This window comes from Castanea sativa, chromosome 8 (assembly GCF_040712315.1).
Source record: "Castanea sativa cultivar Marrone di Chiusa Pesio chromosome 8, ASM4071231v1".
Lineage (NCBI taxonomy): Eukaryota > Viridiplantae > Streptophyta > Magnoliopsida > Fagales > Fagaceae > Castanea > Castanea sativa.
This window is the reverse complement of record NC_134020.1, coordinates 23,553,539-23,625,627: the sequence shown is the minus strand read 5'-3', so window position 1 is coordinate 23,625,627 and position 72,089 is coordinate 23,553,539. Positions and strand designations below refer to the sequence as shown.

The 72,089-nt window shown below is 36.1% G+C and overlaps 3 protein-coding genes and 1 long non-coding RNA gene across 6 annotated transcripts; 3 read left to right on the top strand and 1 right to left on the bottom strand.

Moving 5' to 3' along the window:
* Positions 1-24,096: 24,096 nt before the first annotated feature.
* On the top strand, positions 24,097-31,546 carry LOC142607685 (kinesin-like protein KIN-5D). Of its 2 annotated transcripts, none has more exons than XM_075779273.1 (23): positions 24,097-24,319; positions 24,943-25,149; positions 25,251-25,380; positions 25,746-25,901; positions 25,988-26,464; positions 26,715-26,812; positions 26,920-27,076; positions 27,214-27,283; positions 27,391-27,467; positions 27,573-27,626; positions 27,714-27,794; positions 27,905-28,016; positions 28,481-28,567; positions 28,657-28,832; positions 28,916-29,077; positions 29,163-29,270; positions 29,364-29,522; positions 29,618-29,701; positions 29,835-30,040; positions 30,155-30,256; positions 30,339-30,448; positions 30,549-30,700; positions 31,020-31,546. In XM_075779273.1, the coding sequence occupies exons 2-23, from the start codon at positions 24,977-24,979 to the stop codon at positions 31,239-31,241; spliced, it is 3,153 nt and encodes a 1,050-aa protein (XP_075635388.1). In that variant the 5' UTR covers positions 24,097-24,319; positions 24,943-24,976; the 3' UTR covers positions 31,242-31,546. The 2 variants fall into 2 exon arrangements, with proteins under 2 accessions (XP_075635388.1, XP_075635389.1); XM_075779274.1 differs by having other exon boundaries at positions 24,153-24,319; positions 24,906-25,149.
* Positions 31,547-33,629: 2,083 nt separating this feature from the next.
* Positions 33,630-41,773, bottom strand: LOC142607003 (uncharacterized). Its single transcript, XM_075778408.1, has 3 exons — positions 41,632-41,773; positions 37,066-41,492; positions 33,630-33,976 (listed from the first exon to the last, which is right to left on the bottom strand). The coding sequence occupies exon 2, from the start codon at positions 41,344-41,346 to the stop codon at positions 37,078-37,080; it is 4,269 nt and encodes a 1,422-aa protein (XP_075634523.1). The 5' UTR covers positions 41,347-41,492; positions 41,632-41,773; the 3' UTR covers positions 33,630-33,976; positions 37,066-37,077.
* Positions 41,774-51,844: 10,071 nt separating this feature from the next.
* LOC142608286 (uncharacterized) lies at positions 51,845-55,220 on the top strand. The gene is made up of 3 exons (XR_012839456.1): positions 51,845-52,528; positions 53,235-53,839; positions 55,196-55,220. It is a non-coding gene; the product is annotated as an uncharacterized LOC142608286 (long non-coding RNA).
* A 9,308-nt stretch (positions 55,221-64,528) lies between these two features.
* Positions 64,529-69,801, top strand: LOC142607916 (putative respiratory burst oxidase homolog protein H). Of its 2 annotated transcripts, XM_075779584.1 has the most exons (15): positions 64,529-64,634; positions 65,194-65,624; positions 65,706-65,871; positions 65,975-66,023; positions 66,122-66,235; positions 66,350-67,162; positions 67,756-67,851; positions 67,934-68,049; positions 68,128-68,230; positions 68,452-68,543; positions 68,622-68,781; positions 68,868-69,005; positions 69,100-69,228; positions 69,312-69,390; positions 69,503-69,801. In XM_075779584.1, the coding sequence occupies exons 2-15, from the start codon at positions 65,231-65,233 to the stop codon at positions 69,610-69,612; spliced, it is 2,559 nt and encodes an 852-aa protein (XP_075635699.1). In that variant the 5' UTR covers positions 64,529-64,634; positions 65,194-65,230; the 3' UTR covers positions 69,613-69,801. The 2 variants fall into 2 exon arrangements, with proteins under 2 accessions (XP_075635699.1, XP_075635700.1); XM_075779585.1 differs by lacking the exon at positions 64,529-64,634 and having other exon boundaries at positions 65,163-65,624.
* Positions 69,802-72,089: the final 2,288 nt, after the last annotated feature.

Below are 72,089 nucleotides of genomic sequence, written 5' to 3'. Positions count from 1 at the left end.
TTTTGAACACTTCAATTGCCCATCCTTTGTATTGACAAAGAAATCTTTAATCCCCCTTCAACCTCTTTCCTTAATAAGAGTATTATTGAGCTCCTAGGCTGTTGGTGTTGACCCCCATGGTACTATTGAAGCATTTCATTTTCCATATAGTTGTTAGCCTATCTTGATTGTAAGTTGCTATCATTATGGAGTGGGACAACTAGGCTTCAAAATTATCAAACTGAGGTCCAAACTCCAAAGGAAGAGAGTTGCCTCTCAAACTGAGATCCAAACAATTTGAACGTGTAGCTTATATGACTAATGGGCCTCCAATGGACCAAAAGTAAAAGCTCCAAATTAGCAGATACACTAAATAATATCCAATACAATACACTCTCCTTGCCATTTTCATGTTCTGTTGTCATATTGTTTCTTTGACTTGAGGACCCATGATGTTAGACCGTATAGGTGGGTAACATGGGATACTATGATTGTCTGCTGTGCTGTCCAAATTCCCCAAAAGCTTGGGGTAAGATGATTTCTTAAACTATGGGGATCGTATATCTCTTTTTCCTTCCAAGCAATAACAAAACATACTTCTCGCTACATTAGCTTCCCCTAAAGCAAAACTAGAGCTACCCCACATCATCTTTTGCTTGTTTTATTAACTTCTCAATGTTTCAGACTAAGAAACTTATTCCTTTAACCCACATGACCTCTGCGTCACTTGTGCTTACAAACACAAAGCTAACCTACCCCACACTTCCTCCTTTGCTTATCCATAGACACGTGCACCCAAATTTTTTTATGGTACTAAGAGCACCACAATTCATTTTTTCAATTCTATCCCATTTTACCATTCAAAAAGTTACTTTATCAATTATACCATACAATTTTACAATTCTCCAACATCAAAACATTCTATTATTTTACCATTCTATTAAAATATTATTTTTTTTTAATCTTTCTTTATTATTTCTTTCCAACATTCATTTTTTTCAAATTTCAGCACTATTCCAACAGTAACTTTTTTCAATATGCAACCCACCTAGTATTCAAAAGGACACAATTTTTTCCCAACGGATACATTTACCTGCCAATTTTTTTTCAACAACCTGCCATACATTTTTTTTCAACAATTTTTTTTAGCAACCGGCTTGGTGTGTGATGAAAGAGCTCAGCAATGGAGAGATAGAGAGCAAGTGCAGCAGAGAGACAGAGATCAGACACTACGGAGAGAGAAAGGACTGATATTTTACAATAGAATATTAATATAAAGTATACCATTGAGCTACAGTGCAATTCTATGTTTAGAATGACACTGTAGCTCCATGGTATTTTTTTTTGCAATTCTTACAAAACCCAACATTCAATGGACTTGTCTTTTGGGCCTCAATGCTATGCTATTCTCTAATTTGGCATAGACAATGGGTTTAGCCCATTCACTGCTGGTGCTCTAAGTGGTTAAAAAATTATTCATATTATCACATTTAAATCCCATATCTTGACTCAAATATAACATATATAGTGTTGCTTATACTTCAATTCCATTCGTTGGGCTCTTCTATATATTAATTACTTTGTCTCTCTTTATCTTCTTGTTTGTATGATGAATGATAAATAATCAGCAGCCTCCTTATCTTTGAAAATTGAAACATGATTCTGTTTGACCAATTTTACTTGGAACAACTTGACTTACAGAATAAGGCCACCAACTAACTTGCTGCCAGAATGAGGTTGGCAATTGGGACATGTTAAGTAAGAATAAGACACGTTTGCTCTGCTACCACTTTAGCTAAAGGGACATGTTAGCAATTGGAGTTTAAAGCAGCATATGGTTTCATAGTTGGACAGAATCAAAATCTCTCAGTGTAAATGTTAGTGAAAAAGGCCTCACGTAGATGGATAAAAGTAGTCATGAAGTAAAGCATACGCAGCATGTATGTAGATTGTAGAGTATGTACCAAGTAACAGTTTCACTTCACTCAACGAAAGAAACTAAGAAAGCCAGTGTATTTATATAATTATCTGGCCATTGCTGAGCCTTTTATTTTTATTTGTTTAAAAGAGAGTGGTGATCCAGTTGCCTCTAGACCATCCATGTGCCCCTAACTGTGTGGAAGAGGATTTTTTCACGTTCAAGAATTTAATGACATCTTTTTTTTTTTTTCTCTTTTTTTATATGTTTGGATACCGCTTATTTTGCTGAAATAAAAAATTATTGCTAAAAGTACTGTAAATAAAGGTAAAAATTAGTTGAAATATTACTGTAAGGCCTATAAATAGTGTTAAAAAATATAATAGGGTCCATAAATAGTAGCAAAAATAAGCTAAATAGTGAAATAATTTTAATTTTTTATCCTCATCCAAATGCACGCTTAGGGTCCGTTTAGATACAGCTGAAAACTGAAAACTGAAAACACTGTAGCAAAATAATTTTTAAATGTGTAAATAGTACCGTAGGACCCACTTTTAATTAAAAAATTGCTGAAAAATACGTGAACAGTGCGCGCACTGTGCACGCACAGTGACTTTTGTCTCCTAAAGGACAGATGCGGTCAGTGAAAAAAAGAAAAAGAAAAAAGAAGGGGAAACGCTGAACGCTGGACGCGTTCAGCGTTACCCAAACATACGCTCAGCAATTTTTTAATTAAAAGTGGGTCACACGGTATTATTTTTACATATTTAAAAATTATTTTACTACAGTATTTTCAGTTTTCAATTTTCAGCTGTATCCAAACGGACCCTTAGTGTTAAATGAACAATCATCATTATGGCTGAGTAGGTGAATATATTGTCAGTATCACCGCTATGGAAGTACCATACATGATCGAAGCTAACTTAATTAAAAAGATAAAGTCAGAGTATTGTATTAAATAAGATGCGAAGAGTCAAAGTATTTTTTTTTTTTTGGGGGGGGTAAATAAGGAGATTGCATTAAACGAAAAATATTTCTAGCATACTTTAGCTCAGCTTGGTCAAAAACTAACAAATCAAGGTTATCATACAAAATGATTTTGTTAGAAAGACGAAGTATCATGCATTAAATTAAGAGGTATACCATACATCTTGTGGGGTTCATTTGGTATATTTTCTTGCGAGGGAAAAATAAATTTTTTTAACTTCATCATACAAGGTGTCACGGGCAGACTTCTTGCCAAATTTCCTACCAATAAGCCAAAAAAAAAAAAACGCCAACAGTTATGAATCTTAGAATACACGGCACACAGAAATTACCAAGGATCATTTTCTCATAAACTCATGCAAAAAACGTTCACCTTCCATGATGTAGAAACCACACTCTAATACCGATTGTCATTAAAAAGTTTCTCACCCAAATTTACGCATTATGATGCCACTAAATAAATTAAATCCTACTTAATCTCAGTCAATAACCCTACACAAAGCAAAAGGAAAACAACTAACTGCTTGTGTGAAAGAGTACACACCGCACAGAGAAATTACGAGAGACTACTCCCAACTTTTAAAATTTACCACAAAACACACAGAAATCACAAGAGAATACTCCCAACTTTTAAAACTTTACCACAAAACACACAGAAATCACAAGAGAATACTCCCAACTTTTAAAACCTTACCACAAAGAACGATGGACACAAATCACTCACTTGGGATATGCCTTAGTCAAAAATCAGCTACCAATGCTTACAAAACTTACACAAATTAATAGACACTATATTATTTTCCCTTATGATACATTCTACTTTACCTTCTCTTTAATGATGTCCCCAACAACTTTAAGAAACATATAGGAAATAACTATAATAGCAGCTACTTGGGTAACTGAACCTGGACTTGCTAACTAATTGGGAACTGTCTACGGGACACAACAACTGGTTTTCCCTGGAAGCTTTTCATGCTATACCTTCACATTGACAAGGCTGTTCATAACAAGTAACTACTTGGTAACTGTTCTACCATGTTGCTACTTGCTACCACCTATTTTATACTTGTGCACTATATGTGAACATGTTTAATATTTAACACAACACAGGCCGTGCAAACACATAGAACTGTACAAGTAAACTGGCTATAGAACTCAGCATTGTTCCATGCATACTAAGTGGAAGGTGCCACCACGTTCAATCACCCATCTTGAAAATCAAGGGTCTAACATAAAAAGACATGTGAGATATAAGAGTCTCGTAAGATAAAATTCCCCAAATTAAGTCACTTCAAAATGTATATAGAAAAATGTCTGATAATAGGGCAAGATTGTATTAAATTTCATTAGATTTTTTTTTTTTTTTTGGTAAACAAAAAATGGTTAGAGGGGCGACCAGTGTAGTTTCTTTACTTGGACATGATCATAGTTGCACCTTACATGCTCCTGATTTGTGTAAGAAACTCACTTATTTTTTAGGTTGATTATTTGGAATGAAGATGAGATATAAGGAATACCAACACACAAATAGTTATTAAGGCTCGAACTTAAGTCTTGAGACATATTCACCCGGTATCTTACCAACTAGGCCACCCAAATGTTGGTATTGAATTAAATTTCATTAGTTTTTTCTTTTTCTTTTTTTGGTAAACAAAAAATATTTTTTCTTACTTTGAAGGAGACTACATTAATTTCTCTTACCTGTTTGGAACTCTTTCTATATTTTTAAACTTCTGGAAATGAATGGTCACATGAGGATTTACTTTTTTTTTTAATCAATAATCTAACTTTACTTCTTTTTATTTTATCCCAAAAAAATAAAAAAATCGTTACTTCTTTTTGGCTTCTATAAGGACTTACAGTTACAGCTTACAGGCTACATGGTTGATGGTTGTACGTTTTATAATTTCGTTTCATATTGGTGAGAACGACAATAAAGAGCCAACAACACTAAAAACAAAAGCCCCAATCGAATCATGGCACAGAATTGGCCTAAGCTTGATGGATACTGAAGAACCGAATACCAAATATGTATATTAATCATGGACGTGCTTTACAGTCATATAATCGAGCCTTCTAGTCCTTTACTTCTTTTTAGGTAAAGGGGGATGGATATCTTGGGTATTTGAGGTTTCATTCAGTCTTATAAAATCCTTTCATTTTCTTTGTTCACAAGATTTTTTTTTCACCCTTTCATTGAAACTGTTTAATACTTCAATAAAGAATTTAAGGGTACCTTAGATACACTATAATAACTCTTGTAATGGAATAGTTATTTATATGTAACAGTTTTTATTTTTGAGTAATGTTACAGGCACAAACTATTTTACAATAATTTTACAAAAATGTTAATGTAGTCAACCTCTTATTAGTTTTCACTTTTCATTTAGGCCTACCAATAATATCACTTTTTCATTTACTAATAATCACTCACTACATCAACAGTTTGTAAATTTTTTTGGTAAAATAGTTTGTATCTCTAGCATTATTCTTTTTTTTTTTTTTTTGTTTGAGAAACAATTCATGTGTAATAGCTATTTAGGAATTTGGTTGAATCTTTATTACGTTGATTAGTTATTACATAGAAATGACTAATCCTAGCTATTCTAGCTACTCTTTAGTGCATGCAATATGTTCTAAAATTAATTTATTTACAAAAATAAAAGGTTTCCATATACATTATCTTTTACTATCTTTTCACATGGAACAACCAAACTTATGAATAGTAATAATTATTTTATTACAATATTTTTTATTTTCAATAATAAAGATTACTATTAATAATGTAATCTCCTTTTAATGTATCAAACATGCCCTAAGTAACTAGCTAGTAGAATTTATAAGAAGAGATACTTGCTAGAAGCAATTATGCCAGATGCCAAATTGATGAAAAAGAAAGAAATGTCCTTAAGGGTAAATTTAAAGTTTTCCATGTAAAGAATGACATGAATTCCTACATAACCTTAAAAGGATCTTGTTTCACTTGGAAGCTTTGAAAAAGAGTTTAATTATAAGATAATAAAGAGGGTCAAATATACGGGAGGTGAGGGCAGCAAGAGTTATTTAGGCAAATAAGGCAATGAGAGGTTTTTGAAATCAAAAAAGGCATCAATAGCATGTGCCTGCTCACATCACTCTTTATCACGTGGGGCAACCTTACCACACCACACACAAACCCCACTTTGTTTTGATTGTTTTCCTTATAATTATCATCAAATTTCTTTTCCCTTTGTGTCCCCATCCCTTCACATTCTTTACGAGAATTCCACTCTATTTTTACACTGTTTGGTTGTGATGGAAAGTGAGGGAAAACGGAGAAAGGAAACGGGGAAAGAAAAATGTGATTTTCTGTCTTTTGATTGGAGTGAAATGGGCGAGAAAAAAAAAAAGGATAGAATTTTCCACACACCTTTTTTTTTTTTTTCCAAATTAGATAGAAAAGAAAAGAGCAAATGGTATTGAAAAGAAGAACAAAACTACATCCACTTTTTCATTCTTTCACTTTTAATAATAGGATATAATAGTAATTAAATTTTTTCCTTTCTACTCTTGCATCTTCCCTATCAAACACAAATACTTTCCATCTTTTCAATTTTTCTATGATAAGGTTGGTTTTTACTTACCATTATTTTTTTTCTTTCTTTTAGATGAATACCAGTGTTATTGCGAATGAGAAAAGTTAATGAATGTCTTAAACGCATTGATTTAGAAGATATTTAAATAAATAAATAAATAAAAACAATTTTTGAATTTTTTTTTTTATTTTTCATAAAAATGATATTTAAAATTTTTCAAAATAGTTCATCAATAAATGCTTTAAAGGCACCTATAAAGTAAACCTCTGTGAATTGAAGTAATAATTCCATTACCAAGATTAGTTAAAAGTAATTAAGGGGTTGTTCTGTCAATGACACTGGTGCCTAATTCAACAAAAGTGTGTTAGGTAGACACATTCCCACGAATGCCAATTAATGTTCTTTCCTGTTTCCTTGATAGGGCTTTTATGAACTAATCACATTAAGTGCGAACAATGTGATAGTAAGAGACATTTACTAGTGTAACAGTTCCATCCCGTTAGATTAATTTCACTAATCAGTTGATTGGTGTTGGTTTGTAGGCACTTGTTGAATACATTTCCTAATAGAGTTAGTATTAATGTTATTTTTGGAAGTTTTGAGAGAGATGAGAGTAGAGGGAAAGGAGAGTGGAGAAGAGAGTAAAGGGAAATAGTTATCCTCCACCTTATTTGGATATTTTTAAAATTAAGTAAGAGGAAAGGAAATAATTAGTCTTTTCATTTGTAATTTTGATAATATAGTAAGGACAAATTTGGTAATTCATTTGATCAAACGTTTTTATGCTTCACTTTCCCTCCAAATATCTCCAATTTGATGGAATTAAAAATGAGGGGTTAGAAATAGTTCAAACTCCTCCAAAGCCTTCCAAATCTCTCCCTTTCATTCCTTAAAAAATATTCAAACAATGTAATTGTGGGGAGTAAAAAGACCCTGATGGAGATATGGGCCTTTGGGCCGTGCTAAAGAAGGCCGACCAGCTCTTGAGTTTAGAACTTGTTAGTACTATAGGTCGGCCCATACGCCGAGGATCTGAGGATCCAGCCGAGGGTGAATTTCTCTTCGGACGGACACCGGAGAATCTGGGACTTCATGATAAACGTTAGGCAATGACATGGTTAAAACCAGTGGATAAAAGGGGTAAACCCTTGAATGTCCTGGAAGCACCGATGTAAGAGAGACACCAAGGATAAAGGCTGTCACCTCCACATTAAACACCCTGCACCTACCACCCTGGCCGCATTAATGGGGAAATGACACCTGAACAGTGGAAGGGAAACTTCTGGTTACTATTCAAAGGCACTGAGAAAAGAAATATCTAGGCTAAGGGGGAGTTTGGGGCAACACGTGTACAAAGCATCAAAAAGGAGAGTATTTAAGGAGCAACTTAGAACAGAAATGAGGATCCCTTCTTTGTAACCTAAAGGAAAGAGAAAAAGAGAGCGGGAAATAATATAAGAACAGTTCTCGGCTTACGTCCGAGCAGGTTGACTTACAGTATTCCTTGTTGTCTTCAAGTGTTTATAATCCTTGGCTTGTCATTTAATCCTCAAACACTTCTAACCTGGGTTTCAAGCCCACACTCTACAAATTACATTGTTTAAGGCTCATTGGGCCTGAGCCCGTAACTGTTCTTGGGGCCAGGTGCAATTGTGCACTTACAATTGGCGCCGTCTGTGGGAAATCTAGCCTAGAAGGGACAGGGATACTATGGCAGGCTTAGGTGCTCACCATGCTGAGTCACAGGGATCACAGCCGGAAGATCATTTAGAACGTCTTGAACATCGAAGAGATCGTGAGGGGAGTGTCCATACAGAATATCCAGGTGCTAGCCATATTCATGAAGGGGGTAGCACCACCCACGATGAGGGTTCTAAATCCATGCAGAAGGAAATCAACCGTTTAAAGAGAAAGCTACGCCGCGCTAAGCGTAGGTTTTCACCGTCCTCATCTAACTCTTCCTCAGAGGAGGATAGGAGAGCTGGCCACAGCTCAAGGTCGCGCTCTCCCACTAGTGCAGCATCCTCCAGTGAGGAGGGCGACCAGCCAACTCGCAGACGTAAGAAGCCTCGTTCTAGGGGCTTAGGCAACGATGCTATGAGTAGGGCGTTGCACCAGCTCTCCAAATCTCCATTTGCACGGAGGATTGAGAAAGGAAGGCTTCCCAGAAGGTTTACCCAGCCCACTTTCACCATCTATAATGGCCGGACTGATCCGGTGGAGCATGTGAGTCACTTTAACCAGAGGATGGCGGTGCACTTTCACAACGAGACCCTGATGTGCAAAGTTTTCCCCTCCGGCTCGGGACTGTTGCTATGAGGTGGTTCAACGGCCTTAAGTCGGGGTCTATAAGTTCGTTTGGGGAGCTTACTAGGGCATTCGCTTCACGGTTCATCACGTGTAGCAGAGTACCTCGGCCATTGGACTCGCTGTTATCCATGACCATGAGGGAAGGGGAGACGTTGAAAGCATACTCCGATCGTTACTGGGAGATGTTTAATGAAATAGATGGTGACTTTGATGAGGTGGCACTTAATACCTTTAAGGTGGGCCTCCCTACTGATCACGACCTGAGAAAGTCTTTGACTAAAAAGCCTGTTCGCAGTGTACGTCGCCTCATGGACCGTATTGACGAGTATAAGAGAGTGGAGGAAGACCAACAGCAAGGAAAGGGAAAGGAGAAGGTTATCCCGCAGGAGAGAAGGGATTTCAGGTCGGACAGATATCACAATAACAGGCCGAGGAGAGATTACGTTGGACAGTCCGCCTCGGCGGTACCTCGGGCCGTGAACAACGTATTCGGGAACCGATTACATCGAGTTTGTTGGAGAAAGTTCGCAAGGAACCCTTCTTTAAATGGCACGATAAGATGGCAGGAGACCTGCGAAGAGGAATCACAACCTCTTTTGCCGGTACCACCGGGATGTGGGCCACACTACCGAGAAGCTGTCGGACCTGTGGAACCATCTAGAGCGGCTCGTCGGTGAGGGAAAGTTAAAGCGGCACCGTGTGTCGGCCCGGCGGAGTCAGTCAAGTAGGCTCAAACAACCAGAGGAACAATACATCTCGGCCAGCCTTGGGAACAATTAATGTTATCTTCGCTGCCCCTGGCAGGACCGGCTCAGGTCCCACTAGGGTGATGGCGGTTTCCCATCCACAGACCGAGGATGTGGGTCACAGGCCGAAGAGGTTGAAAGGCACTTTGCCCGTCCTAGATTTCTCGGAGGAGGATAAGGTAGGGACTATCCAGCCCCATGACGATGCTCTTGTGGTCACCCTCAGAATAGGGAACTATGATGTGAGAAGGGTGATGATAGATCAGGGCAGCGGTGCAGATATCATGTACCCTGATCTATTTAAGGGGTTAAGGTTAAAGTTGGAAGACCTTACTCCTTATGACTCGCCACTTATAAGCTTTGAAGGGAGAGCCGTTGTACCGAAGGGACAGATCCGTTTGCCCGTTCAATCCGGCTCAGAAACGGTTGAGGTGGACTTCATCGTGGTTGATGCGTACTCTCCATACACGGCCATCCTTGCCAGGCCTTAGCTGCATGCGCTTAGAGCCGTCTCCTCTACCTTATATGTTAAAGTTAAATTCCCCTCGGGGGAATGTGTTGAGGAAATTCTCGGCAGCCAATCGGTAGCCAGGCAGTGCATATCGGCTACAGTACTGCATCAGACAGAAGCCGAGTCTTCGGCTTTGATCACCAAAGACTTATAGCAGTTAACGTCTCCTGATTCATCCGGAATGGTGATAGGAGATGAGACACAGTGCGAGGGATTAGAGAAGTTTCCAGTGGCCGATGACCCGGAGAGATTCTTCCAAGTCGGTGTACTTTTGCCACACCAAGAGAAGATGGAGTTGTTAGAGTTCTTGAAGGATAATGTTGATGTTTTTGCGTGGGATCCTTATGAAGCTCCAGGCCTGGATCCGGGCTTCATCTGTCATCACTTAAATGTCAACCCGGCTATTATACCGAGAAGGCAGCCACCTCGGCGCTCTTCCAGAGAACATTCCGAGGCTGTGAAGGAAGAGGTGCTTAAACTCAAGAGGGCTGGGGCCATCAAAGAAGTTTTCTACCCCGAGTGGTTGGCCCATACAGTCGTCGTTAAAAAGAAAAATGGAACGTGGAGGGTATGTGTGGACTTTACTGATCTGAACAAGGCCTGCCCTAAAGATTCGTTCCCAATGCCACGTATTGATCAACTGGTGGATGCCACTGTCGGACATCCTCGGATGAGTTTCTTAGACGCCTTCCAGGGTTATCACCAGATTCCCTTGGCACTAGAGGATCAGGAGAAGACTGCCTTCATTACACCGACGGGGAATTACCATTATAAGGTCATGCCGTTCGGTTTGAAGAATGCTGGGGCTACCTATCAAAGGATGATGACCAGAATGTTCGAACAGCAAATGGGGAAAACCATTGAAGTATATGTTGATGATATGGTGGTGAAAAGCAAAACAATACCCTCACACGTGAAAGATTTAGCTGACACTTTTCAGATACTGAGAAGGTACAAGTTGCGCCTCAACGCCTCAAAATGCTCTTTCGGCGTGGGGTCTGGAAAGTTCTTGGGATACATGATTACTCATAGAGGCATAGAGGTAAATCCAGTGCAGGTTAAGGCTATTCAGGACTTGCAGCCTCCTCGGAACCCAAAAGAAATTCAAAGGTTGACAGGAATGATTGCCGCTTTGAACAGGTTCATATCTCGGTCAGCTGACCGGTGTCGTCCATTCTTCCAACTGTTGAATAAGTGGAAAGGGTTTCAATGGACCGAGGACTGCGAGTTAGCTTTTCAGCAGCTCAAGCAATATCTTTCCCGGCCACCCATTCTGTCTTGTCCCGAGGCGCATGAGATTTTGTTTGCTTATCTGGCAGTGGCCGTCCACGCGGTCAGCCTGGTCCTGATAAGAGATGATAGCGGGGTGCAAAGACCGGTATATTATGTTAGTAAATCTTTGGGTGACGCCGAGGTGCGTTCTCAACCCTTAGAGAAAGCGATCCTGGCCGTGGTTCATGCCACGCGAAAGCTTCCCCATTATTTTCAGTCCCACACAGTGGTTGTTCTGACCCAATTGCCCCTTAAGGCAGTGCTGCGTAGCGCCGACTACTCAGGAAGGATAGCAAAATGGGGGACCATCCTGGGGGCTTTTGATGTTAAGTACAAGCCTCGCACCTCGGTGAAGGGCCAGGTTCTCGCTGACTTGGTGGCGGAGTTTGCTGAGCCATTACTGGAAGAAACTCTAAAAGAAGCACGCATGGGTGAAAAATCAGTTGGTGTGATTACAGCTGCCATGCCTCCGATTTGGAAAGCGTATGTGGATGGGGCAGCTAATCAGAGAGGATCTGGTGTTGGACTTGTTCTCACGTCCCCAGAGGGAATTGTCTTCGAAAAATCTTTGAGATTGGCGTTCTCGGCTACTAACAATGAGGCCGAATACGAAGTGGTCTTGGTAGGCATGAAAATGGTGCATAAAATGGGTGGAAAGGAAATCCATATCTTCTCGGATTCTCAACTGGTGGTCGGCCAGGTCACGGGAACTATGGAGGCTAGAGATCCAAGGATGCAGGAATATTTGGCCCAGATTAAGCGCCACCAAACTGAATTTGACTCCTTCGCCTTAACCCATATCTCTCGGAGCGGAAACACCCATGCAGACTCCTTAGCCACGTTGGCAACGTCCTCAGCTCAAGGCTTACCTAGGGTTATCCTCGTTGAGGATTTACTAGAACCCTCTCTTGTCATTACTAACGCGCCTCACATCCATCTAATAAGACCTGGACGTAGTTGGATCGACCCGGTCGTATCTTTTCTTAGGGATGATGTCCTTCCTGAGGACAAATCCGAAGCAGATAAGATACGCCGAAAGGCGCCACGTTTCTGGTTGTCCGAGGACCAAAAACTGTACAAACGATCCTTTTCAGGACCGTACTTGTTGTGTGTACACCCTGATTTAACGGAAGGGCTTCCAGAAGAATTACATGAAGGGATTTGTGGCAGCCACACTGGGGGAAGATCCTTAGCCCACAGAGCTCTGACTCAGGGTTATTGGTGGCCCAATATGCAAAGAGGGGCCCAAGACTATGCCAGGAAATGTGATCAGTGTCAGAGGTTTGCTCCTAATATTCATCAACCTGGAGGAGTTCTTAACCCCCTTTCCAGTCCTTGGCCCTTCGCGCAGTGGGGACTAGACATAGTTGGGCCATTTCCGAGGGCAACAGGCAATAAAAGATGGCTTCTCGTGGGAACAGACTATTTTACTAAATGGGTTGAGGCCGAGCCCTTAGCAAATATAAGAGATATTGACTCCAAGAAATTTGTCTGGAAAAATATCGTTACCAGATTCGGTATACCACACACACTCATCTCAGACAATGGTGTTCAGTTCGACAGTAAGGCTTTTAGGAAGTATTGTAATGACATGGGTATCATAAATAGGTATTCCACCCCAGCTTATCCTCGAGGAAATGGGCAAGCCGAGGCCGTTAACAAGGTCATTGTCAGTGGGCTGAAGAAAAGGTTGGATGATGCGAAAGGCAGATGGGTAGAAGAGCTCCCTCATGTTCTGTGGACGTATCGGACCACGCCGCGCAGGTCCACTGGAGAAACTCCATTCTCTATGACTTATGGAGCCGAGGCAGTGATACCTCTGGAATCTGGTTTTCCCACCCTAAAGACCAGCTCCTTTAGCCCGGAGAATAACAATGGACTCCTGGAAAAAGGCCTAGATTTGCTTGAGGAACGGCACGAGGCAGCAATGGTCCAAATGGCTTATTATCAACAGAAGCTAAAACGGGGATATGACGCCCACGTGAGGCTAAGGCCACTTGCACCTGGTGATCTCGTACTAAGAAAAGTTGTGGGCACCTCTAAGAACCCAGCTTGGGGTAAGTTAGGACCCAACTGGGAAGACCCCTACCGCATTGTATCAGTAGCAGGCATAGGGTCATATCGGCTAGCTGACCTAGATGAAAGAATTGTACCACGCCCATGGAATGTAAATAATCTTAGAAGATATTATTATTAATAAAATGTGCTTTTATCAGTGAACATTTCAAAGTTATGACTACCTCTGACGCATGAAGTTACTATTCTTAAGAATCAAACAGAAACTTGGTTAAGTGCAGTCCTCGGACCACAAACCTCGTGGAAATTGATGTCTTGTCATTTGTTAAACAGAACCTTAGTTATGCCGGGTCTTCGGGCCTCCTACTTTGGGGAAATTAACATTTGAAGTTACTGATCTTAAGAATCAAACAGAAACTTGGTTAAGTGCAGTCCTCGGACCACGAACCTCGTGGAAATTGATGTCTTGTCATTTGTTAAACAGAACCTTAGTTATGCCGGGTCTTCGGGCCTCCTACTTTGGGGAAATTAACATTTGAAGTTACTGATCTTAAGAATCAAACAGAAACTTGGTTAAGTGCAGTCCTCGGACCACGAACCTCGTGGAAATTGATATCTTGTCATTTGTTAAACGAACCTTAGTTATGCGGGTCTTCGGACCTCCTACTTTGGGGAAATTAACATTTGAAGTTACGATCTTAAGAATCAAACGAAACTTGGTTAAGTGCGGTCCTCGGACCACGAACCTCGTGGAAATTGATGTCTTGTCGTTTGTTAAACGAACCTTAGTTATGCGGGTCTTCGGACCTCCTACTTTGGGGAAATTAACATTTGAAGTTACGATCTTAAGAATCAAACGAGAAACTTGGTTAAGTGCGGTCCTCGGACCACGAACCTCGTGGAAATTGATGTCTTGTCATTTGTTAAACAAAACCTTAGTTATGCCGGGTCTTCGGGCCTCCTACTTTGGGGAAATTAACATTTGAAGTTACTGATCTTAAGAATCAAACAGAAACTTGGTTAAGTGCAGTCCTCGGACCACGAACCTCGTGGAAATTGATGTCTTGTCATTTGTTAAACAGAACCTTAGTTATGCCGGGTCTTCGGGCCTCCTACTTTGGGGAAATTAACATTTGAAGTTACTGATCTTAAGAATCAAACAGAAACTTGGTTAAGTGCAGTCCTCGGACCACGAACCTCGTGGAAATTGATGTCTTGTCATTTGTTAAACAGAACCTTAGTTATACCGGGTCTTCGGGCCTCCTACTTTGGGGAAATTAACATTTGAAGTTACTGATCTTAAGAATCAAACAGAAACTTGGTTAAGTGCAGTCCTCGGACCACGAACCTCGTGGAAATTGATGTCTTGTCATTTGTTAAACAAAACCTTAGTTATGCCGGGTCTTCGGGCCTCCTACTTTGGGGAAATTAACATTTGAAGTTACTGATCTTAAGAATCAAACAGAAACTTGGTTAAGTGCAGTCCTCGGACCACGAACCTTGTGGAAATTGATGTCTTGTCATTTGTTAAACAGAACCTTAGTTATGCCGGGTCTTCGGGCCTCCTACGGTGTGGAAATTAGCATTTGAAGTTGCGATCTTAAGAATCAAACAGAAACTTGGTTAAGTGCAGTCCTCGGACCACGAACCTCGTGGAAATTGATGTCTTGTCATTTGTTAAACAGAACCTTAGTTATGCCGGGTCTTCGGGCCTCCTACTTTGGGGAAATTAACATTTGAAGTTACTGATCTTAAGAATCAAACAGAAACTTGGTTAAGTGCAGTCCTCGGACCACAAACCTCGTGGAAATTGATGTCTTGTCATTTGTTAAACAGAACCTTAGTTATGCCGGGTCTTCGGACCTCCTACTTTGGAGAAATTAACATTTGAAATTACTGATCTTAAGAATTAAACAGAACCTTGTTTACGCCGGGTCCTTGGACCTCCTACTTTGGACAAATTGACATTTAAACTTATTGATCTTAAGAACTAATGGGAAATTGTTTAAGTCTTGTCCTCGGATCACAAACTTGATTAAAGTTAATTGGTTATTGCGCCTGGAAATTAGTGCCTTACTGGTCATTAATTCGGATCTTAAGTTTTATATCTTTAAGTGTTAAGTAAATTTGTGTAAGTAATGGTCCTCGGACCTTACATCTTACTAAGAACGGTGCTATACATTACAAGGGTTTGATCGTTGTATGAGGTCTCTTCTTCTTTTTAATCAAGGCATTGTTTAAGTACCTCAAGCATGTCGCCTTCTGTTAAGTCTTTAATAACATGCGCATGATTATGTGAAAGTTATGATTGTGCAATCCTGGAGTTAGATTTGTTTACTCTGAGAAACCTTTGCTATGTATTAATGGGAAATTTTTGCGATAAGTATAAAAAGAATAAAGTAATAACAGATGCAACACGAGTGAAAATCAAATAAAGTTGTTCTTCATTAATCATTTGGACATGCATTACATATAAAAGCTGAACATGGAGAAAGAGAAGCCCTAAGCTAGGTCCTAAGCTTTTGGAGGAGGATCTTGCTGAGAAGTGCTGGTTCCCTCTGTCTCTTTCAACTCCAGCTCAAAGGAAGTCAGGACTTGCTTTCCTTTGTCTACTGTTTTCGTTGGAAGGACGCTGAGTTCCACTGTCTGGCTCAAATCCTTCTCTGCATCCCCTCCTCCTTCCTTCTCTTTGTTGGAACCTGAAGGTTCTGTAGGATCTGGAATCAGCTGTGGGACTATCGAAGGCAGAGCAGGGAGAGCTGACTCAGGGGTAGGAGTAGCAGCAGGAGCCTCTTCAATCTCCTGTATCTCCAGAGGAAGCCAAATGTTCTCGGACTTCCTCAGATCCGAGGACAAAGGAACTCCAGCCACGTTTAGGGCTTCCCCCCAGACTTTCTGACAGTACTCCCGGCACAAAGCCGCGAAGGCCTCTGTCAGCTGCTCCTCGGTGGTTGCTACCCCTTCCTCGTAGCTCGTCTGCTTGGCAGTCTGTAGAGAGTGTTGGAATGAGCTGGCTTCTTCTTTCATTAGCGCAAGCTCATTTTCCAAATCCAAGCGTTCCCTTTGGGCTCGGGAGAGCTCGTCATCTTTTTCGCGAAGGAGTTTGCGCTGCCCTTCTATCTGGGTCTTCATGGTCTTCAAATTAGACTCCACCTCATTCTTTTCTCTCTTCAGATCAGCCACCTCTGCGACAAGCTTCTCGTTCTCAGCGAGGGCTGTGCCCAAGGACTTCTCAGTCTCCATCCTGATCTCCAGCTCAGTTCTGGCCTTCTTCCGAGTGTCTTCTATGAACTTCTCGGCTACGAAGACCTCCTGAATGGCCTGTAACAAAATATGAAGGAGTTAGGAATAGTAAAAAACTTATGAATATTGTTAGAAGTGGAATATTCCTAAAAAGGGGGAAACTTACCAGCGCTAGGTCCCTTTTCAAAGAAAGGAATAGTTGTGGCTGGCTCATTTTTTCCAAGGTCTCCATATCCTTGGGCAGCAGAAGAGGGCGCTCCAACACTTCGGCCAAGTGGTGGGCATGGCCTTGTTGAACCGCCCTTATACTGGATTGGCAGGAGATGGGAGCACCGTCCAATCTTAAGTCAGGGGACCAGGTGACCGGTGCTCGGCGCACTTCGGCCTCATCCCTGATCTCCCCACTCTCAACTGAGCGGGCCCTACCCTTGCCTTTGTCCAGCTTCTGCTGCTGAACCGTTGGGGGGTGTTGTCGTGGTTTTTTAGGGTCCTTGCTGATCGTCCCCTCAGTATCCCCTTTTCTCTTCTTCTTGGGATCCTCGGCTGGAAGTTTTGGCTCAGCTGGAGGAGGGGGAGGTGGCAAAGATGGGTGAACTTGGGACGCCCCCGTCTTCTTCCCGGCGACCTTCGCACCTCTCTTGGTTAGGAGATCCTGCATCCTATCCATATCTTCCTCGGATGCGTCTTCTGGTCGGGCAACTATGAACCCTGCAATTCCAGAGGCCTCGGTGGCTTCTTCCTCCTCGTCAGAAAGTACGACGAACTGAGTCCCTTGAGGTCTTTCGGTGTCTTCTAGTTGGAATTGATCTATCTCTTCGTCTAGCGTGTGCGAAGAAGACACCTGCTCTTCTGGAACAACAGTCGCCTCAGAATGCACAGCGAGGGGGGTTGCCGCAATGGGCTATCCGTATAGAATGGTGTCAGGGGCGTCAGGGAGATCGTGGTCGTCTAAAAAATGGGGCCGGGCTACGTTTATCTTCCTTCGCCTTCGGTCACCGGCTACTATGGCGTTTTCTATCTCCTGGAAGTCCGAGGAGATGGGAGTGTATCCTAGGATCAGATGAGCCGCTCTGAGTTGTAGGTCCTCGCTGACAAACACCTCGGAGCGCAGTACCCGGTTAAGATCTGCAACGTTGCAGTGGCTTAAGCGTGGGCGCACGTGTCGCTTATCTGCAAAGGAAGACACCAAATCAGACTAATATGGTCAGATTCATACAATACATGATGAACCTAAATAAACGTGAATGCATGTAAGTGTGTATTTTTGTCAATATTAGAGGAGTTTGTGCGGGGGAAGGAAGGCTAATCCTAAGGTGTCGCACCTGGATCTCCCCACTCAACTGGGCAGTGGAGGCCGTCGTGCCAATTCCTAGAGACGATTAGGTAGTCATCCTTCATACCTTTGTTGGATTTGGGCAGACAGGAGATTAGCCTAACGACACTGGAGCGAGACTTAATGTAATAACCTACTTTGGAAAGTTTATGGGACTCGTACAGAAAGACAACATCGTGCCAGGTGAGGTTTAAACCCATCTGCTCGTTTAGAGCATCGACACTACCCAAAACTCTAAAAACGTTTGGGAGGCATTGATCGGGGCACAAACGGTGGTTGCGAAGGTACTCCCTAGTTACAGGCCTCATTGGGAGGGTCATCCCACCTTCTATAAAGGCTATCATTGGGATGATAACCTCTCCCTCCTTTCTAGAACCAGCCACGGCTTATGCCGGGCAGTATTTCAAACCTACATCGCCGGGAATGTGATACTTGGCTCTAAAGCCTTCCATTCCAGCGGCGGTATCAACTAGACACTTAAATCTACCCATCAGAAAGGAACGAAAGGCTAAACTCTAAAGGGGAGAATGTTTACAAGGATAGCCGAGGACTATATCCGAGGAGAAAAGGTTAAAGAGAGAGAGAGTAAGAACTTACAAAGATAAAGGTGTGCAAATTTCCACGGTTTTCTGCAGGTAAAGTATGATTGCTGATGTTTTGATGGGATTAGCCCCTGGGAAATTAAATGAAGGCGCAGGTTCCCGAAGCGTCACGATGTGCAGAGAAGCGGCCTCAAAATTATGTTTATCCCGCCCAAATTTTCGTGGAGTAACGAGGACCGTTGGATACCCATCTCGCCGTTGAACGTGGAAGACAAAGTGTGGCTTACAGTCATAAATGCGCGCGTTTTTGAAAATAAAACCTCTAGGTGGCATCTTCTGGGACGCGAAACGATTTCTGCACGTGTAATCACTCACAAAGTGTGTAAAGTGGGTTCTCGTCAGATCAAAACCCTATTTTTCTTCTCGGAATTTGAAAATTAGTGTTTTGAGGGGCTATTGTGGGGAGTAAAAAGACCCTGATGGAGATATGGGCCTTTGGGCCGTGCTAAAGAAGGCCGACCTGCTCTTGAGTTTAGAACTTGTTAGTACTACGGGTCGGCCCATACGCCGAGGATCCGAGGATCCAGCCGAGGGTGAATTTCTCTTCGGACGGACACCGGAGAATCTGGGACTTCATGATAAACGTTAGGCAATGACATGGTTAAAACCAGTGGATAAAAGGGGTAAACCCTTGAATGTCCTGGAAGCACCGATGTAAGAGAAACACCAAGGATAAAGGCTGTCACCTCCACATTAAAGACCCTGCACCTACCACCCTGGCCGCATTAATGGGGAAATGACACCTGAACAGTGGAAGGGAAACTTCTGGTTACTATTCAAAGGCACTGAGAAAAGAAATATCTAGGCTAAGGGGGAGTTTGGGGCAACACGTGTACAAAACATCAAAAAGGAGAGTATTTAAGGAGCAACTTAGAACAGAAATGGGGATCCCTTCTTTGTAACCTAAAGGAAAGAGAAAAAGAGAGCGGGAAATAATATAAGAACAGTTCTCGGCTTACGTCCGAGCAGGTTGACTTACAGTATTCCTTGTTGTCTTCAAGTGTTTATAATCCTTGGCTTGTCATTTAATACTCAAACACTTTTAACCTGGGTTTCAAGCCTACACTCTACAAATTACATTGTTTAAGGCTCATTGGGCCTGAGCCCGTAACTGTTCTTGGGGCCAGGTGCAATTGTGCACTTACAGTAATTTAATTACTCGTCCTCCTTCTCCCAATATCTAAACATAGCATAAGTTTATCATATCATTAAATTGGTAAACAAATGTGTTGATGTTTTGCAAAAAAGTGTTGCCTGCAGCCTGACGGTTTTTGAAGCCACTTCCACCAAACTTGAAACAATTTACTTGGTCTGATTTGGGTTTCTCATGGATGACGGGCGTCTGTTTAGGTATCTTATAGTTTCATGTAGTTTGTTTGATAAAATATTATGAAAGATATAATTTTTAGTAATTTTTATATTAAATGTGTGACTAAAAAAACTAAAAGTTAATAATTTCGTTATATATATATATATATATATATAAACACTGAAATAAAAGGCAAAAAAAAAAAAAAAAAAGTTTAAAGTTTAAAGTTTTTGGCAAATAAAGATGGCATCCATTATGCCATCCTTCTTTCAGCTAGCTTCTCCCATTTCAGGTGGAGTATAGTCTAGCTAGAATTAAATTAGATTCCATCTTAGCTGTGACGGACTAAAAGTCAATGGCTTTCTTAAAACATCATCTAGAAATATTTGTCAGTTACGATTTAACTTAAGCAACAAACTTATCCGAGTTAGTTTCCCAGCTGGTATAACTTGCTCACAAGGAATTTGCCTAAAAATGAAAGAGACATTTATTAAGAAATGGGAAAAGTTAACTGATGTTTTAAGAACATTAAATCAAAATATATGTTATTAAAAATAACTAATTTTTTCACAATTTTTTATATTTCCCATTAAAGTTGCATAAAAACTATTTCTAAAATTATTCATTACCAAATGCCCTAATGGCACGACCCATTAATGAAAAGATAGGCTGAGAAAAGTTTGTTTGAAATGACTTATATTCTAAAGAGAACAATCAATGCATTAACGAGAACAAGTGACTTCATTTTAATTGAATGACTAAAAAAAAAGAGTAGAGAAATACTAAAAATAAAATTAATTAAAAGTAACAAAAATAGTATGTCAATGGAGGAATTAACAAAATGTATGACTTTACATAATAAGATTTTTTTCATTTTACAATTAAGATTTTATTTCTTGAATATGTTAGTATAATACCATGTTATTTTAAGTAACTTGGCCTTCAATGTACTTTTAGATTTTTAATGTTTTATACAAACCATGAAATGAATTTATTTCAAATATAAAGGATCCTAATATATAATTTCACATAGAATAAAATGGTGATAAAGAATACCCGATCAAGCCTCATTAATGAGTTGAAAATTCGTAAATGACCCCAAAATTTTAAAATTAAGGCTTGATTGTTATTAAACCCAACGTTTCACATATTGGAGTGCCAATGTTCATAAATTAATAAATGTTGTCTAAAGGATTTTTTGACCACGTGTCCTGTGGCCTATTCAAAATTTATCTTTGTGGCCTAAAATGAAATGGAGAAGCGCCTGATAGGTCTGAATTTCCTTTTTGTGTTGTCCACAAAGTTAAAAATAATAATAAATAAATAAAAATTCAAAAGCAGGTGTTGAATGCGTGTCTGGATCCTATTGGGATGCATTGTCCTTTGCTATAATTGAACAAAATTCATTACATTTACCTTACCCTTTCCCTTTAAAATAAAACTTTTGAAGTGGCATTATTAACTTGTTTATCCATAACTTGAGAGGAAAAATACAACAAAACTACTACGTACACATCTAATTTCACATTGTATTGACTTATCAATTTATGATTAGAGTAACATCACTTTTCTATAGATTTATCACTGATATTCAACTTATTGTGCACCAATCATAACTAAACACATTAATTGGCGGTGGAATTGAGTGTAAAATTAGATGTATCTCAAAATTCACTAATATAATGCACTTGCTAAGTATGTTAATTATATTAAACAATATCCCATATTAGCTTACAAAAATCAATTATTTAACCCCTCATTAGTGGCACGTACAACCAACAATTAAAAAAAATGCCTACGATGGCTCTAAACTTGTGGTTTGCCACCATGGCTCTCTTGTTGCTCCGCTTGGAGCTTTTCTCATAATTTTTCTTTCCTAAGACATTTTGGCTATAAAAAAAAACATTAATTGGGTTGCCTTTTTTGGATCTTATTGATAACAATCAAGGTTATGTTTGGTAACAGTTTTTGTTTTCTATTTTAAAAAACTTATTTTTGAGAATATAAAGAAAAAACAATTTTCTTGTATTTTTGAAATCAAAAATATGTTTGGTTAGCTGAAATTAAAAAAATAGTTTTTTGAAAAAAAAAATACAAAAATATGTTGTTACTAAGGTTATGTTTGGTAACAGTTTTTGTTTTTTGTTTTCAAAAACTCGTTTTTGGGAACATAAAGAAAAAAAAAATTCTTGTATTTTTAAAATCACAAACATGTTTGGTTGGTTGAAATTAAAAAAATAGGTTTTTGAAGAAAAAATAGAAAATACTAAAATATGTTGTTACCAAGATTTTAACTATAATGCTAACTCATTAAATGAGTTAGATTCATTAAATTAAATGCATATTTTCATTGACTATTGAAAATTAGAAACTGAAAACAACATTTTGCATGTTTTTCAGTTTTCTTCACAAATTGATTTTTGAGAACAGTTTTTTTTTTTTTTTGTCCATTTTGGGTTACCAAAAAAGGTTTTTTTCCCCTTATTTTCTGTTTTCAAAAACAATTTTCTATTTTTGAAACTAAAAAACTTGTTTGGCAACCCAAAATGAATAGAAAACAAAAATTGTTCTCAAAATGTTATTTTCAGTTTTTAATTTTCAAAAGTCAATGAAAATATGCATTTAATTTAATAAATATGTGTCATTTAATGAGTTAGCATTAAAGTTCAAATACTAGTAATAACATATTTTATTATTTTCTTTTTTCTTCAAAAAAACTTTTTTTTTAAATTTCAACTATCCAAACAAGTTTTTGATTTTAAAAATACAATAAAATTATTATTTTTTATTCCCAAAAACAATTTTTTAAAAATAGAAAATAAAAATGGTTACCAAACATAACCTTTGTTTCTTCTCTATTGATTAGAGTTTTTGGTTAAACTTGTAATTTTAGTTACGGGACTATGCTCCTTCATTATGTACCAATCTCATTTAAAAAAAATAAAAAAGTAAAATATTTTATTAGCAATAATTTTTCTACTAATCTCATTTTAAAAAAAAAAAAAAAAAAGAAGTAAAATCTCCTAGAACAGTTCCTAAAGTATATTTGCCCCCTTTCTTCTACGGAATCCTATGCAAGATTTTATAGGAAAGAATAGTGGTACACCTGCCCCCTTTTTATTCCACCAGTATGTTAATGTAAGTTACTTTACTATAAACAAAAAATGTTTGAAGAAAATTGTACGATTTTTGATTGGATGCTATTACTGTTTCTTTTCAGCCATATGATTTCGACTTTATAAATATTATAAGAATATGAGTTTCTACTTTTATAAACAAAACATTTTTTACTCTTAATTCCTATACAATACTTAAATAGTAAAATATAGAAAAATCCTCAACTCTAATTGATTAATTCTAGCCAACACCAACAAACATGTTAGGGTCAATTTATTTCTCTCAATAATTTTTTGCGTGTGACAAAATAATTAACCCTTGACCACCCCATTACCAAAATTAGCAAGTAAATATATAGAAATCCAATGATCAATCATGAAGTATTACTAACTTAAGCTTATTGGTAAACATAATTTGTCTATGACAATGCCACCCAAATTATTCAAATCAGATGATTCACAACCTCACAATCTTCTCCACTGGCCTGCAAATTTAAAAACTTGAAAGGTTTATTTGGTAGAGTAGTTTGAGATGAGATTTTTGTAGTTTGAGATGAAATTTTTGTAGTTTTTTAAAATACGTGTGGATGAAAAAGTGTGTGAAAATATGTGTAATATTGTTTAAAATGTAAAAATGTGAGTTTGAACTTACATTTTAAATTTCTACATAAGGATTATTAGAAAAAAGGGAACAAAAATGTAATCCATACATTTTATATGGCATTATTATTATATGTTTCAAATTTTTGTAAAGGGCCCCACTGTTATTCACATATTGATTAGAGCCAGCGACCAGCGGCTCAATTTTTTTTAAATTAACACACACAAGTTTTAAATAAACACTCAAAAATTCAAATATTAATAACTAATCTTGTTAATACCATTGGCTAATCTCGTAATATCTGAGAGAGCAGGGGGCCAAGTTCCGACACAGATTCGGTTTATCTGATTTCAAAAAAAAAGCTTTTAATTACCTTTTGTCCTTTTATAACGGTCGGAAAAAATTCCAATGAAACGGATCTCCTTAACGCCGTTAAGTCGTTAACCCCAGCCGTCCGTGCCGTCCTCTTCTCAGTTCTCTCTCTAACGCCACGTAACGTCTCGTTCATTTTTAATATTTTATTTATTTATTTTTAAATATTTAAATATTTTAATTTATTTTCTCTCTCTCTTTCCCTCAGCTCATCCAAACAACACTCTCTCACTCACACAGTACTGTCTCTCTCTTCGCTCTCACATTTCCAAATCTCTCTCTCTCTCTCTCTGCTTTATTAAAATCTTTGAGAACCACCCAAATTCACTGATTCACTTTCTCTCTCTCTCTCTCTCTCGCTGTAAAAGAATCGTCGCCATTTGTACCGCACTCGAAGTTCTTGAAATACCGGCAGTTGAAACTTTTACTGTAAGTTTCAGTTTCCATTTTCGTTTCCGATTTCACTTCCTTGTGATTTAGTTTCCCGATCGCTCATTTTCGATCCAACTCGGACTCATCCATTTTTGTCCCTCTCTGTATTTTCTTTTTTCTCTTTAGTCAAACCAAATTTCACGCTGCGATTTTTACACATTCAATCTTTCATTTATTTATTTATTTTTTATAAATAAAAAAAAAAAAGTTCGTTGCGCAATTATTGGTCAATCTGTGTGTATTGCGTGAGTGAGTTTTGCGAGAGTGTGATTTGATCATTGACGGAGTTAGCAGGGAACTATGAGTTGAGTCAACTCAGCGAGTTAAAAACTTTTCTTGGTGCCGAGTCGATTTCACCGTTAGATTCAACAACTGTGTACCTCTCTCAAGTCTCAACTATCTTTTACCAATCGAAATTCCTTCAATTTTTTCTTTTCACACTGTACTTTTCACTACATTTTATTTTCATTTCCATTTTTTTTAAAAAAATAAAAATTTTCGCATACTCTGTCTCTGATTGTTCGGTGAAAAGTTCCGATTCATGATAAATTGGCTTAATTTAGAAAGAATTTTCAATTTTCAGTTATACTGATTGACTCAGTGAGTTCTGACCGATTCAGGAAAGGTCTGAGACTTAGGAACTACGATAACACCATGGATTCCACACAGTCACAGCAGAGAAGAGGAGGATTAGTATCACTATCGCCGGCACAGACTCCGCGGTCGAGCGATAAGGCGGCGCGAGATCTGCGATCTGGCGATTCCAATTCCAGCACCAAGAATGACAGAGAAAAAGGTGTCAATGTGCAGGTTCTTGTGCGTTGCAGGTGAGTTTTCGAGTTTCTAAATTCGGCTGATTTTTTAACTTAGGTTTGGTTTTGATTTCGGAGTCTTTGATTTTTGGTGTTTTGGATTTTGCTAATTTTAGGCCATTGAGTGATGATGAGTTGAGGGTCCATACGCCGGTCGTGATTTCTTGTAATGAGAATAGAAGGGAAGTTTGCGCGATTCAGAATATAGCCAACAAGCAGATTGATAGAACATTCGCCTTTGACAAGGTTTGCTATGCTTAATTTTGTTTGTTTCTTTTGGAATGTGTAGTACGGTTGTGCAAGATAGTGATTTTTTTTTATGAAGTTCTTTGTGTTTCATTTTGTTGTTGATGCTGAAATCCTAGGAAAATGTACCTCAAATAAGTGGAATGGTTGAGCTCTAGACTTGTTTAAGGATAGGAGTTTGTGGGTTTTGTTTGTTTTTGTGTTCTTCAAAATTGTGTAAATTTGAAAGTTGTGATAATATTGCTTTTGTGTTCAGTTCCCGGTTTTATGTGCCAAATTGACAGAATTTAAGTTTATTGAATGATTTTTGTGCTATTTGTTGTGACTTTGTGGAAGTGATTGTAATGTTGGATAATTTGGTTTAGGTCTTTGGTCCGAACTCCCAACAGAAGGAACTGTATGAACAGTCTGTGTCTCCGATTGTGAATGAAGTACTTGAGGGCTATAACTGTACTATCTTTGCGTATGGTCAGACAGGAACTGGGAAAACATATACAATGGAAGGAGGAGCAAGAAAAAAGGTTTTGTTTAATACCGATTGAATTTATATGTATTTGTCTCTGCTTTCAATTGTATTTGTTGCTGATAAATTTGTTGCTTTTTGTAGAATGGGGAGTTTCCTAATGATGCGGGTGTTATCCCAAGAGCGGTTAAGCAAATTTTTGATATATTAGAAGCTCAGAATGCTGAATATAGCATGAAAGTTACATTTTTAGAGCTGTACAATGAGGAAATAACAGATCTTTTGGCCCCAGAAGAAACTTCTAAATTCATAGATGACAAGTCTAAGAAACCCATAGCTTTAATGGAAGATGGAAAAGGGGGTGTATTTGTGAGAGGCTTGGAAGAAGAGATAGTATGTACTGCGAATGAAATTTACAAAATCTTGGAGAAAGGTTCTGCAAAAAGGCGTACAGCTGAAACTCTTCTTAACAAACAAAGCAGTCGTTCTCACTCAATATTTTCAATCACAATTCACATTAAGGAGTGTACACCAGAGGGAGAAGAGATGATTAAATGCGGGAAGCTGAACCTTGTTGACCTTGCGGGTTCTGAGAATATTTCACGTTCTGGTGCTAGAGAGGTATGACCTGAATAGAAATAATGTATATTCAACTTAAGCTCATGAAATTATGTAACTATTTAGAGCAGATGCATCATATTGTGAGTACGTCTTATGTTTTATTCTGAGTCTCTGACTGAAAGATTGTATTGCACATATTTTTATACAAAAAAAAAACTGTGCTTTGGCTTTTTATGTAATCCTTATAATGCTTTAACAGACACATACTCTTACCTTTTGTATTTGATTGTAAAGAAATTGTAACCTGCAGGGTAGAGCGAGGGAAGCCGGGGAGATTAATAAAAGCTTGCTTACCCTGGGTCGAGTTATTAATGCACTAGTTGAACACTCTGGTCATGTTCCATATAGGTAAGAACTACTATGTATAACTATTTAATAGGTGTCCTCCTGTCTCCTGGTTCTTTATACAAACCCAGAAAGTAAGTTTAATTGCTATATGGTGCTTGGAATATCAGGGATAGCAAACTAACAAGGTTATTGAGGGATTCCTTGGGAGGGAAAACGAAGACATGCATCATCGCTACAATTTCACCCTCCATTCATTGTTTGGAAGAAACGCTCAGCACCCTAGATTATGCACACCGTGCCAAGAATATCAAGAATAAACCTGAGGTCAGTAGGTGTTTCACTGTGTGTGTGTGTGTGTGTATTGTCAATCCTCTTTTAGTGTAAATCTGTTTCTCATATTGTTGATTTGAGTTCCTTTCTTTGTAACATCCATAATGATTTGCATTTGGTTATTATTTCAGATCAATCAGAAAATGATGAAATCTGCATTGATCAAGGATCTGTACTCTGAAATTGACCGGCTGAAGCAAGGTTGACTACCACTTAGATTGTTCTGTGTGTATGTGTGCACGCATGTGCATTGGATTGTTGATTTCTGTTAAGTAAATTATATGACATGTTTCTTTGTGTTCCATTAGAGGTATATGCTGCAAGAGAGAAGAATGGGATCTACATTCCACGAGACCGTTATCTTAATGAAGAAGCAGAGAAGAAGGTTCAGCTATTTCCATAAAATTGGATCATGGAATAATTTTTGTTTCTGAGTTTTACTGTGAATCGGAAGTGTTGTTAATATTTGTTAATCTCTCTTTTACCCTAGGCAATGGCTGAAAAAATAGAGCGAATGGAACTTGATTCTGATTCGAAGGACAAGGTACATTCCATTGAGATGTTTTTCCTCACAGTTCTCTCCAGGTTGCTACGTTTGAATGAAAATAATTATGTTCTGATTTTTTACCAGCATCTGATGGAACTTCAAGAACTTTACAGTTCTCAGCAACTTTTGACAGAAGAATTGAGTGATAAACTTGAAAAAACTGAGGTATAATATATTTGGGTGGTTAAGTACAGGCCTTACATTTTTTGTTTACTTATTCTTCTGCTCCCATGTTGTGCACAAACTTAAGTTCTCTCTGTTGTATGTGACTTCAGAAAAAGCTCGAGGAAACGGAGCATTCACTTTTTGATCTTGAGGAAAAGCACAGACAGGCAAATGCAACAATAAAAGAAAAGGAATTTCTCATTTTCAATCTCCTCAAATCTGGTGAGCAAAGTGTCATTCTTGTACTCTAGAAAAAAAATTTAGTTTACATATGGCACTTTTTTTGCTTTCTGCTTAATTTTTTAGCAAGTATCTCTACTTTCTGCCTAATATCTATCTTGAAGTTTATTGATTAAAAAGATAAAGCATCTTGGAGATGAGCATGGAGAAAACTTTGGGCAATTAATTCTAACCAGAATTTTATAGTTTTGTTCATACACTGATAAGTAACGACATATCCAATGAACATTTGAAAGCCTCATGCATTTGTAATCCAAAAAAAATATATATATATATATATATAAACTTCAAAGTCTTTCATTTGTGTTTATATCTGATGCATCAAATGGCCTTAATTGTCCTACACTTTGTTCATATTTGTATTTGCTTTTGTAGCTTGAAATTTATGGTTCTTTGGATTCATCTTCATGTGATTGATGATATTTGTATCCACTATTAATTTTCAGAGAAGGCACTTGTTGAGCGATCATTTGAGCTTCGAGCAGAGCTAGAGAATGCTGCATCAGATGTGTCCAATTTATTTGCCAAAATTGGTTTGTATCATTTTGGAAATTCAACTTGTTTTGGGTATTGTCAACCCAATCTAGAGGTGATTTATTGCTGATCATGGTTGATTTTTCAGAGCGCAAGGATAAAATTGAAGATGGAAATAGAATTCTTATCCAGAAATTCCAGTCCCAATTAACTCAACAGCTTGAAATCTTGCACAAGACCGTGGCAGCTTCTGTGACTCAACAAGAGCAGCAACTGAAGGACATGGAGGAAGATATGCAGTCCTTTGTATCAACAAAAGTAGAGGTACAATCCAAGCTAGATGATTACGTGTGTTCTTCAGGTTGGATGTCAATCCACTTAATTTTTTTCTTTTGTTATACTTGAAGGCTACTGAAGAACTTAGAGGAAGGCTGGGAAAGTTGAAAACTATGTATGGTTCTGGTGTTAAAGCTTTGGATGATATAACTGGGGAGCTTGAAGTAAATTCTCAATCAACTTTTGGTAACCTGAATTCTGAAGTTTCTAAGCATTCATCAGCCCTTGAAGATGTAAGTTACCTTCTTTAATAGTACTTTTATTGAATTTTATCTCTCCTTTTTTATCTGTGTTTGACTTCATGTATATGTGATTCAGCTCTTCAAAGGAATTGCTTCAGAAGCTGATGCACTACTAAATGATCTTCAAAGCAGTCTTCACAAGCAAGAGGAGAAGCTATCTGCTTATGCACAACAGCAGCGTGAGGTTCGTAAGTTGTATTTTTGGACTTCATATTAGAGGTGTTTCGATTATGATTACTTTTGTTGAACAAATGCTTCTATCTGTTACCTGTTACAGGCACATGCAAGGGCAGTAGAAACTGCAAGATCAGTTTCTAAAATAACTGTCAACTTCTTCCAGACTCTGGACATGCATGCGTCTAACTTGACCCAAATTGTGGAAGAAGCACAAACAGTCAATGATGAGAAATTGTCTGATCTTGAAAAGAAGTTTGAGGTGGTCGCAGTTCTCTATTTAAGTTGGATGGATCATGATAAAAGCCTTGAACTTTTGTATTAAATTTTTTTTTTTTTTTTTCAAAATACTCTTAGGAATGCGCTGCTAATGAAGAAAGGCAATTGTTGGAGAAAGTTGCTGAACTGCTTGCAAGTTCAAATGCTAGGAAGAAACAATTGGTACCTCTTGTTATTAAACTGCTAAATATTCTCTTCATTGCATTCATATTGTTCATCTTTAAATGAGGTTTTTTTTGTAAATTAGTGGTAACTTAAATTTAGCTTTGATTAGTAACTCTCTGTATTTCCATAGGTCCAAATGGCAGTAAATGATCTTCGAGAGAGTGCAACCAGCAGAACCAACAAACTACAACAAGAAATGTCGACTATGCAAGATTCCACTTCTTCTGTTAAAGCTGAATGGACAATTCACATGGAAAAAACAGAATCTCACTACGTTGAGGATACTTCTGCTGTGGAATGTGGAAAGAAAGACCTAGAAGAGGCTCTTCAGAATTGGTATGGGCTACAATGAGATGATAATAGATAACACGTTTGGTCTTGGCATGGTTTGGTCTCCTTAAATTATTTTCTAGTATATGCCCTGAACTTATGGCTACCAAAATTTTGCAGTTTGAAGAAGGCGAACTTGGGTGCACAACAATGGAAGAATGCTCAAGAATCCTTGCTTGGTCTAGAAAAGAGCAATGTTGCTTCGGTGGATTCCATTGTTAGGTATGTACTTATATACTTCCCGATACAATTGCTCTGAATCTTTGTTCAATATTGCTCATTTCAGTTTTTCCTTTTCAATCAGGAGAGGAAGGGAAGCCAATCAAATCCTACGTGCACGGTTTTCTTCTGCAGTGTCAACTGCGTTAGAAGATGTGGACATTGCTAACAAGGATCTGCTTTCATCCATTGACCGTCAGTATCTAATTTTACATGCACGTTATTACATAGATTTGAAGTTTGTGTTGGTAGATTCTTGAAAAGTTTTATCAAACTATGAATCAAAAACTTGCAGATTCACTACAACTTGACCATGATGCATGTGGAAATCTAAATTCTATGATAGTTCCTTGTTGCGGGGATTTAAGGGAACTAAAGGGAGGTCATTACCACAAGATCGTAGAGATAACTGAAAACGCAGGGATTTGCCTTCTGCATGAATACACGGTAAGATTATTGGAGGCTTTTTAGTATGATGCGTTCCTTGTTTTAATATTATGGCTTGTTTTAATACTGTCCTATTACACATCAACATGACAAAATGCAAGAGAGAGAGAAGAAAACTTATAAAGGCATCATCTAATTGTTCCTAGTTAAGAAAATTAAATGGACATTCTCATCTTCACAACCCTTGTATTGACACAACAATGGAAGAATGCTCAAGAATCCTTTTTTTTTCTCAAATGTAATGGATGTGGAAATAGAACTATCATCCAGAAACCCAGACATATACTTGTTCTTTAACAAGATTTCAACCCTATGATAGGTGGACGAACCATCTTGTTCAACACCGAGAAAGAGGTCATTCAATCTACCAAGTGTAGCATCCATTGAAGAACTCAGAACCCCTTCTTTTGAGGAATTGTTGAAGGCATTTTGGGATGCAAAATCTGCAAGGCTAGCAAATGGAGATGTAAAACATATTGGGGTGTACGAGGCTGCCCAGTCCGTAAGAGATTCCAGAGTTCCTCTCACTGCTATTAACTAAGGAGAGCGGAACCAAATAATTAGTGGTACGAAGAAATTGTGTACATAACATATGGTGCAAATATGTACTCTCGGTCTCTCACCTATCTTATTTGTTAATTGTTTTTCCGGAAGAAGAGGGGTAAAAAATGAAAATCATTGTGGGCGCAGAAATATATAGTAGATAATTTTTGTTTTTTGTTTCTCATTTTTGTCATTTTGTGGGGAAGTCGGTTCATTGAAGTTCCCTGCTTATAACTACTACCACTGAAGTATTGGTGAGGATGTTTTTGAGTGTTTGTGTTAAAAGGTTTTAGTGTTCAATAATTTCGTCTCGACTGATATTTGAGAACCTCCTGTTAAAGATAGCCTAGGAAATATGCTTAGCCTGTAAAACGTAACTTCTTCCCGCCTATTTAAATTTCTGGCCATCATAGAACTTTCAAAGAAACAAAATTGGCCTATAACACATTTTAACATTGTGTTTTAGAACATTTGATGAAAGTTGTCAGGTTTCTCAGGAACATTGACATTAGTAATGATGTTCTACAAGGTTGGCTATAGTCCCTAAATGTCAAAGATTACATACAGCAGGCATGAGGCCTTGGGATACACCCCCCCCCCAGCTCAAGAACAGTCAAGCTCTCCCTGAAACCAGTGAGATGGATGGATGACAATACATACATATTCATTTGTAACCACACCTCATCTAGTGTTTATATAGACCTTTCCCTTTTAAGAAAGTGAAGCTATATTAGTAGGGGTAGTCGTTTGTGTTTTACATGTGTGATGTGTCAAATTATGATTATTCAAATATATAATTCAACATAAACATGACCTCTTGACCCGCACACATGAGTTATCTAATAAACAAGTTGACATGATTCACATAATTCGTTTAATAAACGTGTCGTGTTAAGGTAGAAATAACTTGACATCACTCATTTGATAAATATGTCATATATATATATATATATATATATATATATATATATATATATGTTAACACATATCGAAACATGAATAACTTGTTAGCAATTTTCATATTTATAGAATGTATAAGTATACAATTAGTTCCCAAAGTCATCAACAATTAAAACATTATTACAACCATAAATTTTGAAAGGTAAATTAGTAAAATTGACCTTCAATTAAATAGGTCAAACGGTTAGAATAGATTTCACGTGTCAAACTCAAATAAACTTTTTATTAAACCGGTTAATGTAATTCATGTAAAATATTGTCACCCTTAAACTATAGGAGTTAGTGGGTTGAACTTGAATGGGTAACCCAGTTTACTTGAATAAGTAACCTAGTTTGACCAACAATTTATAAAACGATTATATGGAAGTTTTATCAATACTAAATCATGGAATACTCAAGTCTATGCCCCTGTCATATTAGCTTCACCAATAAGATATTTGGTTAGTTTACCGTAAAAATTAATGCTTTAGTTGTAATGTTTTAATTAAATGTGCGTTTAGATTGATGTAAGTTGTCATCTTATTTTACTATTCAACTTATTTTTGCTACTATTCACGGACCTCATTGCATTTTTTGGTACTATTTATAAGTCCTACTGTACATATCATTCACGAATGCTTTTTAATTGAAAAACAAAAACAAAACTGTAACTATTTGCAACTATTGCTAAATAAACTTTTTGACGCAAGTGATGACAAAAATTATCTTTCAGATTTCATTCTAATTAATTCAATTAACTATCAATATTTTCTTTCTTTCAGATTTCAACCTAAATATTTCAATTAACTATCAATATATACTTAATCGACTTAAATATATCGAAATGTAACAAAAGCAAATAAACAAACTCCCTTAATTAATGTATAAAACTCAATCTTAATCAATGCCTCTGGTGCATTGAATCGTTGCAAACACGTGGCCAAAAGTAATCCATAGTACATTACAATGGTTCTGGTGCACATAAAATTACCACTAAGATTATTTTTATAAAGTCCGATTAACGGAGTACTCTTAAGACATCTGTTAGTAAACCATTTCATAAAAGTTTTAATACTATTTCTATGAAAAAAAAAAAAAAAAAAAAAACTTTTTCATAAAATATTTTTTAAAATAATTGCTAAACCAACGTCGAGCATTTGTTACCTTTTCTTTTTATTGTATACCAATACCCTGCTATCAGTTAGATTTATTGTGTATCTAAACTTATTGAAACTTGAAAGTTAGAAAAAAGTACGAGCATTTATTTCAATTCATTACTTTTATTATAGAGTAAAGAGCTTTCAACGTTGTAGGTCAAAATTTCAGTTTTAACAGATTCTACATGCCAGCCCAAAGCCCCTGCAAAATGTGAGAAATAACAGCATTACCGAGACATTCCTACCCTTTTTCTTCCTTCCAATATCTCTTTCTATTTTAAGGGGTTGGGGTGTTCTGATCAAGAGAAACTACCAATTTAACCTTATCTAAACCATATGTACATGCGGATAAAATATTGTGCTGTCACACTACACAATACCAAATTCTCCACTTCGCTCAGCTGAAGTATTCAAAATGAACCTATATTTCAAATGATATGGATATTAGGACAAAAAGGCATTATTTATAGGATGCAGAAGCATTATAGATATCCACCTGCCCTGAACATATTCAATGGCCTCAAACAAGATCAACTTTCTATTCTACATTTCCCGATGGCATCAATATACAGGTAACAAGCTTCAATGTATAAGACACGCCTTGACCAGGCCATCTAGCGCACGTAAACCACAAAGCCTGCAAAGAAAATTAAAACATCCGAGTCAGATCGCAAGTACACCCCAAATTTATGGGTCAAGCAAGTGGATTGCAAAAATCAGATTTTAACTTTCTACTCATAATAAGTGAACAATATGCACCAAGAAACATCTTTTCAATGGCCTTCAATCAATCTATGATGAAATGAATGATGATCTAACACACAATTATTCATATCATCAAATCCATATACATGCCTCTTTCAAGTCATCACCCCATGCCTTTCCAGTTAATATAAGGATGATGTTCCAGATCACAATACAATCAATCTATGATATAATGAATGATGACCTAACACCAATTATTCATATCATCATAGGTCACTCCACCTCTGAATGGCAGATTTTCATCAAAGAAAAATTGAACCATTTGAAGCCTTCACATGTTATATCCAACCACATTGGAGGGGTTTCAGTCACTGTGAGATACAAGATCATTGATAACCACAATGAAACATACAAAAAAAAAAAACCCAAAAATGATTTTTTTTTTATAAAAAATAAAATAAAAGATAAAAAAGAGCGCTAGCCTTTACCAAAATGAACCAGCATTCAGGAGCTTCAAACCAAATTTCAAGTGTTTCTTGGTGACACGCTCAGAAGTCAGCAGAAATAACCAATGAAAACCTAATGATATTATGACCAAAAAGAAATCATGAACGCTGAAAGGAGCCCTTCCTTTTCTTTTCTTGTTTTTGATTAGTGAGCCCTTTTTCAAATGCAAGTGGTGGAATGTTCACACTTGAATTCTAATTTTCTCTCAGGAGCTTCAAACCAAATTTCAAGTGTTTCTTGGTGACACACTGAAGTCAGCAGAAATAACCAACGAAAACCTCATGATATTGTGACCAAAGAACGCTGAAAAGAGCCCTCCCTTTTTTCTTTTCTGTTTTTGATGAGTAAAAAGAGCCCTTTTTTAAATGCAAGTGGTGGAATGTTCACACCTAAATTCTAATTTTCTTGTTCTTTTTTTGTCCTTGAACACAACTAAAGAATTTTAATGTACACAAATGATGGCAACTTATTGGCAAATAGAAATTTTTTTAAGGAGTTTTTTGTACATCTATCGACTTTCTATTCAATATCAGAGAAAAGAACATAACATAACATACACAAACAGGATGCATAAGTAAAATCTCTATTGGTATCAAATTTTATTGCAAAATGTACCAAGATAGATTATAAAGCAAAATTCCAGTGCCAACAGGAGGAACAACCACCACTGCCCAACAAAACACAGATTCAGTAATATACTACTTATGCAAACAATCTCTGTTTTCAAATTGTAACAAATAACTACAAACAACTGATAGCCCAACATTTCAAAATCAGCAGATACAAAGCACTCTTAGGGTCTGTTTGGTTGATAAAAAAAATTTTAGTTTCTTTCATTTCTGTTTGGTTGGGAGGATAGAAAAGTGGAGGGATGGAAGACTTTGTTATTTGGTTAAGATGAAAAATGAGAGGATTGAAAATAGAGTTGGTATAAATTTACCATAATATCCCTATTAAATAAAACAAAAAGTAACACATTATATACTTAAAAAAAAATTGTGTATAGATGGGCATTTCATTAAAATGAAAAAAATAAAATACAAAAGGTTAAGAAATTAATCCAAAACTGTTTTCTAAAAAAAGACAAACAAAAACAAAAACCAACAAAACTGAAGAGAAAAGAGACAAAAAAAAAAGGGGGGGGGGGGGGGAGGGAAAAGAAGGCAACATCCAGAAAAAGACAAAAGAAAGAAGAAGAAGACAACGTCTAGAAAAATGCCAAAAAAAAAAAAGAAGCCAAAAGCCCAGACGTCCAAAATGTATGCTGGGGTATATTTGTCCAAAAGCAACAAGGAGCAAGCTCCTTGTTTTCTCTCCTATAATCTCCCCAATTTGGGAAGATTGATTTTTGGTGGGCCCGGGAGTAAACACCCAGACCCCACCAGTTTTCTCTCCCCTCTCCCCTCCCAACCAAACAACCACTTCAACCATTTTCTCCTCACTTTTCTCTTCTTTATTTTCCTATCACCCACTTTTCACTCCAACCAAACATACCCTTAGGTTTCCGTGCTTATCCTCCCTTGTAATTCCAGAAATGATTTTGAAATCTTTCAAGATCTTTGGTTTAAAACTAACCTATAAGTATAGCTAGGTTTTGCAACTTAGGTAGCACTTATTGCTCTCATTAAACACATGCAACTGTATCTTCCTTTTTCTACCTATTTTGCCCCTACAGTGGTCCTTACACCTTAAATTGATAAATCCATATACTTATTTTCCACATAAAACATCAGAAAAGAGGAAATGAGTGCATATAAATCTGAAAGGATGTCAGTGTCATTTGGAGATGCTAATATTCTAGTGGTATATTCTGAAGGAGGTGATGCCTCAGCTGGATTCAAATCTCCCCATAAGCTTAATATTATCTTAGCATTCCAACTAAACCAAGCTAACAACGAATTTTGCTAGGCCAAAGAGGATAATGACTAATATTGCTAGGCCAAAGAGGACAATGACTAATTTTGCTAGGCTAAAGACGACAATGTCATTTTGACCAAATTAGCAGAAGTCATCATACTTTTCAGAATTTGAGCTAGGGCTCATTAGCATTAAGGAGGCACCACGTTATAGGGTAGAGAAGGTGAGGAGCATGGTGGGGATTGGTTTGGACCCAAGGTACTTTTCCATTGTGCAATAAACTGAGATTAACTAACCCCAAAAGGGGAAAAAAAAATACTGATTTAATTTTGAAACCCAAAGCTATCTGAATTGTCAATGTGGAAGTGGAAGCATTCATTACCTATGGTGCACCAGTGATGATAATTAAATATAATGCTTTGAAGAACCCAGAATCTCATAAAGAGTCCTATGACCTCATTATTATGCAACAATTTTATTCCACACAGAACCATATGACAGACTAAAAAGATAATGACAGGCTTCAAGAAAAATGAAAACATCATGTAAACAAATCATTCAATTTGGAATATACAAAAAAAATCACATGGCTTCGAGGCATGGACAAATACAAGAGTGCAAAAGCATTCCAGAGACAAATTGTGATATAAAAACTACCTGAAGAATTCCTCACACTATACTTGCAGTTACAAGTCCAACTGGCCGTTCTCTCCCAAATGTTTCATCATCAAAATCTTCATTTGTGGAATTTTCTTGACAGAGCAATTTGTTTTCTTGCATAGGATTTAAGTCAATAGTCTCCCAAACCATTGGAGGAGCCTGATGTGTGTCACTGTGCTCAGAACCATGATTTATATCAACATTGTCCTCCACATTTTGTCTGACATCATCATGTACAAGTTCTGTTTCCTTATCATTATCAATACAAGATGGCTCTACGTTAAGATCAGAGCACAAATCATATCCAGGTTCCCCAGCCCCATGATAAGCCACGGTAACTGCCCCTTGGTCTGATTGCTCAGCAGCATCTTTTTTTTGCCTCTTCCATTTCTTCGTAGATGAAGTACCGTCATCTTCAAAATCTTCTTCTTCTCTTTCCCTATGTAAATAAACCCATAATTTCCTTTCCCCATCAAATTGCACACAAGGATCACGCTCATAGTGCAAACGGTCCAAGGCTCCACTAACAACTTGATTAACTTGTGAATCAGACACATCTTCAACAATATATTGAGAATCTCTTATTAATGTGCAAACATCTGCTCGAGTGCCAATACTTCCGGGCAATCTGGCAGCTGCATCTCTCACAAGACAAAGAATTGTAACATGTGGTGGTCGATCACGTTTCAGCATAAAATGGTCTCGAGCTTTTGATGTAGGCTTACCACCGCACCTCCTCAAAGGAGCTACAATAGATTTTTTTCCATCAGCTGCCGTGTAAGAAAAGGCCCTGTCAGGAATTGAATACCTTAGAACTTCCTCCTTACGGAAATAAGTTCGCACTTCTTCAGAGCTTGCGCTAATGGTGTTAAGACTCTTTTGAGCTCTGAGGTCCCTGAACCTTTCTTTCTCATCCAGGTTGAACTGCATCAATGCCAGAGGTGGTGCAGGGAGACTTCCTATTTGTTGAAGGGTCTCCTGACCACTTTTCAGCCAGTTAGCAAAAGAATCAACCAACTTGACAAGCATTCTGTGAGGAAGACCCCAAGCTTCAGGAGATGTCAACTCCTCAATGGTCTCATGATCTGATGAACCCTGAGAAACTGGGCCAATCCAGGACCAACTCTTTGTAGATTTTTCATAGATTGCAAGCGCCTTCCAACCTTTTGCTCCTAAAGGTGCTGTTTTGGATGAAAATATCTTTAGAATTCCTCTCACCAAATCCTGAAGTGGCTCTTGCGTCTCAAGTATACAAGGATCTCCAGGGTTTGACCTGATGCGGTCAACAATCTCCTGAACAGTAAGAGAAGGCACATTCCCTTGCCCAGCAGGTTCTGAGACATTGACATCCACCTTCTCCTGAGAAGGAACCCCATTAACACTGTCCTCATGCTTTTTATCCTGCTCCTCCCTAGGTTTGCCAACCTCCAAATCTTCTGGAAGTGGAGTAATCATTGCCAAGCGAACTGCAGAGAGAAGGTGTATAATAGAAAATGAGAAGCCAGTATGAACTGTAGGTGTAATCGGTGTGAATTGTTTTTTCTGTGGTTTGGTTTCCAGCTCCATCTCTACTGCTCCCATTTCTGTAACAGGTGGCTCAGAGTTTTCCATGTCTGAACTAACAGAACCTTGGTCCAGTTTCTTTTTTGCCTTTTTCTTCAAAGGAATGGAATCATCAATTTGCTGCATAATGTCAAACTGCAGATCATCATCTTCATCTCTGCCATCCACGTCTGTCACATCCACCTTTCCTTTCCTCTTTTTTGTCACTGCATTGCAAACTATTAATGGAGCCTCAGATCTTCCATTACGATTACTGACATGACCTTCTTTACTCTGTCCTTTCTTCCCAAACCTACCCTGCCCATAACCATCCACCAATAATCTTCTTTCAAGTGCATCATCCTCCTCGTCAGCAACATTGTTACGCAAATAAATTGACTGAGGCGCAGAATAGTCACGGCCTACATCCCCTTTCTGCTTTTTCTCAGAAGGGTAGGTCTTCAATGAGGACACATGTAACCTTTCACCAGGTTCCCCATGCAACTTGCCATTCTTGCCCAATTTGTGTATTTGTTTCCTATCACCATCATCATTAAACTTACCCAAGCGTAAAGCATAGCTGTCTCCCAATACTCTACCAGTGGAATCATGCAAGGGACTGCTATCTCGCATTTTACCCTTCTTCTTTAAAGTGTGGTTATCTACTCCTGGCACATGCCCATGATCACCAAAACCACCCATCTTTTTCAGGGGATGTGCAATTCCTTCAAGATCCCGAGCATTCACTTTCATATCCTTCTTAACAAACTTGGCCTTTTTAGCATCTAGACTAGACTGCAATAACTTAGATTGAGAACCTTCCATACCACCACCAGGGAAAGCTGACTTGCTCCTCAACAAAGGATTGCTATCCTCATCATCATCAAATTCTGATGAGTCTGATTCTGTGTCTTCACTTTTAATAAACATTCTATTGCTTTTCACCCCTGCCAAGTCTGGAACTCCATTCTGTACAAAATTACCTTTCATCTTCTCTTTTAATGATTTTGCTCTCAATTCAGTCAGAAAAAATCTGTCATTCATCTGTGGTGAGGAAGCCCTATAGGATTTGTAATTCAGATCAGGGGACTCCCTCCCTGGCTTCCGTTTCTTACCCCTGATATCCCAATCATCAAGTTTATGCAATGAATCCACAGAAAAACCTTCCCCATGAGTCCTCTTATGCCAATGAGGTTCACCACGATCTGATGAGTCAGCTCTATTACCTTTCGATCCCAGCTGCAGCTCGCGGCCTTTCAACAACTTCATCTGATCCCCAACTGCAAATTGCTGAACATTTTCAGGATACTTAGACTTTTTGACAGTGTCATAGGAAGTCTTCATATTAGGAGGCTTTGTGAACACCTTACTTGAATTCCTGTTCCTACCATAGCCTGGTAAATCACCCTTTGAAGAAATAGGCAGACCCATAAAATTGTCAGTGGCTAAATCATCACCTCTTGAAAGGCCATGCTTTTTTCCCACTTTCAAAATTCCAGATTTCTCCATCCCACTACCACGTGAGACACTTCGATCCCGTTGGACGCTCATTCCATATGTGATTTCTTCAACATCATCAAGACCTTTCATCTGATCCCTTGCCTTGAGTCCTGCAGCCTTATTCTGACGAGGAAGAGCTGCTGCTGAACTATATGGCCCAGAATTCATATCCAAACCAGGGTAAACATCAATGTCATCAAGACCTTTCATATGATCCCTTGTCTTGAGTCCTGCAGCCTTATTCTGACGAGGAAGAGCTGCTGCTGAACCATACGGCCCAGAATTCATATCCAAACCAGGGTAAACAGAAGGATGGTGGCCAACTAAATCCTTTGCCAAAGGCAGCTTCGACCCAGCAAGCTTCAGTATACCTTTAGGATTCTGCTTTCCATAATTTTCTGGATCCAAACCCATCAACCGTCCTCGAGAAGGAATGTCCAAATTTGAGCCCACTCCATATGCAGATTGGTTACCCATTCTCTGGGACCTGTCCTTGCTCTTTCTGCTCCACAAATGTTCACCTGACTCTCTTTCCGACGAGTCAGACTGCACATATTCCATCTTCTCAGACATCAAACTTTTTTGGCTTTTCATAATATTCAAAACACGAAGCCTCTCATCGATACTGTATCCTCTACAATTAAACCAAGCATCCCTTATCTGGCAAAGATTAACAACCATATTGTTCTGGTACTTCCTCAAATGATGGTAGTGTTGCCGCTTCTGAATGAAATTCCAACCTTCCCGGTAAAGAGCTACCCTTGGCTCACACAACCCTCCCTTCAACATATCAAACAACTTCTTAATGGGGCTCCCAAAATGCAAACTGGAACCCGTGAAAAGCTCTTTTAGCGTAATCATATACGTCTCCTGGTCCATGTCAGGCAAAAAATTTGTTAGGCTTAACCTCTCTTCCTCAGTCAAGCACTCATTCCATACATCCATTGACAATATATCCTCCAAACCCGGAAGATCATACAGCTCCAATGGAATATTACAATTCTGATTCCCAACACGGCAAAACTCTGCCCCGGTTTCTCCCAATTCCAACAAATCACAGTCATCAGACCCTGCCCCAGAATCAGCATCATCAAATTCATCATCATCATCATCTGATTCCACAGCTGAGCTACGGCGCTGATGCTCGTCCTCATCACTGGACATACTCTCCCTACTACCAGGCGAAAACTCGGGATCAAACCTCGATCCCTTAAAGTTATTCTTCTCAATCGCCATGAAACATTAACAACCACACACACACACGTACAAAAATCCCAACGCCCCCCTCCCCCAAACTAAAACCAGAAGCAACTACAGCTCCAAATTAACGCAATTTCCAAAAATCCCCAATCTTAATCCAACACAGAGCCAATTTCAAAACCCTAACAACAACAATATCAAAAACCTTAAAATTAAAGCCAATTCGTCCTATAATTCGTGACTAATTACAAAGAATGAAATTCGAATCATTAAAAAAAAAAAAAAAAAAACTAAGAAGAATTGGATTGGATCGAAAAGTACCTCATTCGCGATTCGAAGAGCTTCTTCTACGGCGAAATTAACGGCATCGAAGGTGTCGAGGTCGCAACGAGAAATTTTTTGAGAGAGAGAGAGAGCGAGAGAGAATTTGGGTGAGTCTGTGAAACCCTAAGAGGACGAGGCGGTTATAAATAGAGAGGGAGAGAGAAAGGAGGGTCGCAGTGGCAGAGGATGAAGAAGACGAAGGTGACGTGGAGGGAGGTGGGCCGTATGATCGCGAGGCTGAGCAAAATGACGAAAAAGGGCTCAGAAGGGGGTAATAGAGAGAGAGAGAGAGAGAGAAAGGAGACGTGTGTGTGTGTGCGCAGAGAGATTGAGAGAGAAAGAGAGTGGAAAAGGGTTTTGGTTTGTGTTAGTGTTAGTGTTAGTGTGTGTGTGTGAAAGAGAGAGATAGACAGAGAAGACGACTCAGTGAGTCGAGCCGAGCGAGTTCGTGGAAGAGACCGTTGTGAGTCTGACTCTGACTCGCTCACTTCTGGCTGGTTGGGCCTGGTTTTGTTATTTTTGTTTATTTTTTTTGGGCTTCATTCCCACATTACTTCCCAGATCGCCGCTAGTCAAACTCGCTAGCTTTAAGCGGTCTATCAACCGCGACGTCGTTTTGTCTTGTGAGATATATTAGCGGGAAGGAATCATATCAGCATAGCAGGTATTCTATTTATGACCAAAAATAATAATATTACTATAAAAGTCAACATTATACCACGAGTTTCATAACAACTTTTGGCAGGGACACAACAACCCATTTCACCAAATTCTTGAGATCATAAGCGGCAAATGATACCACATATATATATATATATATATATATATATCGCTTTCGCATGAATTTATTGTTGAAATCATTTTACTTTTCACTGTCTCAACAAGGAAGAAAAAAAACATATGGTAAAAATTGTCTCTAAACTTATTTAAATATTAAATTTAAAGTTTTTAGATTCTATTGGTCAATTTTATATTTTAGCTAGCTTATTCATTTAAATTTACTTTTTTGTCTTTGTAAACACAAAACCTTAATGTTTGAAAAATAAATAATTAAAATTGATAAATAAATATGAATTTGTATTAATGAACGGGTACAATTCTCTATGTTTAATTATTTTACAAAACGTTGATAATTTGTTTTAATGTCTTTAAAAAAATTCTTCAATCCACGAGTAGTGCAAACATGCCTTGATTCTAACATAAAATCTTCTTTGTTTGATCAGATTGACAGATCAAATAGTCTTTACAACAAAAGTATGACAAATCACTAGTTGTATGCTTATTAAAGATTCTTCTTTCTTTGAGTTCTTAGTGTTCTTTGAAAGTTCTTTGTACTCGAAGGCTTTTGGGGTTCTTTGAGGTTTTAGAGACTCGAATTCTTAAACTTTTAATGATTCAAAGCTTTTTGAAGTATTTAAAACAACTTTTAGAACTTGATTCCATTAGAAGTTCAAGATTAGAAGAAGGATTCGAATGAATACTCTCCGATGTGTGTGGGATTCCAATTTTGATTAAAATACTAAATCCTTATTCACCATATAAAACTCTCATATCTTCTCATTTAATTTGTTAACTTATTATTAATTAATTTATTAAAAATAACATTTTAATATTAAAATACTTCAACAATATTCAATTGCATCACATAAAATAAAATAAAACAAATGGCTAAAAAAATCATATTTTCTTTTCATCGCTAATAAATATGTATGTTTTCTTTTCATCAAAACAAGGGTAAGTCACAAAAAATAACGGGAAATAAGTTATATAAATTGATAACAACTTAAAAATGTGTAGTTATTATATATCTATTAGTCATTGTATCCTTTTTACTATGTTTAATTTGTATAATTAAACTAAGATTTGCACTAGTCCCTATTACATAATTTCTTGAATAAAATGTCATTTATTGCGTGTATTCTTCTCTTTTTAAGAAATCATATGAAAAATGAACTTACAAGAGTAGATAGCATGAGTAAGGGATAATGAATTTGCTGCCTGGGAAATTGTGTCCAAATAACCATTAGTGTCATGCTTAAATGTCTAAGGAAGTGCAGTTGATTGCCTAGGGTGTGTACTGCTTGTTGGGGGTAGGCCATGTTTGGAATGTTCAGATTAAGGAAACAATCAAAGGCAATTCTGAAATTTGGGAAAGTCAAGTCTAAGCACTAGTCAGTATTTTGGGTGCAACTCTCTCCTCGAAAATGGTAATCACACAAGGATGGATGTTCTAGAACGGTAACTTCAAGCACTATAATTATCTTGTTTTGAGTATTTCCAAATTTGCAAGTTTAGATGGCCAAAATTAAACCACAATTTGCTACTAAATTTCTAGGTGGAAATTGTTGAGTCAAGAATTTTATATTTCTTGTTTTCTTTTAAATTGGGGATTCAACAAGGTTGAGAGGAAATCAATTTTTATAGAAACATAATTTTCATTTTCTTCTTCTCTCATAACAACTTAAGGTCCTAACTAGGGCTATGGGTTATGTTTCCTCTGTAACGGTATGGTAATTCGTTATGATAATTCCTGAGCTTCAAAATGATAACATATTTGATTGTTCAATCCATGATATTTCTGTTGATGCATGAGTTTTTCCATGCTTTCAATAAATTCAATTTTATTTTTCTTATTTTCTAGATGAAAAAGAAAATTACTAAGTCAAGAGTTTTATTTTTCTTGTTTTCTTTTAAATTGGGGATTCAACAGGGTTGAGAGGGAATCAATTTTTACAGAAATATAAATTTCATTTTCTTCTTCTCTCGTGACAACTTAAGGCCCTAGCTAGGGCTATGGGTTATATTTACTCTATAACGGTATGGTAATTCATTGTGATTCTTCTTGATCTTCAAAATGATAACATAATTGATTGTTCAACCTATGATATTTCTGTTGATATATGAATTCTTTCATGCTTTCAATAAGTTCAATTGTGTTTTTCTTATTGTTTAGATGAATTTCTCATAGTTTCAATTAAATTTCACGTTTTAAAGTGAATGAGTTTTTTTTTTTTTTTGGAAAACTATTCTAGCTACGTTGTTATGCATTCTTGAATTGTCTCAGTTTGACTAAATCATATGTTTTTCGTTTTTTAAAACAATCAAATATACAAATATTTTTTTAGAACGTAATTTTAATTTGGATGATAAAAGAATTTCATATTGATGTAGGGAAACATTCTAAAACCTTGGTGTTTATATTTTTTATTTAAACCAATCATTATTTTTTTATTGATAACAATTACCAAGCAACGCTATTTTTCTTCTTCACTACAATTTCTATTTGATTTCATTTTTTTTAATCTACCCTGATTTATGTGGTTTAACCTCTATATTCCTAGAATAATATGCAGGGCTAGCCCTTCCACTAGGTCAATTAGGCCATTGCCTAAGGGCCCCAGGTGGAAGGGGCCCCTAAAATTTTGAAAAAGAAGTAGTAGAAATAAAAAATAAAAATAAAAATAGTTTCAGATAAAACTCCAAAAAATTTTATACATCTTTGTGACTAAAGAACAAAAAATCTAGAACATCCTTGTAAATATTGGTACCTTAAAAAATTTCTTTGGTCTAAACAAAATCAATTATCCCAAAAATATCACCCTTAACCTCTAAAGAAAGAAGAATTGAGAAGAAAGAAGACAAAGACAAAGTTGAGAGTCTGAAGAACTAAGAAGAAAGAAGCATCGTAAACTTACTAAACTGTAAAGAAGTAATAAATAAATATACGAGAGAATAAATGCAATGAGAAAGTTGAGGAGTAGAGGTGGCCACATGGGTGAGAGCTTGGGAATGGAAGATTTGAAATGAAGGTTCTAGGAAGGTAGTTTTATTCATTCTCAAAAAAAAAAAAAAAAAAAAAGGTAGTTTTATTTACCAAATTTGTTCTTTTAAAAAAAAAATCTGACCACTTATTTTGAATATTTTAAAACACTATTTTTTTATATAATTAAAACATTATATTAATTAATCTATATAATTTATCTATTATAGTAAAAAGTAATATTAATTACTCTAATATATATAAACTAGCCTCATCGCACGCACTTTGCACATGTGATGAAGGTTTTTTTTTTTTTTTAGTATAGTGTCATAATTTTCTGTTAAAAAAAATTGGATAGGTTTTGAAGACATGAATTAGTAGGAGAGTTCCCTATTTTGTAAGGATTTTAAGTGAAGTTGGAAAAGGTCCCGTTTTGCTTCTCGCTTGAGGCCCTAAAATGTCTAGGGCAAGCCTTGATAATATGTTACGATTTCCTGCACTTGGAAGTGAGCAAGCATCGGAATCTTGTTTTGTACCAACCAAATATCTGAAGTCCTTGATCCCAATAATAAAGAGCCCCGATCCCTACCAAAACAAATCAATCAATATATACATATATATATATATATATATATATATATATATATATATATATATATATATCACATTAACTTATTTTTATTGTTATCTTATTAATCTCTCATTAATTATTTGGGCTTACACCATACATTGTCTTTTCGTCATGACTTATAGTATACACACCATTTTAGTATTAAAACTAAAAGCAAAAAATAATAATTCTAAAACAAAATATGCTTATGGAGGAATAATGGAGAAAATATTAATACTTGTTTTTGTTGGTACACTGTAGCTTTTTTTTTTTTTTCATATGTGGTTTGTCTCTCTATTTTTAATCTTTAGCTCATTGTTGTGATAAAGAAAACCTTGCCATTGACTCATTATATAGTTTGAGTAGGTTGATTTTTGTGATACATTGCTACCAATTTAAATTTTAATATCTCAAAATGTATATGTTTCTTTGCTCTAATTATTAAATTAGTTTACTTTTTCTTTATAATATATATACAACATTCTCCAAAACTGTCATACATACAACATTGCAACATTATCCGTACATCGCACAGGTAACTTACTAATATAACTAAAAGTCAAACCACATAGCATATTTCCTAAGGGCAAGCCAATTTTAGACTCATTTCTCAAGTTCTTGTCCAAATCGACATTCTCTACTTTCATGCCAATGTATGCCTACATAGGATGATAGGAGTGGCATATGCCACTTATCGACAAAAACCCTAAAATAACTCCATTTTCTCATGCATCATATAAGCCCAATAACTCTTTACAATTCCCCCCCCCCCCCCTCAAAAAAAATAACTCCTTACAATTAAAAATTAACAAGGACTCTCTCTCTCTCTCTCTCTCTCCTTATCAATGTGTGATTCCAAATTTGACCTAAATACTAACTCTTCATTAACCACATAAAACTCCCATATCTTCTCATTTAAATTGTCAACTTATTATTAATTAAAATTTTAAAATAAAATTTTTACTTATCACAATTCCTCAATTACCTTCAATCTTGAATCACATAAAATAAAATAAAAAATTCGATTTTATTTTCATCAATGATAGATATATATGTTTTCTTCGCATAAAAATGTGGGTAAGTTACAGAAAATAATGAGAAATAAGTTAAGTAGACACCTTATTTTGTACTGACCAAATCTTTAGAGTCCTTGATCCCAACGATGAAGAGCCCCAATCCCTACCAAAACAAATGTAGCTCAATGTCAAACTCCATGGCGCAATGTATTTTTCTTTCATTAGATTGTATCTAAAACCAAAACAATGTAATATTCTCCCTATCAAAAAAAAAAAAAAAATGTAATATTCTAACCTTGTGATATTCCATGTAATTTTGGACCATTTATTAATAAGGTTTAAGATTTTCTTAATTTTCTGGTCATTAATTAAGGGCGAAAACAATTTCAACAATTGAATCTCCATCTTAAGATTCACTATTTGGTTATTCCTTTTTCACCCATTAAAGAGGAGAATTTAAGCGGTCCCCTTGGGTCATAATTCTCGCATAATAGCAATTGAAAGGGTTAGTACAATTACAAATACAACCACGCTATAAACAAATTGACAGGTTATTGATTTTCTAGTCCATACGTAGTCATTGGCATACTTCAAAAATATTTAACAATTATTTGAAGTCTAGATGTCAAACTACATTATGCTGATAACAACAAAGTTCCATTTTCAATAGTAAATTTTCATACTTTGTGTGTGTGTGTGTTTTTTTTGTTGCAAATAAAATTATTTACTAGCATACAATTACAATTAATTCTAAAAATATTTACATTCCTCTTGATGATTTGAAACTAAGTGTTGAGGACTCTTTTTTTGGCCCACATGGCATCACTTCATTGGCAACTCATGTCATATCAACGCATTATTGATTTTTTGGGTAAATCTCTATGAAGCCCAAAATAAGCTTATATCTCATAGATTGGGCTCACATGGCCCACAAGATTCTTACTTCAAGAGGCGAGTTCATGGTCCACATTTCCATTTCATCAATTGGGATCATAACTCATAACATCATCAACATCAACATATGAATCGGGTTTAAATAATGAATCAAAACTCACGACCCATATTACCTCTCTTACACTCATGGCAATTGGCTTCTTCAACAAGAGCCCATATTCACACAAATGACAACAAAACCTGAGGTACGTCATCTCATTTTCGGCTTATGATCCAAGCTCATAAGTCTCTTTGGGGAAATTTTGAGAGTCGAGGTTTGGAGGGTCAAGAGATATGTTCAGTAAAGTTCCAGCGGTTTAAAGTTAATAAAAGACACTACAAAAAAACTGGCCTATTGCGGCGGGCCTATTGCGGCGGGTGCGAAAACTGCCGGTATAGGTCGCCTATTGCGGCGCTTTTTTGGCCCGCCGCAGTACATGAGATCTATTGCGGCGGGCCAATGGCCCGCCGCAATAGACCTAGTATATTGCGGCGTACTATTGCGGCAGGCCAGTGACCCGCCGCAATAGACCTCTTTTAGCGGCCTTTAGCTTAGATATAGCGGCGGGTCATTGACCCGCCGCAATAGACCCTGAAATTGCAGCAGGTCTATTGCGGCGGGTGCAAAAACTGCCGCTATATGTCACCTATTGCGGCGCGATTTTGGCCCGCCGCTGTAGATGAGATCTATTGCGGCGTTTTTTGTGACCGCCGCTATAGGTAAGGTTTTTGTATAAAATTAAGTTTTTGTGGTTTACAATAACGCATAAAAGATGAGTTTCAATATCAAATGGTAAATTACATCCGATTGGCATGAAAATTGGCATGCATGTTAAGAACATATAGAAAATGTGATCCAACGGATAGATTTTTAAAATATGAATTCAACAATAAGTTATTGGTTGGTATAACATTTTATAGAGTTACGTCAAGTGTAACTTGAACCCAAACCCTATATTTCTTAATTCAATGTGAATTTTGACAAATCTACCGTTAGATTACATTATCTTCATATATTTTTCAGGCTTAAAAAATTTCAAGGTGATCAAAGATTAATAGCCATGTCATCAATCAATTGTTTAAATTCAAGTTTTTGTAGTTTAAAATAACGTATAAAAGATGATTTTAAAAATCAAATGGTAAATTACATCCGTTAGGCATGAAAATTGGCATATATGTTAAGAACATATAGAAAATGTGATCTAACGGTTGGATTTTCAAAATATGAATTCAACTATAAGTTATTTCTTGGTGTAACATTTTTTAGAGTTACATCAAGTGTAACTTGAACCCAACCCTATATTTCTTAATTCGATGTGAATTTTGACAAATATACCGTTAGATTACATCATCTTCATATATTTTTCATGCCTAAAAAATTTCAAGGTGATCAAAGATTAGTAGCCATGTCATCAATCAATTGTTTAAATTCAAGTTTTTGTAATTTAAACGAACGCATAAAAGATGAGTTTAAAGATCAAATGGTAAATTACATCCGATTGGCATGAAAATTGGCATGCATGTTAAGAACATATAGAAAATGTGATCCAACGGTTGGAGTTTCAAAATATGAATTCAACTATAAGTTATTGGTTGGTGTAACATTTTTTAGAGTTACATCAAATGTAACTTGAACCCAACCCTATATTTCTTAATTCGATGTGAATTTTGACAAATCTACCGTTAGATTACATTATCTTCATATATTTTTTATGCCTGAAAAATTTCAAGGTGATTAAAGATTAATAGCCATGTCATCAATCAATTGTTTAAATTCAAGTTTTTGTAGTTTAAAATAACGTATAAAAGATGATTTTAAAAATCAAATGGTAAATTACATCTGCTAGGCATGAAAATTGGCATGTATGTTAAGAACATATAGAAAATGTGATCCAACGGTTGGAGTTTCAAAATATGAATTCAACTATTAGTTATTGGTTGGTGTAACATTTTTTAGAGTTACATCAAGTGTAACTTGAACCCAACCCTATATTTCTTAATTCAATATGAATTTTGACAAATCTACCGTTAGATTACATTATCTTCATATATTTTTCATGCTTAAAAAATTTCAAGGTGATCAAATATTAATAGCCATGTCATCAATCAATTGTTTAAATTCAAGTTTTTGTAGTTTAAAGTAACGCATAAAAGATGAGTTTTAAGATCAAATGGTAAATTACATCCGATTGGCATGAAAATTGGCATGTATGTTAAGAACATATAGAAAATGTAATCCAACGGTTGGATTTTCAAAATATGAATTTAATAATAAGTTATTGGTTGGTGTAACATTCAATAATAAGTTATTGACCGCGCCTTTCTCTAAATCCAACAATTTGATTGTGACCAATCTTTACCAGAATTAACCTTTCATTACACTCTTCAAATCCAACGGTTAGATTTCAAATATAAGTATGGCATGTGATGGACATGTGTAACGGCTATGATCATTTAATATATAATAGCTATGATCATTTTTTTTTTAATTTTCAATAAGATAGAACATGTGATAATTTTTGTTGTGTGGTATTTTTTTTAGAAAGTTGTATGGTGATTTTTATTGAGTATATCTGATTGTTTTTTGTTTTTAAATTTTATTTCATAACTCATTAATATTAGATTTTTAATATTTTGCACTCGTTAACTCACTTAGATATATAGATGTGTTTGATTCATGTACAATTAAAAAATGTATGACAAAATGGTAATTGCGAGTCAAAAATGGTAATGTATTTACTATAATAATTTATTATAATTTATATATTTATTATTATATTTTATATAAATTAAAAAATATAATTTATATAAATTATTATAATATATATTAATTATAATTACAATAATATATATATATTTATTATAATAATTTATATAATAATAATAATTATACATTTTAAATTATATTTATTTAAATTGTAATAAAATATATATAATTTATTATAATATAATGAAATATATTTATTATATATTTATTTATGTAACTTTAGTGTATACTCGCAACACTAGCTTAGTGGTGTGCAGCCCGCGTTTTGCCCAAATGGTCTCGAGTTCGAGATTGAGATTACTTATAATTTTTTTAAAATCTTAAAACTCTTATTTCAGATTTTAAAACCCTAGAGAGCATCATATAAATATGTCTTTTCTTTTCTCCCTAGCCTCTTTGCCTCTTAGTTTTAGCCGCTTTTCCTCATAAAAGAAAAAAAATCAGCAATCTTTGCCTCTCTAATTTTTTTAATAAGATCAGTTTAGTTGCTGGAAAAAAGTAGGAAAACATATTATGAATGCAACTATTTTTTTTTTTTATTGACTATTTGGAACCAAAATCAACGTCGGCGGCGGCTTCTCGTCCTCGACGGCGTCGATGAGCAGCAGTGGTGGTATTATTGGCAGAGGCCCTACTCGCAGAGGTACTATGAGATTTTGGAGAAGCAGAGAGGCTTGCCTGTTTGGCACCAGAAAGAAGAGTTCTTGCAAGTTCTCAAGGCTAACTAGACTCTCATCCTCGTCGGTGAGACCGGTAAAGAAAACCACTCGGGTTTGATCTTTGTTTCTCTTTTCTCGTAATATGTTTGTTTGCGAGAGAAACTAGAGGGCGAGGTTTAGGGATTTGCTAAATTAATATTTGCGCTTGAAATTTTAGATTAGGGTTTTGGTTGTTTAATATCTTATACTGACCTTTTGATTTTCTATTTGTTTGGGTTTATTATAATCATGTATGTGACCCTTTAATTTTCTATTTATTTGGGTTTATAATCATGAATAGTTTGGAATGGTTAGTGGCGAAAGCTTTAACTTGATAGCATGTATAAGTCTATAAGAGTATTTGATTTAAGTTTGTTGTATATTTTATTTGTTGGTTTTGGGTTTATGGATTGAAATCAGTGGTGGGTGTTTTAAAATGGTGGAATTTATGATTTTTTTAATCTGATCCGCTCCAAAAGCTATGGGATTTATTGGTTTTTTAGTACAACACCCTGGTTTCTTGAGACTAGGATTAAAAAATAGGTAAAGAAAGGGCATGGGAAGAGATGGAATTAATTATTGGAAAATTTAAAAAATCCATATGATTTAGAGAAGGTGGGTCTCTGACTGTTGTAGTGAGTCAAGTTTTCTAACCATTTTTTTTTTGTTATAATTTTTACTCTTTGGAATAGTTGTCTGTGATGTGGCTTTCATGGTAATCTTTGGTGAGAAGGCCTCAATGATTTATACTACTGTCGAAAACTAACCAAGTTCATTGATGTGGTTGACAATTTTTTACCCTGTGGGTTTGGGGATGTATTGGCAACGAAATCTCTAAATAAACTGCGTAATTGTTGATTTTGTTTATGGTAAAAAAAAAAAAAAAAAGATAGAGACCGATTTGGGAACGTGGTCTCTGTACATAATAATTCTCCATAATAATTCTCTATGTGGTGGATTGGTGTTTTGGATTCACATTCCATTTTCTCATCATTAACCAAAGGGTCAAACTTGTTGGGCCAACGGTTTGCTTTCCATGGAGATGGAAGAATAAGTGGACTATTTATTTATTATTAATATATATATATATATATTAAGAATCAAGAGTAAGTGGACTAGTCTAGTATAAATCTATAATGAGATTGACAACGAAACTGAGTACTTTGAAGTATTGGAAATTGGATTCCTTGACTTTGATCAGATTTCCAATTCCAATATCAACTCGTTAATTATGCGATAGACCCATGTCTAAAGTGGGGTTGCTGTTGATTCTCATTAAGGTGAAGTTTTGTACTTTCTCTTATTTTTCTGCATGATATAATTTTTTTTTTTACTCTTTTTATCTGATTATTATTGATTTTATATTCTTTTCTTGAAGGAGTAGAGAACAGACTCGTGCAATCTCGAGTGCCATGAGGTGTGGGCTAAGCGAAGTTTAATTAAATTAGTTTTTAATTCATGCTCTCTAATTTGCTCTGGGTTTTTGATTATTGTTTGGGTAAAAATCATACCTTTGATTGATTATTTGGTGGGTAATTACTTATGTTCTTGAAATTTATTAGTAGCTTAAGTTTGATTTCTCCAATATTTTGAATTCTGATTTTTTTGAGAGAGATTTTGAATTCTGATTAAAATGTTTAGATTTGGTCTCTAAAACAAGGAAGATGCGTGAAATGTTTGGTAAATTTGTTAAGGATGCAATGTGGACCCAGTCTTTAGTAGATTTGTAAGTAATGCATACTTAAATATCTATCCAATAATAAAAAAAGCCAAATCAGTTAATTTGTAGGAAATATGCATTTTTCTTTTTTGATAGGTTGAAAGTATGCATTTAGTTAAATTATAATTAAATTAAAGCAGACCAAACGGAATTTAATAGTGTTGGGTTGATTATTCTATAACCAATGAGTTCTAATAGGTTCTACCTAATGTGACACAAAACAAACTATATTTATAATGTTGATGTGGAAAAGTGTGGACTTTCAAACGCTTATGTGGCAACATATGAAAGGGTCACCCAAAAAGTCAAATGCTTTCATTTTGTATTTATTATATAGATGTATTAATTTTGTTGTCAACAACTAAGCTTCAGCAATATGACTTTTCCGTACAAGTAATTGTGTCATTGCTACCTAAAATATTTACATGTGCGACTGCTTTGAACTTAGGGCTTCTATGGCTAGTTCATGGAGTTTATAACTTAACAAGTTTCTGTATAAGTAGATATTTTTTAAAAGATACGTGAGATCTCCTGAACAAGGTACTACATGTCTTGGTATATCTTCACGTGTTTGTGTTACATTTTGAACAATATATTTTGTACATAAATTTTGATCTTGCTTCAAGCAGGTCATACAAATTTGGAAAGCTTGAACTTGGACTCATGTAGGATTGGCGATGAAGGGCTGGTTAACTTGACAGGTTGGTGTTAAAATGGTTTCCCTAATTTTCTCTTTTAATTCTAAATCTGTGTATTGATTTTGCAATGTTTCTGCTCCAATCAAAGAGGTTTAGTAGAAAGGTGTCTTCTACTACTAGAGATCATATTTATGAGAAAAGCTTTTCAGATTACAACAACAAATATGTGACTCTTTGTATTTCGTCATTTCCTTCTAGAAATGGTATAATGACAAATTTTCGTGTTTGTGATGTGACCTAATACTCGCAGTTGCTCAACGGCTATAGTTGCGGCTTTTTTGAGTTGAAGTAAGCCATCCTAATAATGAGGGTTTTCTTTTGAGCATATATGGTTTGTTCCATGTAATTAATATTTTATGTTGTGAAATTTTATGTGACACATGATAGTTCTAATTCATTAGAGGCAATGAAATCAGACCATCATTTTAATGAAATTTTAAAAAACTAACCAACACAGAATATAAACTAGCCTTTTAAGTTCTATGAAAATTTATTTGGGGTTATTCTCTAGTGGCTTGCTAAAATCAGGGAAAAAAATCAGCATGTTGAGTTCTCGTCACTAATTGTTAGTATCTCTTGTGTTTCCCTCAATGAAAAATGGGATTTTATTATGGAAATTATTGTGAGAAATTCATTTTGTTACAATTTTCTACTCTGTAAATATATCTCCCTTGTTTATAGGGTTTACAGATGATGTTAATTTTAAGTGCTATATATATAAGATTTAACATTTTAATGCTTTTGTTAATTCTAGGATTTAACTTGTTACTCTCTCACTCTTTGCTTGGCGTGTCTATTATATACTTCCTCCGGACTTGGATTGCACCCTTTTATCGATTTCATTACTCATGTAAAAAAAAATAAAAAATCCCATTACAAACTTGAGGTCCTAACTTAGTTGAGGTTGTGGATTCATCTTTTCATCCAAGCTTAGCATGAGTAAATTTGTGGAATCAAATTATAAACTTCTCTTCGGGGAAGCTACGTAAAAGTGTGGCAATCTAAGGGCAAGCTCATATTTATATCATTTTTAGCATAGCTTGATGGTGTGATGCAGGTTTTTATAGACATGAGAGCCGTATTTTGCATCGAATCACCAACCGATGAGTTGCAATCATAAGAAAGCTTTTTCATTGCTTTATAGAAGACTTTAAAGTTAGGAGTAGTCTAGGATATGTACTCTGTTATATGTTTATTTGGATATATTATTCTAGGATATGTACTTTATGGTTATAGACAATGTTATATGTATTTGATAATATATTTCTATGTTAATATTATATTAGTTTGGAGACATTTGTGGTGTTGTTAATTAATTACATTTGTGATATTGTGTTAGTAGAGCTAAAACTATTATAGGTTCTTTGTAACAGGTTCGAATGGAAAAAAAAAGAAAAAAAAAGAACCTATAGCGGCGGTCAAGCGCGCAATAGGTTCCCATTTTATAAATAAAATGGGAACCTATTGCGGCGCTTTTGACCGCTGCTATATGTTTGAACTATAGCGGCGGGCTATAAGCGCCGCAATAGGTTCCCATTTTATCTATTAAATGAAACCCTATTGCGGCGCTTTTTGACCGCCGCTATAGGTTCAAACATATAGCGGCGGTCGAAAAGCGCCGCAATAGGGTTTCATTTAATAGATAAAATGGGAACCTATTGCGGCGCTTTTTGACCGCCGCTATAGGTGAACACAATAGCGGCGGGCACGACCCGCCGCTAAAAGTCATTTGAAACAAATTCGAACGTTGTATAGCGGCGGTTTTATGCCCGCCGCAATAGACTAAAACCGCCGCTAAAAAGCGTATCTATAGCGGCGGGTTTTTGTACCGCCGCAATAGAGATACTGCGACGCGACAAGCCTGGCGGGTAGAACCGCCGCAATAGCCCCCGCCGCAATAGGTGAAATGTACCTATAACGGCGGTTTTTGGGGCTTTAGCGGCGGTTTTGGCCCGCCGCAGTAGCCCAGTTTTCTTGTAGTGAGAAACATGTTGCTTGGCATGTCTTCTCCAACTCCCTAAACTCTGACGAGTCCGTGTGTAGCGAGTAACATATGATAAACATCCCTTATCACATAGCACTTTAGATGATAAATTCCCCATTGCTCTTTTCCTAAAAACTTTATGTTCATCATATGAAAAATATTCAATATCCCCAACCATCTAACTGCTGGGAGCATAACTGTTCATTCATTTTCGGCTTATGATCCAAGCTCGTAAGTCTCTTTGGGGAAACTTTGGGAGTCGTGGTTTAGAGGGCCAAAAGATATGTTCAGTAAAGCTCCAGCGGTTTAAAGTTGATAAAAGAAACATGTTGCTTCGTATGTCTTCTCCAACTCCCTAAACTCTGACGAGTCCGTGTGTAGCGGGTAACATATGATAAGCATCCCTTATCACATAGCACTTTAGATGATAAATTCCCCATTGCTCTTTTCCTAAAAACTTAATGTTCATCATATGACAAATATTCAATATCCCCAGCCATCTAACTGCTGGGAAAATAATTGTTCACTCAATATCCCCAGCCATCAAACTGCTGGGAACATAACTGTTCATTCAATCCCTAGCTGTTGCTATACAAATTTGGAAATTTCATTATATTATTCTACATAAACTACATCACTACTTTCAGCTAAAATCCAACTCAAACATATGGCCTAATCTGATTGACTATCTTTTATCTCCAACTATATACACAATATTCATGATATCACTCATACCCAGCTGCTGTCTGTCACAATCAGACCATATATTTTTCTGCCAGCTGCCAGGATAGAGCATTTAATACTCTTTTTGCTCACCAAGATTATGTCACAGCACAATGAGACCTTGACTAAACCTCTAAACCTTCATTACCTTTCAACCAATCCTTCTATTACTTGCTAGAAATGTGTTGTAATGGAACCTTGCACCAAAAACATAAACACCCAAAAGGGGAAACATTTCCAGCAGAACCCCAACAATGCATTCAGCACTTGACACCTGGCTGGGAATGATATCAGCAGCCATTTAATGCTGAAATCCTAGCTGCCAGCTGCTATGCCAAAGATAGCAAGATACCCTTAAAAGAGATCTTACCATTTTCAGCTAAAACCATAAAGTAAATGCTGAGTGACCTCTCCAACACTTTGAAATCACCATGCTGACCTCTTTTCCTGACAGGACAGCTGGGACAGCTGACCCAGCAGCCTTAGCATTACTATTTTTTCCACATTTGACTAAAACCAAAACTAGCTAAACTAACCATCTTTTTCTTGCCAAAATACCTTTCTTTTTTGCTACTCTTCCCCCAGCAGCTTTTACTTAGAAATAGCAAGTATATCTTAAACCTAGACATACCATTTTTGTCCAAATCTTAAGATGGATTTTCTGAAAATTCATTGCAAGTTAGGACAGATTTTGGCTGATATTATTTGCTAAAATACCCCCTCAAACTCAATTTTAAATAGGACCCCTCATCAACACCTCAAGGGGGAGGAGACCAAGGGAGAAGAACTCTTTCACAAACCTCTCTATTCTCTCTCCCTAAGCTCTGAATGAAGTTCTGAGTTTTTAGTTTCAAAATCAAGAACTAAACTCTTCAGCCCTTCGCTCACAAATGCCTTCATAAGCCTTCATCCATCCTCCAGCAGAAAATCCCAGCAGTACATACTAGCAAAAAAGCCCAGCAGTAAATTCCAGCAACAAATCCCAGCAACTTTGCTAAACACACTATAACCCTATTATCTCTCTTATACTTATTCTCTCACTTTCTATATTCAGAAAATACACTTATCTTACTGCTCTTATCTCCAAATACTTAAACACATCTCTATACTCCTTTCTTACAAAATCTTTTCTCTTGGAAAGCAATCTCTACAACTCCTCCAACAGTTGTAATCTCATATTTTTACTATCTTTAACTACCATATCTCTCATACTTCCATACATCATACATGTTACAAATACTACATCCCACAAAACATCTCTTTCCCCACTTCTCTTACACAATCTCATACATATTTACTACACCGTTACATATAACACACTACAACTCTTCTAAACTCCACTCTCATACTTTCTCAATATGAGGTTCTACTGTTTTGCTGCTTATAAACACATATCAATACTCTTATCTATCTCTCTTACAAAAGCTCTTCTCATGGGAGACATAAACTTTTAATGCTAAAGTCCTTCTCTTAGAAGGTACCAAGATCTCATATCAAAGCCCTTTTCATGGAAGGAACAAATCCATCTTACATAAAGCCCTTATCATAGAAGGGACAAATCCATCTTACATAAAGCTCTTCTCATGGAAGAGACAAATCCATCTTACATAAAATCCTTCTCTTAGAAGGCATAAATACTCCATGCAAAAACCCTTCTCATGGAAGGCAATACTATTTATAACTTCACAACAACTAAAAGAGCATTGTCAAGGGAAAAACTCATTTAAGTGTATGATAAGAGGAGCAAGCTTAACCAGCCCCTACACACAGCTGGACACACTCTCTCTCCCTCCAGTTGCACCCATTTTCCCCCCTCAATCTTGAAGTTATCATGGCAAACTGCCTCTCTACTGCTGGGGTTACTCTGTTGGGATATTATCAGCTCACAGAAGCTGTATAGCTAGGCTACAAACCATACAAAGATAAGTGACTTTGCTTCCTTATCTTTAAATTTATATTATTGAGTACATGATTACTTCACATTTAAATACATATTACTTTATTCCAACTATTAACTAAGGCTTAAATTCATTTAAATGCATGATAAGAGGGGCAAGCTTAACTAGCCTCTACCACTAGCATTCTGTTAGAATCCCATCAGTTCACTGATGCTACATAGCTGGACTACAAACCATACAAAGATAAGTGACTTTGCCTCCTTATCTTTAAATTTACATCATTGAGTACATGACTACTTTACTTCTAAATAAATACTACTTTATTTCAACTACTATTACAACTACTAATCAAACTTATTATATCAAGCACATATTACATATTTATTCAATCATTATCGTGATTTTTAGACTTTGACTTTAATAGTTTGGTAGGCTTAAAAGGTACACCGGTAACCGTTGGACCACGTGGCCCAATATTGAGTTCCAGGACACAACTCTCCAAAAAGAACCCCGGCCTAGCAAGGTCACTAATCTAGTGGATAACACGTGACCGAGCAACCGAAAAAGGCCCCCGAACACTAAGCTAAGAATATGCAACTCCACTAGTGAACATATAGTACTATATGTTCAACACACCGATGATATAACTATTGAAATTGAGAATTTATTGCAACATAAAAAAAAATCACTACTAATGCTAACGTAGACAACCCATTTTAGAACTAGTGAAAATTCAAATTATCATTTCAACAATGAGAGAGATACTTGCTATAAGCCAATTACACAATATAACAATGATATAAACCGTGGACCAATTTTGTGAAGTGAAGAAATTGTAGGCCATGAGCCCGAGTCGAAAGCATGGGGAATCTTGGGCAAAGCCAAATTTATATGGTTGGATGAAATTTGGACCTTTTTAGTCTTCAAGTGAACTTGACCAAAGATCCATTCTTTTTTCTTTAATCTTTATAAAGTATGATGGGTGGAATGAGTTGGTTAATAGAATGGACTGTGAAGAAGAAAAAGAAGATTTTACAAGCATCAACTAAGAAGTAAGAACATATTTTACATAAAATTATACACAATACTATAGTGCAAATCTAAGATACATAAGCAGTGTCGCTTATGAAAACCTTTTCCTCAATTTTTTTATTCACTCTTTCCCTCTCCTCTAAACAAGGAAAAAAGAAGAAGAATATTATAATATGATGTGATGGGTAGATTGGGTTTGCTAAGAAAGAAAAAGATTTTTTTTTGTTAAATGAAAAAGGGGGTCTTCGATGTGGCTCATGCCATATGACAACACTAGGTAATACTACGTGTAATACACGGGCCTTTTTGAAGCTAACATTCAAACTGCTCATCTCTGGGTACTAGGACAAGGATTCCTACCATCAAGTCACACTCCCGTGTTTTAATATGATGTATCCAAAATGAAAATGACATGTAGCCATGTAGAATATGTTATAAAGGTAATTATGTAAAATAAAGAAAGACTTTTGGGTGATCTTGTTTTTATTTAACATAAACGGATGAGAATCCTCTAAATATATTTTATAAAAAAAACGTGTGTAACCCTTTACTTGACAAATCATATAATTTTTTTTTAAAAAGAATTTTATTAGGATATTTTTTCATAACAATATTCATTACATTGCTAAAAGAGAGAGATTTGATGTAGAAAATAGTTGGCTTTTGCACGAGTGTAATTTGAAGAATCTTTAGATAGACCACTTTGTTTATAATTACAGACATGAAAATTTTCAACACGCAAATTTGTTTATAATTACTTTGTTTATATAGCTTCAATTTTAAGCAAGCATTGAAAGTTCAAGGAAGCACTCCAATCAATCCAAGGTCACCAAACGCATGTCACTTTTGTCCTCTTACCACCATACTAGGACCCGTTATTGCAAAATATTGGTCTAAGTTTAATGATGATATTGCAAAAGGGAAAAAGAAAAAGAAGCATCTCTTCCATGAAAATGCTTCTAACTTCTAAGGTTTTTAGACATAGTCACATGCATGGGCGGAGCTGTTATTGGATTGCCCCCCCTAAATTTAAAAAAAAAAAAAATTATTATATTAATAGGTACTAATTTTAACAATTTTGTTCAATAAAATTACCCTTTACCCCCCATAATAATGCCATCAATTTTTTTAAGAGTAATCTTATAGCCAAAAACGTTTTTACAATGTTTATACAAACTATTGAAGTAGCAAATTCTTATTAGTTCATACACTTGCATTACTTTTTATATATCAATAACCACTCATCACATTAGCAATTTGTAAAAATTTAGTAGTTTTAGCATTTTTCACCTTTTAAGGACATAAAAAATTAATAGATTAAATCTAAAACAAAATATACAAACTCAAAAAAATTAGCTCAACAACAAAAATTACCAATATAATAAAACTAAAAAAATTAAGTCCAATCAATTTATTTTACCCAGAACAAACTACTTGGCCATTTAAAAAATTTTAAACAAAAATCCTTAGTAGTAAAGTAATAGACTCAAGGGTCGGAGCCGCCGCACACAGTTAGCAGCAAAGTTGCCCCCCCTAACTCCAAGTCCTGGCTCCGTCCCTGGTCACATGGAGCTGGTATCTATTATGAGCATACAATTTACAAGCAAAATGATTGATTTAGAGGTAGGAATGCCTAAGGTATCGGGAAGCTGAGGAGGATATCTTCATCTAAACAACCCTAATTTTGTGAGAAACTTATGTGTTATTACTTATTAGTTCAAGGGAATAGTTTTAAAAAGACTATTTATTGACTTTGCCTTGGCTGCTGTTATTAATCATCTGTCGTGTGGATAGATAGAAAGAAATGCTTGAATTCATGGACACAGAATTATATGAGCTGAGCTTTTGAAGGTTATAAGCTTTGATCTTATATACAGATTGTTTAGTTGCAAGGCTGTTAATTAAGTATTCCTTTCCAAAACAAAGCTCATTGATTTAGTATTTAAAAAAAGCCTCTTTGCTATTTTTAGGACATTTTATTTTTATTTATTTATATGTAAAGGGGTATTTGTGCGTGGTAAATTGACTTTTGTAACTAACAAGTGCTAGTATATTGTTGTAGTGTTTGAACATGTAAACTAAACTGACTTTTGTAATCAACAAGCGACAGTGCCAAAACATGGAAGTATTGTAAATAGTAAAAAAAAAGAATATTCAGTCATTATTATTATTATTATTATTATTATTCTTTTGTATTTTAGCATATATTGTACTACAAGGACATGTATTGTCCTTAGAATTTTCTTATCTTTTGGTTTGTCTTCTTATAAGACAACATGTCATCTTCCTCAGTATTCGCTACAGTTTTCTCTTTTTCTTTGTGTTAGTGTTTGAAACTGGCAGGGCGTGGGGGTGTGTTTTCCAAACCAATGACACAATAATAGATGGGACAATTTATCAAAAAATGAGAAGGGAGAAGGGAGAAGGTGAAAAGCCCATTAGCATTTCCTTTCATGTATTAGCATTTAGTAGCAAAGTAGTGCAGTAGTGGAGTGCTTGCGTTATCTTTGGGCCTGTTGCAGCTCCCTATTAAAGATGGGCCTGCTTGCAGCTTGTATGTAATAGTTTGACATTTGTACTGTTTTTGCCCATTCTTCTTCAAAAGAAAAAGACGCTCATGTTTGACCCAGCCCAACTATCCCTAATACAAGCTTACTTAAAAAATACAAAATACGATAGAGCTCATCAGCTCAACATTGCTCACAGGCCTTATTGAATCTCCAATGATTCCCTTCCCAATTTTTTTGGGGAAAATTTTAACGAATGCGCTAATTGTATTAGTTTATGAAATATTGTTAGAAACCTTTTTATGAGACCAAAAAAAAAAAAAAAACTGATTTTTTACCTGTCAATTAACAAATATCCTAATAGGATTTATTAACAAGACCCTTTTATTTTTTGGGGATCGTTAAAAATTGAATGTAGAAAAAATACAATATTTGAAGGGTCACAGCTTCAATTAACAATCCATAATGAACTAAATTGCCAATTCATTGAAACTGATACTAAACTAAACATAACTATTAACTACATGAGGATAACAATCCAACTATTAATAGAAACCCTTTATAAGAGAGTCATGGAATTCTTGATTTAAGAAATTGCAATTTCCCAAACCAACAGATCCTCTATCGAAACTCGCCAAACTAACAGATTCGATCAAGCTCGAATTGAGAGTCGATCAATCCATTCAATGTGGCGGTCAATGATAGCTGACTCTTTTGAAATTTGACAGCTTTCAGGTTGAGTGACGGGTCATTGCAAGAAACCCAATTCCAACAGATCTCCACCTTTACTTGTTGTCATTCTTTGCCAATATGAGGGTTTCTCTATGAGATTCTAGTCAGATTGTGAGTAAATCTAATGAGATCTTGACATATCCAATGAGCTCTACTCTTCCTGCTAAAATACCGACTCCAACCTACATCCAATCACCACTCATAACAATTAGAGCTGCTCAAGCCTCCATTCATTTTGGGTTCATAACAGGTTTCATTTCCCACCTGAAGTGATCGAGTTGAGCACAAACCTAACCCAAACTGACCCGTGAATAGCTCTGGTCTTCACCATCAATAAAATCAACAATGACTGCGGTCAATGTAATAGGAATAATATTTTTCCTTTTCCTAACCATATTTATTTGGACTCTCTTCTTCTTCTTCTTTTTTAATCTATTTTTTAAATTCAATAGTTGGGAGAGAGTGAATTTGAACCCGGAATGTTTCATTTGGAAACATCAAAAAATGCTAACTAGGTAAGAAATACAAATTTTTTTACTTTTTGTATTCTATTTTATACCCACTAATTTGGTGGAACATAATATGAAATACAAAAAGTATTTCTCTTTTTTATTAAGAAATGTGACACAGAATTTGTATTCACCTATTGAGAAGCTCTTGGCATTTTGGACTCTCTTCTTAAAGGGTTGGTGTGGCATTTTTCTCTAACCTTTTTCTCCCTTAACAACAATGAGACATATAAATGGGCCAAGCCCTCTTACTTGAATACCATAAACAAGGTTGGAAAATTTTTAGTTAAGTTGGTCTGGACATAGACCATACTCAAGTTCAATCATTCAACCTTAAAAAAAAAAAATTTCAATCATTCAAGAGGCGATTACGAATCCCATCCAGAACGTGCATAAGCATAAGACAAAAAAAAACGTGTAAACCTCACGTTGGTCGTAACTCATAAACAGCTTTTATATATGGTTTTCAAAGTTCTTCAACCAAATAAAAAAAACACTAAAGTTTCAATTTTCAACTTTGTGGAAGAAAATTGTCTTGTTGATTTAACCTGGTAATTACAATTCCCAATTGTCTACCTCCCTCAGTCAATGATTGTGGAGGTAGTTGAGGACGGTGAACGATCCTGTCCTTCCCTCAATTTGTGCTATAACATAGTTTAATTTATTCTGCCAAGAACAAAAAAACCAGCTGTGGAGAACCTCAACAGGGACGTGCACTCAACTCACATGGATTGCTTAGTGAGTGTTCGATGTTTGGTTGACAAGAAAGACAAACTTTCACTAAAGTCAATCAATTTATGTAATTTCTTTTGTGCCAAAAGAAAGGTCAAAAGGCTCTGAGTTTCCAGATTGAAATTTAGTAGCTACAACCACAAATTGTCTACAAAAAGACATGACAAGAAATTCTCTTAGTTTGTAAATCTATGGGATATGGGATTACAAGACAAAAGTTATGGGATTCTCTTCACACACACACATATATATATATATATATATATATATATAGATTCAAGTTTCAATTAATGTAACTATAAATAATGTTATTTCATCCGATATTTGTTAATTAGATGTGAATGTTGATATATTCATTGTGTTATATATATTACTTAAAATCTTAATCCTACCAAATATAAATTTAAAATCTTTTGTTTTTCCTTTTTTATTCCCTCGTCCTCTTCACCTGCCAACAGTAGGCCATGTTCTCTAAGGCACCATTTTCAAAGTTCAATGAACACAATATATTCTATAAAAAAAATCTGCAGCATCTACTTCTTCCTCACTCATTATCTTTTTCTTCTTCGGTTTATTTTTCTCTTAGTTTTTTCCTCATTGCAACTTCAAGTTTGCAATTTGCACCATTTTTTTTCTTTCCTTCAGTTTAAGCATGCAACAACACATCTAGAGTAAAAACAGGTGAGCCCATTCTTTCTTTTCCTTTATATTACCCACGTACCATTTTATTTTATTTCATTATTAGATTAATATTTTAAAATCTCAGGTAAAAAGATTAATCGAATATTAGTTACTTATTTATTCATAAATTCATTTTTGTATGTAATTTAAAATTTTAAATAATAAAAAGCTTCAAGTTTAAATATCATATAAATGTGATAGTTATTAATTTCTAGTTGTATGTAAGATATAAAGAGATAATTGAATGGTGAATTTGTGAAAAAACATAGTCAATTAATAAAAATTGCAACAACATAAATCAACTCTCTTTGGAAGATCCATTCATTCTTGTTTACAATTAAAAACAAAAACAAGTTTCTCAAACAAAAAAAACAAAAATGGAAACATTTTTATCCTATTATTAGACAACTAACTAAACAAACTGAACCTTCTTACTCTTCTCTCCTCCCTCACCGATTTCAGATCCCCTTTTATTCTGTCTCTCTCGACATTATTGTAACTGTGTAACTCTTTTCTCTGTCTTCCTCTTCATCAACTCTGTCTATCTTTTCTTGCCTAGTCACAACTCACAAGGGAAGATAGCAACACATTCTTTCATGGTGTCAAACGTGTCAGACATGGCCGAGGCCGGAGAGGGATCATCATCGAAATGGATTCTTGAAAGCATTGAGATTGATCCACTGGTGGACGTTCCTATAGGAAACAATGAGCTGGATGAGACTAGCAGCCCATTCAAACCTTTGAAACAGATAAAATCCTTGAAGAAAAGCACTAGTAGTGTAAGGAAAAGGAACGGTATCCAAAGTAACAACAATGTACATAGGATGGGAAGAATGGCATCTGGGGCATCTAGAGGCCTTAAGAGCTTACGCTTCCTCGACCGGACAATGACTGGGAAAGAAGCCGACGCCTGGAGGTCCATTGAGAAGCGCTTCAATCAACATGCACCCGATGGGAGCCTCTGCAGAGACAAATTTGGAACTTGCATTGGTAAATTGAAACAAAAGACAATGTATTTGCTTTAATGGAATACAATGTGAGGCTTTTAAATTTAAATATTTTTATTTATAGGAATGGGAGCAGAATCAAAGGACTTTGCCGGGGAATTATATGATGCCTTAGCAAGGCGCAGGCAAATATGCACAACAAATGGGATAACAAGAGAAGAGTTGAGACTGTTTTGGGAGGACATGACTAACCAAGACCTTGATTCTAGGCTGCAAATATTCTTTGACATGTAAGTAACTTTCTTTTCTCTCTCTGGCATATATATATATATATCGTGCATAATAATGCATGAGGCATAAACCAGAATGAGGAATGTAGAAAATGTATTTCAGGTGTGACAAGAATGGGGATGGGAAGCTGTCAGAGGATGAGGTGAAGGAGGTGAGGAAAAAGACCTATATGAATTTATTGTTTCTATCCTTTCTCTTTTCTTCTTAAAATGTTCATCAGTCAGAATTCTGAAAATTGTTATGTAAAAGGTTATAGTTTTGAGCGCCTCTGCAAACAAGCTAGGAAATCTTAAAAAGCAAGCCGCGATATATGCATCTTTAATCATGGAAGAGCTTGATCCTGACCATCAAGGGTATATAGAGGTAAAAGATCTTTAATTTTTGAAGCTCATTTAGTTTCCGTTCTTCTTGTTTTTTTACCATTCCTGGTATACATGTAGAGGCAAAGCATTTCTTCTAAGTTTCTGTTCCAAACAGATGTGGCAACTAGAAACTCTACTAAGGGGAATGGTGAGCCCTGAAGATGGAGGTAACCAGAAACTTTCCAAGAGAACTCAAACTCTAACAAGAGCTATGATCCCCAAGAGATACAGAACTCCTGTTAGCAGATTCTTATCTGAAACTGGGGAACGTATACATGATAATTGGAGGAGAATATGGGTTGTCACATTGTGGTTAACCATCAACTTGGTCCTTTATCTTTGGAAGTTCAATCAATACAAGCACCATGGGGCATTCCAAATCATGGGTTATTGTGTCTGCATTGCCAAGGGTGCAGCTGAGACTCTGAAGTTCAATATGGCTCTCATCCTTTTTCCTGTTTGTAGAAAGACTCTTACTAAGTTTAGGTCAACATTTCTCAGTAGCTTAGTTCCTTTTGATGATAATATAAATTTCCACAAGTTATATGCACTAGGAATAGCCGTTGGGACTTTTGTTCATGCTACAATGCACATAACTTGTGATTTTACAAGGTTGGTATCATGTCCAAAACAAAAGTTCATGACAATTCTAGGGTCTGATTTCAATTACAAACAGCCAAGTTACATGGATTTGGTGGAAAGTACCCCAGGTGTAACGGGGATTCTAATGGTCATTATAATGGTTTTCTCCTTCACATTGGCCACACATTCGTTTAGAAGAAATGTCATCAAGTTACCATGGCCTCTCAACAATTTGGCCGGGTTCAATTCCTTCTGGTATGCACATCATTTGCTGGTTCTGGCGTATATCCTCTTGGTCATACATGGCTACTTCTTGTTCCTCACAAAGGACTGGCAGAATAAGACGGTATGTATTGATTTTCAGTAATAGAGATATCCTAGTATTTGCAACTTCTCCATTGAGCATATTCTAGTTCAATCACATATCATTCAATAAATTGTCAATAATCTATTCTATAAAATAATACAAAATAACTTCAAATTTTGGAATGACAACATATATTTCATCATCAAATAGGCATACACAGGGAATAACAAACATAGTCTTCCAGGATTTCATCTTTAGATTTCTGATAATATATATTGCCATTGGCTTCTTGATATTTTCATAAAAATTTCCCAACTAATTGTAACTCCTTCCTTGTTACTGATTTAATACGAGTGTCACCGTGGCATCTTAATTGTGTTCCACGAATGATTTTTGCTCACTTAGTACTGCTTTTCAACATTAAGCATTGCTCTTTCCTTTATCTACTTTCAGTCTTAATTAAGTCCTCCGGAAGTCCTTGGAACTCTCACTAAATTCTGTTTCTCACTTCATACATGAATACCATATTCTAAATCATTCCTGAGGACAACTATATCTCTAGTCTGCTATCTTTACTTCACTACAGGCCATAACTTGGTGCTGAAAATATGTAGCATTTCTTTTTTATGCAGACATGGATGTATCTTGTTGTCCCTGTACTATTATATGCTAGTGAGAGAGCTTCTACACTAATTAATGAAAGAAATCATCAGGTTGACATCATTAAGGTAAGTGTTATTAACTTCATGTCAACTTATATACAAATTGAGGAAAATGAAACAAACTCATCCTATTTCTTGGACATTGCAGGCAATCATATACACGGGAAATGTTTTAGCACTATACATGAGCAAACCTCTAGGATTCAAGTATAAAAGTGGAATGTACCTTTTTGTCAAGTGTCCAGATATATCAAACTTTGAATGGTAAAATAAGTCAGATACAATGATAATTAAAGTAACCCATCTGCAATCTCTATACCCAACACTACTCATTTGTTGCAGGCATCCTTTCTCCATCACTTCAGCACCAGGAGATGACTACTTAAGTGTCCACATAAGGACCTTGGGAGACTGGACTACAGAGCTTAAAAACAAATTTGCAAAGGTGATGTACACATTACAATTACATGCTACGCACATGCATATTATCATGCCTAAGCCACAATAGTAAGTCACTTTTTTCTGAAATCGCATTGGAATCATAATCACAGGATTTCAATTCTTCCTTATGCCTAATGTCTTCCGGACCTTGTAAACATCCTGGAATTTTGAGGCACATATTCCAAATTCTTTTTTCCTACAACATACTGAACCAAAGAAATGCAGGTCTGTGAGGCCCAAAGTACCCAAACAAGAAGAGGAAGTCTTGTGAGAATGGAAACTAAAGCGCGTCCAAACTATGATATTTCACAATCAGAGTGAGCAGAATCCTAGACAAACCTTTTTCACAATTCTCAGCGTGGTATCATAACTCAAACCTCCTCTTTTTTTGGCAGATATCCAAGGATCCTTATCAAAGGACCATATGGAGCCCCAGCTCAGGATTACAAGAAGTATGACATCCTTTTGCTAATAGGTCTAGGAATTGGGGCCACTCCATTCATCAGTATTCTAAAAGACCTCTTAAACCATATCAAGCCAACTGACCTTGAAGATGTAAGTCAAAATGCAAACCATATATAAATTTGTTGGAGATATGTGGACATATCTGGTATTGACTTTGAAAAAGAATTTAAATGCAGGATTCAAGACAAAACAATTCATCATGGTCAAATAAGAAGGGTCCTGAAAGAGCATATTTTTACTGGGTAACAAGGGAACAAGGCTCCTTTGACTGGTTTAAAGGTGTCATGGATGATATTGCAGAGTATGACCACAATGTGGGTTTGAAACATAGAACAACTTCACTTCAAATTTTGTGCATTTACATTAATCAATTGACTAGAACCTTTGTGTGATCCTTATATGTTGCAGAATGTAATAGAAATGCACAATTACTTGACTAGTGTCTACGAAGAAGGAGATGCACGGTCTGCACTTATTGCTATGGTGCAGCAACTGCAACATGCTAAGAATGGAGTTGATGTTGTCTCTGAAAGTCGGGTATTACCTTAGTGCACAAAAACTCTCATGTAATGCAGTTATAGTAAATTTTGAGTATGTTATTTAATATGTCATTACTACAGATACGAACACATTTTGCAAGACCCAACTGGAAGAAAGTTTTTTCCGACTTGGCAAGTACACACCAATCATCAGTAATAGGTAATGCCTTTTCTGATAATTTAACAACCAATTATTATGATGATCTTAAGCTGCAAACTTTCAGTTATAAGATACTACTAGTTGATTATTAAATATGCTGGTGTTGTTGCAGGTGTGTTTTACTGTGGAAGCACTGTACTTACCAAATCACTAAAGAAGCTTTGCCAAGAATTTAGTTTAAACTCATCAACGCGCTTCCACTTCCACAAGGAGAACTTCTAGTTTAGCTATTTCACAATGGCAAAACTTTAGTAGACACACACTTTATTTATTTATTTATTTATTTTTCATTTAAATTAAAGATGTTCCTCTTCCTGTTGTTAGTATTGTACATTCAGAAACGTATAGGCATATGTACAAAGCAGGTAAAAAGTTTGAATTAGAATTTCTATAAAGTTCACGTTTGTGCTAGATTTACCTTGCAACCATGTTTCTTAGCGTTCCTTCTGCTCTTGCTATTAGCTTTCAAACTTCTTTCATGCTAAGCTCACAAACTTGGTCCTATAGTATTATGTGGGAAATACCTTTGGTACAACAGACTTGATCTTCTGTCACATTTTCAACCAAAAGTGAAGTTTTTTGAACCCCTACATTGCTTCCAACTTACCCTTGCCATTTCAATTCTTTGACGTATCTGCCATCAATATAAATAGTAGTTGAGGAGGAGATGCTTTACATAAATGAAAGTTCATAAGTGAATTCTAAGCTAAAAACAAAACAAAGCCATCCAAACAATTGAATAAGCAATGAAGAAGCATGACCTAAAAGTTTAAGTTGCCAAACTATTTCTCCATAAATGTTTATTTCTTTTTACCATTTCGAAGAGATACATTCTGATTTTTCCCCATGGTTCTAGACTTCTAGTAACTCATGATATAATTTAAAGATACCTGGGTTCTGTCAATATACAAAAGGTGGAAAAATAAAGCCTAGTCAAACGATCTTGGAAAGAGCCCAACAAAGAATATTTGTCAATGGTGCTAGACAGTGGTGATGGTGAGGTGCAAGGTACCCATGGAAAAAGACATGCAGGGTTGATAAATGAAAACCCATGGATAATGCACTAGTAAATTGAGGAAAAATCTCATTATACAAAAGGAAGTAAGTAGGACTTGTTCATGGTCCACAGAGATGTCTTGAAATCCACAGAGAGGCAAAGACTCACATGTGTATACCCAACACAAGCAATGAAGAAGTATGATCTAAAAGCTTAAGTTGCCAAGCTATTTCTTCATAAATGTTTATTTCTTTTTACCACCTCAAGGAGATGCATTCTGATTTTTTCTTGTCAATTAGTTCCATGCTTCTAGTAACTTATGATGTAATTAAAGATACCTGGGTTCTGTCAATATACAAAAGGTAGGATAATAATATACATATACAAAATAGTCCATCCCCTTACCCTATACTCAAGCAAATAATATGCATATACTCACCTATAGAGGATTTCTATTAGCTCGTGCAAAAATTTCTATCTATTTTAGCATAAGAACCAATTTTTTATTTTTTATTTTACATACTTTTCAAAATACACCATATCAGATTATATATATATTTTTTAAATTGTTTCTCTTTCTTCATATATAACAACTATTACTCACTCAGTCATTCTCTTTTTTTATCCTCGAGATACATATAGAAAGAATAAACAATTAAATGTAAAATGAATAGTATTAGTGTAAATTTATATAATTACTGTGGTAAATTTGCAAATTTACACAATAATAAGCGGATTAATATAAGACTTTTTAAGGAAAAATTGTGTAAATTTACATCTTTTTCTATTATACACAGACTGACCAAATGCTAAAAGCAATCATATCAGCTCGTGGAAAAGATTCTGTCTATTTTATACAAAAAACCTACTTTTTTTATTTTACAACATCACTTTTACAAAACAGCCACATCAGTTTATCTATTTTACAAGACTTTTCAATAAAATATTCATTCTTCATCAATTTTTTATTATTTTCCCTAATGGTCATACTTTTTTAATTTAAATTTGTATTTTAAGTAAACTACCAACACTAGTGGCTCGGCCAATGGAGCCACTTGTGGTGGAGGTCCAATGGCCGAACTGCCAAAATAGTGGCTTCAACGAACGCCGCCGGATTGGTCTCACTGCCTACCTTATTGCCGAATAGTGACCCACTGGTGGGTGGATTGTTAAAATAGTGGCTTCGATGAATGCTGCTGATACCCAAAATACCAAAATAGTGGCTTTGGTGACCGCCCATCGGATTGGTGTCTCCGACCATTGTACCGCCATCACCGGTGGGCTAACTGTTGTAATAGTGGCTTCAACGACTACCGCCAAATCGATGTCTCCGACCATCGTATTGCTAGAATCGGTGATTGAACCGATGCTGCCGAATCGATGTTTCCAACCAACGATCATTTTTTTTGACCCAACAATCATAATTTTTATTGTTATATCCACCAGTCATAATTTTGAAATTCAAACGGTAAATTCAAACCTAACTTTAAACCTAATGGTAAATTCAAACCTAAAGGTCATATATTTTTTTTTAACTTTAAACTCAATGGTAAATTCAAACCTAAAGGTCATATTTTTTAACTTTAAACCCAATGGTAAATTCAAACCTAAAGGTCAAATTTTTGAAATTCAAACTCAAGTCACTTTCTTGCTCTATAAATATGACCATTTTCTCCCTAATTTCCATCCACTTCTACAAAAT

Excerpts from the sequence above, each read along its gene's own strand:
- LOC142607685 (XM_075779273.1), top strand. The coding sequence starts at position 24,977 with ATGGATTCCACACAGTCACAGCAGAGAAGAGGAGGATTAGTATCACTA. Across the intron at positions 25,381-25,745 it reads GAACATTCGCCTTTGACAAG|GTCTTTGGTCCGAACTCCCA; the intron begins GTTTGCTATGCT and ends AATTTGGTTTAG. Across the intron at positions 30,041-30,154 it reads GAAGAGGCTCTTCAGAATTG|TTTGAAGAAGGCGAACTTGG; the intron begins GTATGGGCTACA and ends AAAATTTTGCAG.
- LOC142607003 (XM_075778408.1), bottom strand. The coding sequence starts at position 41,346 with ATGGCGATTGAGAAGAATAACTTTAAGGGATCGAGGTTTGATCCCGAG.
- LOC142607916 (XM_075779584.1), top strand. The coding sequence starts at position 65,231 with ATGGTGTCAAACGTGTCAGACATGGCCGAGGCCGGAGAGGGATCATCA. Across the intron at positions 65,872-65,974 it reads CTGCAAATATTCTTTGACAT|GTGTGACAAGAATGGGGATG; the intron begins GTAAGTAACTTT and ends AATGTATTTCAG. Across the intron at positions 68,050-68,127 it reads GATATATCAAACTTTGAATG|GCATCCTTTCTCCATCACTT; the intron begins GTAAAATAAGTC and ends CATTTGTTGCAG.